The sequence below is a fragment of the Xenopus laevis genome, chromosome 4L (genome assembly GCF_017654675.1).
Source record: "Xenopus laevis strain J_2021 chromosome 4L, Xenopus_laevis_v10.1, whole genome shotgun sequence".
NCBI lineage: Eukaryota > Metazoa > Chordata > Amphibia > Anura > Pipidae > Xenopus > Xenopus laevis.
In genome coordinates, this window is record NC_054377.1 from 37,834,098 (window position 1) to 37,906,186 (window position 72,089).

Sequence of the window (72,089 nt, forward strand, 5' to 3'; positions counted from 1 at the left end):
CAAGTACCCAGGATTCCAGGACGTTCTCACCCAGTCCAGAAAGGTGTCGGCCCATTTCAGACGTTCCTACACAGCCATGGCACGCCTTGCTGACATTCAGCAGCGCTACAACATGCCAGTCAGGCGTTTGATTTCTGACAGCCAGACTCGCTGGAATTCAACGCTCCTTATGTTGGAACGTCTGCTGCAACAACAAAGGGCCGTCAACGAGTACCTTTTTGAACTGGGTGGTAGGACTGGATCTCCACAGCTGGGGATTTTTTTCCCCCGTTACTGGGTGCTTATGCGCGATGCCTGCAGGCTCATGCGACCTTTTGAAGAGGTGACAAATATGGTCAGTCGCACCGAAGGCACCATCAGCGACCTAATACCCTTCGCTTTATTCCTGGAGCGTGCCGTGCGACGAGTGACAGATGAGGCTGTAGACCAGCGTGACGAGGAGCTGGAAGCGCACGATTTCTGGTCGGAATCACCAGAACGAACCCAGGCACCTGCTGCAACGCAGGGAGAGGTGCCAGAAGTGGAGTCAGAGGAGGAAGGTGGCTTTGTGGAGGAGGAGGAGGAGGACCAACAGGAGCAGGCTTCCCAGGGGGCTAGTGGTGACCTTTTGGGGACCCCTGGTCTTGTACGTGGCTGGGGGGAGGAGACCGTGGATGATGCAGTCCTTGATAATGAGGAAGCGGAGATGGATAGCTCTGCATCCAACCTTGTGAGAATGGGGTCTTTCATGCTGTCATGCCTGTTGAAGGACCCCCGTATCAAGAGGCTTAAGGAGAAGGACCTGTACTGGGTCGCAACGCTACTAGACCCTCGGTACAAGCATAAAGTGTCAGAAATGTTACCAACATACCACAAGTCCGAAAAGATGCGGCATTTACAAACCAGCCTGCAAAACATGTTGTACAATGCTTTTAAGGGTGATGTCACTTCAGGAACTCATCAACATTCCAGGGGCAGAGGTGCCAGTAATCCTGCCACGAGCACACCTGCAAGGACAAAGCCCTTTGGCCAGTCTGTAACGTCAGACATGCAAATGTTTTTCTGTCCAAGGCAGCGCCACAACCCTTCTGGATCCACCCTCAAAGAACGCCTCGACCGGCAGGTAGCGGACTACCTGGCATTAACTGCAGATATCGACACTCTGAGGAGCGATGAACCCCTGGACTACTGGGTGCGCAGGCTTGATCTGTGGCCAGAGCTGTCACAATTTGCCATGAACCTCTTGTCTTGCCCAGCCTCAAGTGTGCTCTCAGAAAGGACCTTCAGTGCAGCAGGAGGGATTGTAACTGAGAAGAGAACTCGCCTAGGTCACAAAAGTGTCGATTACCTGACCTTTATTAAAATGAATGAGGGGTGGATCTCGGAGGGTTACTGCACGCCGGAAGACTTGTTCTGACTTCTATGCAGCTGTCCTTCTCTTCAAGCCTCATGACTCCACACACAGCTGTCCTTTAGCGTCCTCCTCCTCCCTCCGCCACCGTTACAAACTAGGGTGCAAACCCTACTGGTTTAATTTTTTCTGGCCTCTGTGCTTCAGTGGCTGCAACCAAAAAAACTGGGCAAACAATGTCTACAAGGTCAACGTATGGCAAAAAATGACTATTTTCAGCATTTATATGGCATATTTTTTCTGGCAACTGTGCTTCAGTGGCTGCGTCCAAAAAAATGCATATTTTCTGCATTTATATGGCATAATTTTTCTGGCCTCTGTGCTTCAGTGGCTGCAACCAAAAAATGCATATTTTCAGCATTTATATGGCATAATTTTTCTGGCCTCTGTGCTTCAGTGGCTGCAACCAAAAAAATTTATATTTTCAGCATTTATATGGCATAATTTTTCTGGCCTCTGTGCTTCAGTGGCTGCAACCAAAAAAATGCATATTTTCAGCATTTATATGGCATAATTTTTCTGGCAACTGTGCTTCAGTGGCTGCGACCAAAAAAATGACTATTTTCAGCATTTATATGGCATATTTTTTCTGGCCTCTGTGCTTCAGTGGCTGCGGCCAAAAAAACTGGGCAAACAATGCCTACAAGGTCAACGACGTTGACCTTGTAGGCATTGTTTGCCCAGTTTTTTTGGCCGCAGCCACTGAAGCACAGAGGCCAGAAAAAATATGCCATATAAATGCTGAAAATAGTCATTTTTTGCCATACGTTGACTCAACGTATATGGCAAAAAATGACTATTTTCAGCATTTATATGGCATATTTTTTCTGGCAACTGTGCTTCAGTGGCTGCGACCAAAAAAACTGGGCAAACAATGCCTACAAGGTCAACGTATGGCAAAAAATGACTATTTTCAGCATTTATATGGCATATTTTTTCTGGCAACTGTGCTTCAGTGGCTGCAACCAAAAAAACTGGGCAAACAATGTCTACAAGGTCAACGTATGGCGAAAAATTACTATTTTCAGCATTTATATGGCATATTTTTTCTGGCAACTGTGCTTCAGTGGCTGCGTCCAAAAAAACTGGGCAAACAATGCCTACAAGGTCAACGTATGGCAGTTGTTTAAAGAGAACAGTAGATTACTAGCCAGCAAAGCTACCTAAGCTAAAATGTCCCTCAAATCCCTGCAGACTTCTGTCCCTCCAATACAGAGCAGTATCAAGCAGATTACTAGCCAGCAAACTTACTATCATCTGTCCCTGAAATCACTAACAGCTCTCCCCCTACACTATCTCTTCCAAGCACACACAGGCAGATTTTTCAGATACATTTTTGCCCTTGATCCCCCTCTGGCATGCCACTGTCCAGGTCGCTGCACCCTTTAAACAACTTTAAAATCATTTTTCTGGCCAGAAATGTCTTTTCTAGATGTTAAAGTTCGCCTTCCCATTGAAGTCTATGGGGTTTGCGAACCGTTCGCGAACCGCTCGCATTTTTGCGCAAGTTCGCGAATATGTTCGCGAACTTTTTTTCCGACGTTCGCTACATCCCTAGTCTGGAACAGCCGATCAGGTAGGGTGGGTATCAATGACCTGAAGCCGACTGGTATCCTCAGACAGCGGTGCAGTTTAGGCCCGTAATGAAGCGTGTGGGCCGCCTTCCGGGGTTGCAGTTGGGGGGAGCCCGATGCTGGTGTCAATCGTTACCCCTCTTTATCCTGATGTCCCGGTGACACAATCTAGCAACTTGGGGTGAATGTAGCGTTGCGATGGCATCAGATTGTAAGAGCTGGTCAGGAGCTCGGCTAAAATGTGGCCATCTTTGGGTCCGCCCCCCAAAGGCTCCCAGTTTGGATCTTTTGATAAATTACTGACATTAGTTCGAAATAAGTTTATTCATGGTTTAATACCACTAAAATTCAACCTTTAATATATGGTATTAGATTTTTTTGAAACCATAATTAAACTCTATTTCTCATGAATGCCATGAAAGTTAATAAAAGATCCATATAAGTATGAACGGAAAAAAGTGCGGAAAATCTTTGTGCTTTAAAACCTAAAAAAAATTCAGTTTTTGTACAATTATAATTCGTACAAAAAAATCTGAAAACCTCTAAAATCAGAATGGCTAAAAAATGTCCGATAGGATCAGTGTAGCTACCACTGACTTTTATATGACCTTGACGTTTTTACTTGGTGAAGTTTTGTATTTGAATTTTTTAGTCTTAAAGGGGTTGTTCACCTTCCAAACACTTTTTTCAATTCAGTTATTTTTAGATTGTTCCCCAGAAATAAAGACTTTTTCCCATTACTTTCCAATATTTATTTTGTACGTTTTTTCCAAAATCTAAGTTTAAAGGTGAATGTTTGTGTCTCTGGTGTTTGAGTCTGGCAGCTCAGTAATTTGGGTTGTGAGATTTCAGGTAGCAGGAATCTTGACCACGGCACTTTTGTAGCACAGAATCAGCACACAGAGCCTTAGTTCAGTCCAATTCAGCCTGGGCTGCTTTATTTGAACACACTCACGTGCACACCCGAGCCCTATGAAGTAGTAGACCCGGTGCTCGGACCCTAGGAAGTCGGCACTTCCGCAATACGACAGGAACGAAGAAAACAGGTACCGGCACACAGGTGCGATTCAAGTAGGGGACTTAACCCTTACGTGTTTATTAAGTCGACACAACGTTTCGGGGGCAACTCCCCCTTCGTCAGGTGATACAGCCATACATGTGAAACAGGTTTAAATACCCAAAAGAAACTCCCCCCAGGATCCCATTGTCCAATGTCCAGAAGGGAATGCAAAATTGTCCAAAAGGTTTGAATGAGGAGTTCAGTCTAATGTGTTTTCTATAACATTTGCTCCTGGATAACCTGTTTTTTTCACTCCTTTTTGCAGTCCTTTCCGTATGTTACATAGTTACATAGTTACATAGTTACATAGTTACATAGTTACATAGTTAAATTGGGTTGAAAAAAGACAAAGTCCATCAAGTTCAACCCCTCCAAATGAAAACCCATCATCCATACACACACCCCTCCCTACTTTTAATTAAAATTCTATATACCCATACCTATACTAACTATAGAGTTTAGTATCACAATACTGTTTAACCTTCTTCTTTTTACTTTTTTCAGATAGAATGAAAAGAACGAAATTTACTTCCAGGGTGAGGCAAAATTATTTTTTTATTTATCAGGGAAAGTTATCTTCCTTATTCGTTAGATTTATTTTTTTGGTATATTTATAACTGTTTTTGGAAATTTTTGTTCTGCTTATTTTTTGTTTTTTTTGTTTGGGAAATAGGTTTTTTCGTTTGGGAAATAGGATTTTTCCACATACAGTGCTGAACTTTCTAATTGGGAGTTCCCCAGGATTGGACAATTTTGCATTCCCTTCTGGACATTGGACAATGGGATCCTGGGGGGGAGTTTCTTTTGGGTATTTAAACCTGTTTCACATGTATGGCTGTATCACCTGACGAAGGGGGAGTTGCCCCCGAAACGTTGTGTCGACTTAATAAACACGTAAGGGTTAAGTCCCCTACTTGAATCGCACCTGTGTGCCGGTACCTGTTTTCTTCGTTCCTGCTTTATTTGAAGCCATTCACACAGACAGCATAAACAGAAGGTATCAGCAGGTTGAAATAAAGCAAATAAAACGTGTCACAGTCCAGCACTTACTGATTCAGCTCAGTTTCCTCAGTGTCTGGTGTGCAAAGCAATGGCTCCAGGCTTGTAGTTTTAAACAGGCAAATCTGTAATGATCTCTCTGTGTCACTCTCAGCTTGAGTTCACAGCAGGCTCCTCAGCCTCTCACACACACTGAAATTAGACACCTGATTAATTTATGAGCAGGTAGCTAACACCACACCCAGGTCAGTCTGGAGTGGAATGGAAGGCCCGCCCAGATCCTTCCCTCCATTCCAGCCCTGGATACCCAAAAAAAGAATAACAATGCAGTTTCTTAACTGCAATATCCATCATCCAGGGCCCTTAACCCCTGAACTAACATACATTTTCCTTTTACCATATCACAGGGTGCAGACTCTGAACTGTTACTATTTTGCAATATTGAGTTGATCCATTTCTCAGCAGCATCTCTGGAGTATAAGAAACAATTGTATCAATTCTAAGAGCTGCCTGTAATGAAACCAAGAGATTCTGCTCAGCAGGGACAAAGATAAGAAATGTTTCAACTAAATGTGTCCATTTAGAACAGTTTACAGGATCGGCGCCCCCCCCCCTCCCAGAGCTGCTTCAGAAGGAGAGGAATGACACTTTACACTTCAATATTAGAAAAACCGTCACACATAGAAAATAGAAAGTCATAGGAAAAAGTTGTTATTTCTGGTGATTTATCTGAAAATCTAGTTGATTGAAGGTGAACAACCCCTTTAATGAAAAAAAGGAAATTCTAATTTAAGTAAATCATCCCTGTAGAGAAAAGGACAAAGGGCATGGATATCAGCTTAAACATTTCTTGTACTTTGGTAAAGGATGAGCCAGTAAACAAAGTTGTGCATGCTTAGGATTAATTTCCCACAGATATTTGGCCTGCCATTTCCATATTGAACATGAACAATATCCAGAAAGACATATTAATTTTATTTCAAACATAGGTTCATATATTTTTATATGTTTACACAAGTGGTGCGCGGAAAGGTGGATCAACACCTTACCATGTGTTGGCATTGTATTAGATACATAAGTTGGTCAAGTGGTTCTTCAAACTCTTTGAACTGTCGCTGAATAATATCTTATTGATTTTTCTGATATGGTTGTATCTTCTGTAAAACTTGAGAGCACACTTTCTTCATGCTTGTTACTGAGGTCAGTTTCCTGAATGCTATTTTTGGCATCACCAACAATTTAAAATTGGGACAAAATAACTGCTTTTTTTCACATAATATTCTTTAACCATCGATTCATTTATTGCTTGTCTATTCTAAGTTAGCATTAATCTTTGGTTCATTTCATTGGTGTTTAGAGTGCTACTGAATAAGCATGATTGATTCTTATTATCTAAGGTACTCCACACAGTCATCTCCAGGTTGTGCATCTATATCAAGTTGTGTTATGGAATTATCTTGACAACAAGCTGCATAAATTTCAAAATGCATACCTTCGGTTTTTGTAATGACATAAGCAAAAATGGTTTTGTCAATGTGCGTGCCTACAGTCACAAGATTTATACTTACACAAACTATGGTGTATAACATAAAAGGAAGATCGTCCTCTGCTAGTCTTCATTTCTGGCCTTGGTTTATTTATGAAAATGGTGTGGTTTATGAAAATGGTGTGTACAGTATTTGGTTTTAGTACCCTTTTGGTTCCTTGAGTTAAAAAATAATCTTCAGTAAAGTCAACAAAGCAGATTCTACTACTACTAGTTTTATGGATTTCATTTGAAAAATTGAGTAAAATTTAGTACATTTGTTTTTTTTTCTTTCTAGCTGGTCTAACATGGAACAATCCCAACCAATATTTTTAAGAATGGTTGAGATAGGTTCTGAAAAAAAAACACATTTGAGATTACTAAGGGGGTTATTTATTAAGGTTCGAGTTCTGTTTTTCACGAAAATTCAAGTTTCCGAGGGTTTTTTTTGGTCAAAACATATTTTTGATTAAAAAAATCATTAAGGCCAACTGACCTTAGTCTAGAAAGCAGTTATTTGTTAGGCACTGTATTAAATGCTTTGGCAAATCCATATAGATCACATACACTGCCCCCCCGTTATCCAGCATCCTACATACCTCTTTATAAAAAGGTTAAAAAAAAAAAAACCTGTTTGACATGACATCCTTTATAAAGACATTCTGATTGCTGCTCATAATGCCATTCACTAGGTCAACATTTTGAATGTGATCGGTTAGAAAGGCAAATGGGAGCACTCCCCCTCTCTCACCTGCACGTGTAGATTCAGCAAACCTGTGTGCTTGCACGCACAGTGCCCCCGGTCCAGGCCAATATCATGTAGAGACAAAACAAAGGTTGCGGAGCATGTCGGTAGCTGAATCTTAAAATCTTCATTTATTAGAAATCATTAAAAACATCGATGACAGTGACATGTACCCCTACGCTTGACGCGTTTCGTGGCGTCTTGCCACTTCCTCAGAAGCATAAGGTATGCTAACCCCCACACCAGTTAATATAGCACCTCACAGAAAACCACGCCCATAAAAACATTAACCCTGAACAGGATTTGTACATAATCCCTTTTTAAATATTGGAATGACATCAGCTTTCCTCCAGTCCATAGGTACCATGCCGGATGAAAGCACATCTGAGAAAATCATAAATAGAGGTTGATCAAAAACTGAACTAAGCTCTCTTATTACTCAGGGGTGTATGCCATGCCTTGTTAACATTAATTGTTGTTAAAGCTTTATGAACCATATCCTGAGTCAGCCACTGACTAGATTGAGCTCAACCAACAGTGCAGCTATGAAGTAAGCCTGGGAACTCTGACTCCTCTATTTTACACTGAAGAAAAGAACTGATTTAGCACATTTGCCTTTTCTGTATCTGTTACAACCATACAATCATACTGGAACTATTATTTTAAGGAGCAACACTCTCAACCCACATCTTTTTACTATTAATATACTTTTCTACATCATATTAAAAGTTATCTCAAAGGTGAACAACCCCTTTAATGGGGAGAAGTTAATCAAGTAAATTCTCATCAGGCTTAGTGTTCTTTGGTTTGATACTTCAATAAGTTTGTAACTGCACAGCGAGTGTTAAGTTTGTGACTCAACAGCGAGTGTTGAATCTAACAGTGATCTGTAGTGATCTAAGTGTTGCATATGAATTAAGTGTTTAGTAGAATTAAAACCCTTAAAGGGGTTTGTTCACCTTTGAGATAACTTTTAATATGATGTAGAGAATGATATTTTGAGACAATATTTGAGATTTATTCAGCATCTCTTCGATTTGCATCTGGTTACTAGGGTCCAAATTCCCCTAGCAACCATGCACTGATTTGAATAAGAGACTGGAATATGAATGAGAGAGACTCTGAATAGAAAGATGAATAATAAAAAGTATTAATAGCAATAAATTTGTAGCCTTACAGCGATGCCCATTTCAAAGCCGCAAAGAGTCAGAAGAAAAAGAAAAATAACTATAAAACTATAAAAAGTAAATAATGAAGTCCAATTGAAAAGTTGCTTCGAATTGGCCATTCTATAACATACTAAAAGTTACCTTAAAGGCGAACCATCCCTTTAATTAGCAGACAGAAGCTAACAATACCAACAATTTTCATCTTTGCAAACACTTTTTCCTTTGCTCACAGTTAAGAAGTGCAAACACATTGTTTCTGTGAACACGGATTGCACATTTTTTTTTTCACAAATGTTTTTATTTGTTTTTCCAGAATACAAATAAAAGAAATTAAAACAAAATCATGACCAAAGAAAAAAAAAAAAAAAGGTAAATAAGATAACAATATTTTGTCAAGGGTAGAACAAAGGAGTAGAAAGCAAGAGCCATAGTAAGCATTCCCTGCCGTTGTCAAGTGACCAGGAAAGAATGGACCAGAGAAATATATTGCCATCTATATGTGGTGAAGAACGACCCAGCACATCATTAATTACCAACAGTAGGGAGAAGTAGGAAAAGGTCCGTACTCACAGAGAGCCTGTTAATAGTCGATTAAGGGAGTGGCTCCTGGGGGGTCCCATTAAAGTTGATTGTTGTTGATCATCTCTATGCATCAGCTGTTGGTCCGCCTCACAGACCAGATCGGACCCTAGCAGTAGCTCCCTGTCATACCATGTAGTATATTGAAAAGATTGAACGGTCAGCAGTTTAGTGTGCGGTGGAAGTGTGTTAATATGCGTCAGCCAGGTATCAAAAAATGTGTCCGTGTGGCTTTCCTTATTCGTTAAGGTTTCTATCCAATCTAAGTGAAATATATATTGCAGTTTCTGAAGTACCAAGGACATTGGTGGAGGAAGATGAGACAACCAGGTATGTAAAATGGCTTTCCTGGCCGCTGCAGCCAGCCTTTCAGCCAAAGCCCGTTCTGGTTTGGAAATATAGGAGGTAAGCTCTAGTTTGCTAAAGATGGCCCAAGTAGCGTGAATGGTTAGAGTTTTCCCCGACAGAGTTTTCCAATAACTGGCGACTTCCCTCCAGAACTGTTGCATGAGTGGGCATGACCAAAGGCAGTGTATTATATCGGCTCTCGAGTCCCCGCATTTTAAACAATTATCTGAGACCGCCGTGCCAATATGGAATCTCTTCAAAGGAGTCAAATAGGTGTGATGCAATATTTGTAGGGACATTTCTTGGTATGTGCTAGCCGGTAGTAGTTTCATCACTCGGGTGTGATAACGAAGAATATCTACGTTATCTGAATGTGGGATGACTGTTTTCCATCTCGTAAAGCTTGTGGTGGTGTTGTCCACATCAATGGTCGTCCTGATTAGATTGTAGATATGTGCAGTTGATCTAATTGTGTCATGTTTTGGCCATATCGAGTCAATTGGGTTGGTCTTATCTACATCTGTTAATTTAGCGAATTGAGTCGCGAGGAAGTGCGTAAGTTGTAATAAGGAGAATAGGTGAAGTTGCAAAAAGGGGTATGTTTGGACCAGGGTCGCGGTTGGTTGGAGTATGTTGGCAGTTGTAAGCATATCCTTCATGTTTTTTAGACCTTTCGTCTGCCATGATGTAAAAGGAATACTGTTTAGGCCGGGGGGGAACGCTTTATTATTTAACCACGTAAGATTGATCGAATTAAAGGAGGAAAGGTTAGCTTTTTTGCGGATGGAGTGCCAGGTTCTGTATGTGTGAATAAATAAAGGATTATCCTGTGTGTCTTTAGGAACGTCCTGAAGTGGCGTATGCAAAAGTGAATTAAGTGAATTCCCCTCTGTTAAAGTTTCGTCGAAAAGGGCCGTGGTATATATGTGTCGATGGTGGAGCCAATCCCCCGCGTATCTAAGGAGAGCTGCGTCATTATATTCCAATATGTTTGGAAGATTGAGTCCACCATCCTGCTTTTGCAGGTGAAGGGTTGCGACTCCTATTCTTGGACGTTTTTTGTTCCAGATAAAGGTTCTGAAAATGTGTTGCAGTCGCTTATTGTCTGCGGAGGATATGCGATATGGTAACATTTGTAATTTGTAAAGCAATTTGGGGAAAATCACCATTTTAATAAAGTGAATCCTACCTGAAAATGTAAGATTTGTATTTATCCATTTGCGGGTATCTTGTTCAATTTGATCTATGGTAAGTCTAATGTTGGACTTATACATGTCTTTGTGATGTTGTGTCAGTCGGATTCCGAGAAATTTTATATGTGTTGTGGCTTTCTGAAAGGGAAATGGGTTCGCCCAATCTGATGGGGAGGTGTGCTGTAGACGCAGGGCCTCAGATTTTCCTAGATTGATTATAAATCCTGCTATCTTCCCGAAAGTCTCTATTTTGTGTAGGATTGCAGGGAGTTCTGTTCGAGGTTTGTTTATAAAAAGGAGAATGTCATCTGCATATGCTACTAGCTTGACCTGTTGTGTGCCAACTCGGATACCTGCAAAGGTGTCATCGTTAAGTAAATGACGTAGTAAAGGATCCAAAGCAAGATTAAAAAGTAGTGGTGAAAGAGGACATCCTTGTCTCGTGCCTCTCTGTATCAAAAATCTAGGGGAGTTCAGTCCGTTAGCCGTAACATGGGTGTAAGAATGGGAGTATAGGGTCCGAAATAAGTTGAGCATCTGTATGCCAAAGTGTTGAAATTTAAGTAGTCTTTTTATGTGAGTATGTGTTATTCTGTCAAAGGCTTTATCAGCGTCCAAGTTAATTAATATACCGTGTTTTCTTTTCTCCAGATTGCATTGATACAGGGTAGCCATTGCCGTCTGGAGGGCCTGGACCGGGTAGCGTCCCTTGAGGAACCCCACCTGGTGAGTTGTAAGTATATGTGGGAGAACGAGTTGTAACCTGTCTGCCATAATTTTGGTTAATAATTTCAGGTCTTGATTTAGAAGAGAAATCGGTCTGTAGGAGGAGGGGAGGGTGGGGTCCTTCCCCTCTTTAGGGATTAATATAATTCTCGCCTCGTTCGCTTCACACCACAAAGGAAAGCCCTGTAGAACATCATTAAAAAGCGTGGTGAGTAGTGGGACGAGGTCCGAGAGAAGGATTTTGTAATATTCTGCACTTAAGCCATCGGGGCCAGGGGATTTCCCATTCTTCAAATGTTTTATAGTCGATGTTAATTCCTGTTCTGTAATAGGTGCATCTAAGACCTCTCTGTCCTGTACTGAAAGTTTGAATAAGTGGGCATTACGTAAGAAAGAGAGGCCTTCTTCTGGATGATCCTGATTCCCTTCGTAAAAGCGTTTAAAATATGTCTCAAGTTCAGCTACAATGGCTGCAGTGTCCCGAGCCCATCCCTCCTCCGTTTTTAATTTCTTAATGAAATGTTGTGTCGTGTGGGGTTTGGTTATTTTGGCAAGGAGTCTCCCCGATTTATTCCCCCACCTGTAAAACTTATTTTTCATATGAGAAATTTTGTACTGGGCGCTGTCGTGTAATAAAGAATTAAACAAAGCCTTTGTGTCCATGTAGTTTATTTTATCTGCCTCAGAGTTTGTAAGCTTGAATGCCTTGTAACGTTTCGTGAGTTCCTTTTGTAGGGAGGTATATTTATCATGAAAAGTTTTTTTCTGTCGTATTATATAGGCTGTAATGTGCCCCCTCAGAACAGGTTTAGAAGCTGCCCACAGTAAGTTCTGGTCATCCCAGTGTTGCATATTATCGTCAAGATAGTTAGCCCATTGTTGCTGAAGGTAACGGTGGAAGTCCGTGTTATTATTCAGATAGGAGGGAAATCGCCAGTTATATGAGGCAGTCCTAGAAACAAGTTGTTTCAAAGTCAGGGAAACTGGTGCGTGATCAGTAACACTTATATTGCCAATTGTGGAGGTCAATATGTTAGCAAGCTGAGAGTCAGCAAGAAAAAAGTAATCTAACCTGGAGTGTATTCTATGTGCCCCGGAGTAAAATGTATAATCTTTGGTGTCGGGGTGTGTAAACCTAAAGGTATCATGTAGGCTCAAAAACTCACATAGTGTGTGTAGCGGGGTGATCCTATTGATCGGGTATCTAGATGCTGTGTCCGATCTGTCCATGAAGCGGTCCCACACTGTGTTCATGTCGCCACCAATGATGAGATTAGCGGGTCCCCAGGAGTCAATCCTTTGCATTAGTTCTGTAAAGAAAAAATTGTTGTCATCATTCGGAGCATATACATTCACCACAGTATACTTAGCGTCCGGTGTTTCTATATCTATAATCAAATACCGGCCATTCTTGTCTCTATGTGTTTTTGTCACGGAACCATGCAAAGATTTATTTAATAAGATCGCCACACCTCTAGACTTGGTGTTGCATGATGCCGTGATTTGTTCCTGTATCCAGGAATCTTTCAACACCGTAGTGTCAGTGTTTTTCCAATGGGTTTCTTGTGATAAAACAATATGGGCATGTTCTTTTTTTAAAAAGTCTAGGATTTTTCGTCTCTTAACCGGGGTATTTAAACCATCTACATTCCATGAAAGCAGCTTAAGGTTTTTAGGCTGAGCAGCAGGAGGTAAGCTTTGTGTGGAATCACCCATTGAGACCATATTAACCTATTCCCGCTTTGGGAGTCGTGAGGATGGGCAATTGTAACCTGGGGATGAACACTCTGTCCCAGCGAGCAGAAGTCATCCCGAGACAGCCGATAGCACGGCTGCAAAAAGGGGGTGTGGGTAGTTCTACCTTGGTCACTTGACAAAATAAAAACAATAAAACTATATACAATAGCAAAAGAAAATTTCTTTGTTCAGCAATATCAACCATTTGTTGCATGAGACAGCCTTACTGGGTATAGAAAAAAACAAAAGAAAACAGGTAACAGAAAGCAAAAGTTCAACTAATTATTCTAGCAGTAGTATGATAGACAAGCTAGAGAACAGAAAGGAGGGAAAGCACAGAGACAGACATAGAATCAATAAAATTCAATGTCCTGCAGAAAAGTTAACAAACTTTTGTAACCAGTGAAAGCCCATGTTGGTGGGACTGGAGCAGTTCAGCAGGGTCAAATCAGGCGTCTCAGTCCAGGATCCCGGAGCAAGTCGAAACGGGTTACGGATTGCACATTTGAGGGAAAATGTATTAAGGTTTGAATGGAAAATTCGAATTCGAATTTTTAACCTTTTTTGTGTCAAAACTCACAAATTCGAATTTAAAAGCACCACCTCGAATGTAAATTCGAATGTGAAATTTATCACACCTCGACCATGAAAATAGTTCTAATTCAAATATTCTCCACCTAAAACTGCCTGAATTCATTTATAAGTCAATTGCAGAGGCCCGCTGACCCATTTGAAGATGGGAAATTGAGGAAATCTCAATTGAAATTTGATTCTAATTTCATTCAAATTTCCAGGTTAGGACTATTCAATCGAATATTAGAGTTTGAGTTTCATAAATTATATTGTGCAGTTATATTGTGCCAAGAAATGAGTGCCACTTTTGAGCAAGTATTAACTATGCACAATGTTCAATTGAAAATCACAATACAATAAACTGTGTGGAGAGGATTATTATATTGAAAAATGCATATTGTTTTCTTATTGTTCCAAATTTTAATTCTGTTTATAACTTTGTATTACATATCACCATACATAATAATAATATTGAAGAATATTACCAGTTTGTAGCTCAATTTGTTGATAAACATAAAAAAAACTGTGTTTAATTTTCTTTGTTGCATTTTAAGTAGCTGCAATCAATTTCATAACACTTTCAATGCCATTTTGTTGCTATCTTGAAGAAGATACTTTGAGGATATTTATGCAGGTTAGCTATTAGAATTCAAGGTTAAAAAAAACTCAAGCACTATTTATCAAAAGCAGAAAAAACTCTCAGGAGCACATTTTTCACACAGCAGGGTATGTTTTAATATGGACCACCAATCAAAAGTACAAATGGTATAGTTTTATTAATGTGTTTCTGAAATAAAGTTCCACATCTACTTGCTGAAATGTTTTTTAAATTTCATGTATTCTGAAACCATTTAGAGAACTTAAATCTTTTTTAAATAAAATATCTAGATTCTGGGATGGCAGTGGATGTGATTTACTTAGACTTTGCTAAAGCATTTGATACAGTGCCACACAAAAGGTTACTGGTTAAATTAAGGAATGTTGGCCTGGAACATAGTATTTGTACCTGGATAGAGAACTGGCTAAAAGATAGACTACAAAGAGTGGTGGTAAATGGAACATTTTCTAATTGGACCAGTGTTGTTAGTGGAGTACCGCAGGGCTCTGTACTAGGTCCCTTGCTTTTCAACTTGTTTATTAATGACCTGGAGGTGGGCATTGAAAGTACTGTTTCTATTTTTGCAGATGATACTAAATTGTGCAGAACTATAGGTTCCATGCAGGATGCTGCCACTTTGCAAAGTGATCTGTCTAAACTGGAAAACTGGGCAGCAAACTGGAAAATGAGGTTCAATGTTGATAAATGCAAGGTTATGCACTTTGGCAAAAATAATATAAATGCAAGTTATACACTAAATAGCAATGTGTTGGGAGTTTCCTTAAATGAAAAGGATCTAGGGGTCTTTGTAGATAACACGTTGTCTAATTCTGGGCAGTGTCATTCTGTGGCTACTAAAGCAAATAAAGTTCTGTCTTGCATAAAAAATGGCATTAACTCAAGGGATGAAAACATAATTATGCCTCTTTATAGGTCCCTGGTAAGGCCTCATCTGGAGTATGCAGTTCAGTTTTGGACTCCAGTCCTTAAGAGGGATATAAATGAGCTGGAGAGAGTGCAGAGACGTGCAACTAAATTGGTTAGAGGCACGGAAGACTTAAATTATGAGGGTAGACTGTCAAGGTTGGGGTTGTTTTCTCTGGAAAAAAGGCGCTTGCGAGGGGACATGATTACACTTTACAAGTACATTAGAGGACATTATAGACAAATGGCAGGGGACCTTTTACCCATAAAGTGGATCACCGTACCAGAGGCCACCCCTTTAGACTAGAAGAAAAGAACTTTCATTTGAAGCAACGTAGAGGGTTCTTCACAGTCAGGACAGTGAGGTTGTGGAATGCACTGCCGGGTGATGTTGTGATGGCTGATTCAGTTAATGCCTTTAAGAATGGCTTGGATGATTTTTTGGACAGACATAATATTAAAGGCTATTGTGATACTAAACTCTATAGTTAATATAGGTATGGGTATATAGAATTTTAATTAAAAGTAGGGAGGGGTGTGTGTATGGATGCTGGGTTTTCATTTGGAGGGGTTGAACTTGATGGACTTTGTCTTTTTTCAACCCAATTTAACTAACTAACTAACTAACTAACTATGTTAATGCTGTGTCTATAGCTCCTTGATTCATTTTAAACTTTTATAAATAAATATTTTTTGGTTGCTGAATGTATAATTATACATAAAAATGTTTTGCCGTGGACTTCATTTACCATGAGAGGGTAAGAGTGCAGAAATTGATGCAGAATTCCAGAATATTTTTTTCTACTGCAGCATTTTCTAGGCATATTTAAGTTTAAAGGGGTATGACTATGAAGATTTTCATTCATCCAGGTCATGGTAAGGTATAGGTAAATCTAAAAACAACTGGACTTGGTGAGTAATCAATGAAGACGTTTCACTACTCATCCGAGCAGCTTCTTCAGTTCAACTGACTGGTGTGGGAAATTCTCGTCATATAAACTCTTCCACTAATCCAATCACAATGGCACATTGTAACTCTTCAAAGAGGTGAAATCTGAAGAAATTCACAGAGGTGTTGATTCTGTGCAGTTTCCGTGATAGGATTATCCAATGTGTCATGTAACTCCTAGAGCGAGGTGTTACTTGTGAGAGTTGCATGAATGGATGTGTGAAGTGTTCTGAACCCGCTGGGGTACAGATGTTAGAACAGCATTGTATGTAGCAGACAGGTGGTGTCGAAGGCCCCCACCTCTGTTCAGGGACGGTTTCTCCACCTTGACATGAATCGCCTCTTTCACGCCTCGTTCAAACCAGCGGTCTTCTTTATCCAATATTTGGACCTTGCTATCTTCAATGGAGTGTCCCTTGTCTTTTAAGTGTAGAAAGACAGCTGAGTTTTGCCCTGGAGAGTTCACCCTCCTATGCTGAGCCATTCACTTGGTGAGAAGTTGTTTTGTCTCCCCAATGTAGAGATCTGTGCACTCCTCGCTACACTGGACTCCTTATACCACATTGCTTTGTTTTTTCTTTAGGGGTTGGATCCTTTGGGTGTACCAGTTTTTGTCTCAGTGTATTGCTAGGTTTGAAAAACACAGGGACGTGGTGTTTGTTAAAAATTCTCCTGAGTTTCTCAGACACTCCAGCTACATCTGGGATGACTATGTTTCGCCTACTATGTGTCTCCGGGCGGTTATTTCTATTGGTGTTCCTGTTGGGCTTGGTTGCTGCTGTGTTGACAAAGGCCCAGTCTGGGTAGCCACACACTTTCAAAGCTCCTCTAAGATGTTTTTGCTCTTTGTCTTTGGACTCTGTATCAGTAGCCACAACTTCCGCCCTGTGGTGCAGAGTTCTAATGACACTCAGTTTGTGTTCCAACGGATGGTGGGAATCAAACAACAGATATTGATCCATATGAGTGGGTTTCCTGTATACTTCCGTCTTCAAGTTACCCCCCTCTTGGATGCATATCAAACAGTCCAAAAAGGCAAGTTTGTTCTCGTGGACATCTTCCCTTGTGAATTTGTTATTGTCCACTGAGTTAATGTGTTCTGTAAAGGCTGCCACTTCGTTGGATCTTATTTTAACCCAAGTGTCATCCACATACCTGAACCAGTGACTCGGTGTAGTTCCCTGGAAAGTAAGTCCCTTTCCACTTCTTCCATGTACAGGTTTGCTACAATAGGAGAGACTGGAGAACCCATTGCACAGCCATGTTTCTGTCTATAAAAAAGGTTCTTGTACATGAAGTATGTGGTGTTAAGACACAAATCTAGCAACAAACATATTTGGTTGGGACTGAGCTTCATTCTGCTGTTGAGGGTGTTATCTTGTTGCAGTCGATTTCTTACAGTCTCAATTGCCTCTGTAGTAGGTATACATGTGAACAAACGAGTGACATCATATGATACCATTGTTTCTTCTGCCCCTAGTGTAACGCCGTGAATCTTGGTTACAAACTCTTTGGCATTCTGGATATGATGCACTGTATTGCCTACCAATGGGGCTAAGATGTTAGCCAAGAATTTTGCAATGTTGTATGTCACTGAATTTATGCTGCTGACAATGGGTCTTAGTGGGGCTCCTTCTTTGTGTATCTTGGGGAGTCCGTATAAACATGGTGTGGCTTCTCTGGGGTACAGGCGGTGGTATAAAACTCGATCAATGGCTTTCTCCTTTTCAAGTTGTTGTAGGCAACCTATTACCTTTTTCTTGTAATCGCTGGTTGGGTCTTTCCTTGAACTGAAGAAGCTGCTCGGATGAGTAGTGAAACGTCTTCATTGATTACTCAGCAAGTCCAGTTGTTTTTAGATTTACCTATACTAGATATTTAAAGGGGTAGTTTAATTTTTTCATTAATCTTTAGCCATATATTGTCTTATTTTCATCAGCTTTTTAATTGGTGTTCATTTCATAGTTTAAATAGTTTTAGATTTTAATTATTTGTCTTCTTTGCCTCATTTTCTCTTCTGCCTCTTTCCTACTTTCAAATGTGCTTTAAAGCAGTGTGGTCACTGACCATGGCACTCTGGTCCTGTGAATGTTAATGTTAAGTCTATCTATTGCAACTCCTTCTTATTTATTCTGGTAATTCTGCATATCCATATACTGTTATATCCATATACTGATACATATCTATTGCAACTCCTTCTTCTGGCAATTCTGCATATCCATATACTGCTATATCCATATACTGCTACATATCTATTGCAACTCCTTCTTCTGGTAATTCTGCATATCCATATACTGCTATATCCATATACTGCTACATATCTATTGCAACTCCTTCTTTTGGTAATTCTGCATATCCATATACTGCTATATACATATACTGCTACATATCTATTGCAACTCCTTCTTCTGGTAATTCTACGTGTATCTGTTAACCCCAATTACTTTTGTCTGTCAGGCCTATTCTACTTAATTCTTTGATAAATATCTCAAGCACACATCTGTGTCCATTCCTCAGTGAACAAGAGATATTTTTATAGCCCCAAACCTGGATCTGGTGTCTGTTAAATGTTGCCCTTTGCTAGCTGTTTAATTAATTAATTGATTAATTAGGCTATGGTTTTCCCAATCAACTACATATAAATTCAGACTCAGTATTGGGGATGGCACTCCTGTCTGGTGCATGGCATGAGTGCTAATTTTTCCTACGTGCTAATATTTCACAAGTGCTTAGAAATGACAGTTGGACAAGGCATTGACAAGGCAAAAAGAACCGGACAATCTTCTATCAACTTTGAACCAGCTGGGATGAGAAGATCACAGATTTGTTTGTACCTGCCAGTTTGTAACTTCTTACTCCAAACATGCTTCATCCTGCATTTCTCCTCCTTTCACTCTCATGCTTCATAAAACATTTTTCACTACCTCCTCCATCAAATCCCAGTTCTATACAAATGTCTGCCTCTCTACTCTCCTCTCCTTCCCTCTCCACACATGGCGTTTATAAAGTACTCTGTTTAGCTATTCCACAAAACTCCTCATTTTCATACAAACTAAGAACTTTCAAATCCCGCTCTCACTTAGTCTATCTTTCCTTTCTATTGCTGGCAGCTGGGGACATATACCCAAACCCTGGCCCTTACCCCATCCCAGTAATATCACGGCCACGAGCTCCTTCTTTCCGGTGCAAATTCAAACAGTACAGAACTCTTACTCCTATACCCAAAAACCCAGTTAATCTTTCCTGTGCTCTCTGGAATGCCAGATCTGTCTGCAACAAGCTCACCGCTATACAGGACCATTTCATTGCGAATTCCTTTAAACTTCTCGCACTTACTGAAACCTGGCTTTCTCCTACTGACACTGCCTCACCTGCTGCCCTGTCCTATGGGGGCCTACACCTTACTCATACTCCCAGACCTGGTAACAGACCTGGAGGTGGGGTAGGTTTACTTCTCTCTCCCCGCTCACTGCATTAGGCTATTTTCTCCTGTTTCACTCTGCATTGCTGTTATATATCGACCACCAGGACCAACTGCACAATTTCTGGACAACTTTGCTGCCTGGCTTCCTTACTTTCTTTCATCTAACATCCCATCCATCATTAGGTGACTTTAATATACCCGTTAACAACATTAACAACTCTTCTGTCTCTATACTTCTTTCACTAACCTCCTCCCTAGGCTTATCTTTGAGCTCAGACTCAGACTTTCACTCCAATGGTAATGCTCTGGATCTCATATTTACCAGACTCTGTTCAACCACCAATTTTACTAACTCACCATTTCCCCTCTCTGATCACAATATGCTCACATTTCAACTCTCGCTAACTCCCTCCTCACCCCCTGCTATTCCCCAAACACGTACTTACCGTGACTTGCAAGCTGTAGACGTGTCACATCTCTCTTCTTCCTTTGACTCTCTTCACTCTCATATCTCAGCCATCTCATGTCCTAATGTGGCTACCTCTGTCTACTATAGTACTCTCACCACTGCCCTTAATGAGCTTGCTCCTACAAAAACTAAACGTTCTAGACCCAAACCACTTCAACCTTGGCATACTGCTCATACAAAAGCGCTCCAAAGACACTCACGTGCACTTGAGCGTCGCTGGCGCAAATCCCGTTCAGAATCAGACTTTTGGAGCTACAAATCTGCCCTGCGCTCCTATAACACCAGCCTCTTCCAAGCCAAACAAACATACTTTACTTCACTCATTAACTCCCTTTCTAAAAAACCAGCACAACTTTTCTCCACCTTTAACACTCTCCTTTCCCCTTCTCCATCCCCTCCATGCACATCTGTCTCTGCTCAAGATATTGCTGAGCACTTCAAAAATAAGGGACATTACACTACTCAACCCCCTAGACTTCCACCACCCTCCCTCCACACTCCCCAGTCTCTTCTGTGCTCCTTCACCCCTGTCACTGATGAGGAAGTCTCAAAACTTTTGGCCTCTTCTCACCTTACCACCTGCCCGCTTATCCAATTCCCTCAAAACTTCTCTGCAATACCAATCCTTGTCTAATCAAAGCCTTAACTCACCTATTTAATCTTTTGCTCTCAACTGGACTGTTTCCTTCTCAACTAAAACATGCTCTTGTCACCCCCATTCTGAAAAAAACCTCTCTTGATCCCTCCAATCTTGACAACCTCCGACCTATCTCTCTGCTACCTTTCATCTCTAAACTACTTGAGTGCCTAGTCTACAACCGACTGACCTCATTCCTCTCTGACAATAACCTGCTGGACCCCCTACAATCTGGTTTTAAGCCACAACACTCCACGGAAACTGCCCTGACTCGAACAACGAATGACCTTTTAACCGCTAAAGCCAACAATCATTTCTCACTGCTAATACTGCTTGATCTCTCAGCCACATTTGACACTGTAGATCACCCTCTCCTCCTCCACTCCCTCCATTTGCTTGGCATTCGTGGCACAGCCCTGTCCTGGTTCTCTTCTTACATCACCAATCGTTCCTTCAGTGTCTCCTACAATGGAGTATCATCTTCTCCCCTACCTCTTTCTGTTGGAGTTCCTCAAGGCTCTGTCCTGGGACTATTACTATTCTCCCTCTATACTTCCTCCCTCGGCAAATGAATCAACTCGTATGGTTTCCACTACCACCTCTATGCTGATGATACTCAGATCTATCTCTCATCTCCTGATCTCAACCCAGAACTCCTAACTCGCGTCTCCTCCTGCCTGTCCACTATCTCTACCTGTATGTCGCAACGCTACTTTAAATGAAACCTCTCTAAAAATGAAATGGTTCTCTTTCCTCCAACTAACACCAGTAACATCCCGGAAGTATCCATCATAGTTAACAATTCCACTATCACCCCCTCTCCCCAGGCCCGGTGCCTTGGGGTTATCCTAGATTCTGCCCTGTCATTCACTCCTCATATCCAGTCACTTATTAAATCATGTCACTTCCACCTAAGGAACATATCCAAAATACGATCATTTATCACCCAAGATGCTGCCAAAACTCTTATTCACTCTCTCATCATATCACGTCTAGACTACTGTAACTCTCTTTTAATTGGCCTTCCCCTCCAGAGACTGTCACCTCTCCAGTCCATAATGAACACTGCTGCGAGGCTCATATACCTCAGCAACCGCTCCTCCTCTGCCTCGCCATTCTGTCAATCCCTGCACTGGCTTCCCTTACCTTTCAGAATCAAATTCAAATTAATGACACTTTCAAAGCACTTCACAACTCTGCCCCACCCTACATCTCTGAACTCATCTCTATATACTCACCCAACCACTTACTACGCTCCTCTACTGACCTGCTACTCAACTCTTCTCTCATTACCTCCTCACATGCTCGCATTCAAGACTTTGCAAGGGCTGCACCCCTCCTTATGGAACTCTCTCCCACGGTCTGTCTGACTTTCTCCCAACCTTTCTGCTTTCAAGAAATCTCTTAAAACGCACTTCTTTCGAGAAGCCTACCCTCACTCTGCTTAACTACCAAATGCAACACCACATACAGTACCACATTTCTCACCCACTTAATTCTATCTTGCCTACTCCTACACCCTGTGTATTACTCCCTTCCCTTTAGAGTGTATGCCTATGCATAGGGCCTTCCTCAGCTTTTTGTACCGGTATTGCTTGTGATGTATGTAACTCCATATGTTCTATCTATATAATTCATGTGATTTAGTTGTATAATCACATTTATTTTACAGTGCTACGCAGTATGTTGGCGCTATATAAATACATGTTAATAATAATAAGTCCGTGGCATACTGTTAGTCACTCTGCATTCCTGCTCCCTTGCTGGCTCACTCTGCCTCCTCCCTTCAGAATTTGCGTTCGTGCTTGGTGAGTAAGGCATGCTCACTTCAAAAATATTGTTCCGGAGCATGCACTGGAAAATACTTTAGTCTTCCCTACAAAGGTTACTATGGGAACTCTGAAAGGCTCCACTGGTAAAACATTCCTTCTCCTGACTTCAGCAAGGGAGCAGGAGTGGACAGATTAACCCTTATACTGCTTAATCCAAGCAGTACTTCTTATGTAAGTAAAAGAAAGACTTACTATACAGAAATTAATGTTGTTCTGAATCGCTGATGATCTAATGCACATATGACTAAAAAGTTTTATTGAAAAAAGTGGACAGAGAAGAGGGAGATGACGATATGTCGAATGGAGAAAAATGGCCACCGGGAGAAACTTAGTCTTATGTGACCATGCTGGAATTAGGAAGTGGTTTGAGCTGCAAGAAGGAAAAGGTGCAGTTCAGTTGGGGGAAAGTCTAAGTAAAATTTGCAGTCCTTTAATACTCGTCCTTCTCATCCTCTGGTCTCATCTTTCAATTTCTCATTAAAATTACTCATTGGCAGCTAGGGTAAATTGGACCCTAGCAACCAGCTGCTGAAATATATTCTGGAGATCTGCTAAATAAATAGCTTAATCATTCAAAAGGGGTGGGATAAGAGACTGGAATATTATATTTTTTCTTCAAAAACTATAAAAAAAAAGATAAAATGAGGGCCTGAATATAAATGTGAAAAATAAAAAGTAGCCATAAAAATATAAATGTGTTAAACATTATAAACATTTGTTTTTAGATAGGGTCAGTATTTTCAGTATTTGGAAGCTGGACAAAGTTGAAGAAGACAAATAATTCAGAAAACTAAAAAAAAAAAACCCATAACCATAATTGAAAAGTTGCTTAGAATAGGCCAATCTATAAAATACTTAAAGTTAACTTGAAGGTGATCCACCCCTTCAACATGTTTATAATCTTGAGGAGGGCATAATCTTGAGAAAGGCACACTTTACACACTCCAGTACACACTTCTTCAGACAACTTCAGTTACATATATCAAATCTATTTCTTGACAGGCACACCTTCCTTAGGATCTTAGATTCCACCTAACCGCCTTGTGGTCCAATATATACTCCTCCCGTATCCCCCAACTCTCCAATAGTGGCCCGATACCTTCATGGTGATACCCCTCCACTCTTCCAGGTAAGGACCCTTTTTACATCCAAGTCCTGGCCTAAAGCCTGGTGTCTTTCCTACCTGGTCCTAGATGACCACTGATTCCCTTACTTATGGAGTGCCCATAGGAGACTAACTCCACATTCCTCCTTGATGGGGCCACAACTGAGTCAGTGCAAGTGGAGGTTGTGGATTTCAGTTTACTGTTTTCCCTCTCCTGCTTGCCTGCTCACCACCCAATAGCCCTTTTTAGTGATAACTAGGGATGTCGCGGACTGTTCGCCGGCGAACTTGTTCGCGCGAACATCGACTGTTCGCGCTCGCCGAATGTTCGCGAACGTCGCGCAACGTTCGCCATTTTGGTTTCGCCTTACCTGGCGCTTTTTTTGACCTCTCACCCCAGACCAGCAGATACATGGCAGCCAATCAGGAAGCTCTCCCTCCTGGACCACCCCCACACCCCCTGGACCACTCCCCTTCCATATATAAACTGAAGCCCTGCAGCGTTTTTTCATTCTGCCTGTGTGTGCTTGGAAGAGCTAGTGTAGGGAGAGAGCTGTTAGTGATTTCACTGATTTGAGGGACAGTTGATAGTAAGTTTGCTGGCTAGTAATCTACTTGATACTGCTCTGTATTGGAGGGACAGAAGTCTGCAGGGATTTGAGGGACATTTTAGGTTAGGTAGCTTTGCTGGCTAGTAATCTACCTTCTACTGCAGTGCTCTGTATGTAGCTGCCTGCTGTGGGCACTGATCTCTTCTGATCTCATCTGCTGACTGCTGTAATAACCCAATAGTCCTTGTAAGGACTGCTTTTATTTTATTTTTTGTTTTTTTACTTTGCTAGTTGCTACTATAAGAGCCCAGTGCTATTAGTCTAGCAATGTTGGGGAGTGGGACTGGTGTGCTACTGTGCTGCTCCTAGTAGTTCAGCAGCACCAACCCGAGAATTTTTTTTTTTTTAATATACATATCATTTTTTTTTTTTTTACTTATCTTACTGTTCTTTAACGTGTACAGTGCTGTTTGCTGTTCTTCATAGTAGTGCACCAATAGTAGTGCACTTGCAGGCATTATTTGCCCAGTGTGTTCTTCAAACAACTGCCATCTAGCTGTGTGAGCTTGTTCACATTCTGTCTAAATATCAATAATAATACCGTCTCCAGAACCACCACCTGAGTGACGTTTTTCAAGCAGCAATAATATATTCCGTATCCACTGCTGTAGTAGTGTATACGTTGACCTTGTAGGCATTGTTTGCCCAGTGTGTTCTTCATTTTCAAACAACAGCCATCTAGCTGTGTGAGCTTTTTCACATTCTGTCTAAATATCAATAATAATACCGTCTCCAGAAACACCACCTGAGTGACGTTTTTCAAGCAGCAATAATATATTCCGTATCCACTGCTGTAGTAGTGTATACGTTGACCTTGTAGGCATTGTTTGCCCAGTGTGTTCTTCATTTTCAAACAACGGCCATCTAGCTGTGTGAGCTTTTTCACATTCTGTCTAAATATCAATAATAATACCGTCTCCAGAACACCACCTGAGTGACGTTTTTCAAGCAGCAATAATATATTCCGTATCCACTGCTGTAGTAGTGTATACGTTGACCTTGTAGGCATTGTTTGCCCAGTGTGTTCTTCATTTTCAAACAACGGCCATCTAGCTGTGTGAGCTTTTTCACATTCTGTCTAAATATCAATAATAATACCGTCTCCAGAAACACCACCTGAGTGACGTTTTTCAAGCAGCAATAATATATTCCGTAATTACTGCTGTAGTAGTGTATACGTTGACCTTGCAGGCATTGTTTGCCCAGTGTCTTCTTCATTTTCAAACAACGGGCATCTAGCTGTGTGAGCTTTTTCACATTCTGTCTAAATATCAATAATAATACCGTCTCCAGAAACACCACCTGAGTGACGTTTTTCAAGCAGCAATAATATATTCCGTATCCACTGCTGTAGTAGTGTATACGTTGACCTTGTAGGCATTGTTTGCCCAGTGTGTTCTTCATTTTCAAACAACGGGCATCTAGCTGTGTGAGCTTTTTCACATTCTGTCTAAATATCAATAATAATACTGTCTCCAGAAACACCACCTGAGTGACGTTTTTCAAGCAGCAATAATATATTCCGTATCCACTGCTGTAGTAGTGTATACTTTGACCTTGCAGGCATTGTTTCAATTTGTTTGCCCAGTGTGTTCTTCATTTTCAAACAACGGCCATCTAGCTGTGTGAGCTTTTTCACATTCTGTCTAAATATCAATAATAATACCGTCTCCAGAAACACCACCTGAGTGACGTTTTTCAAGCAGCAATAATATATTCCGTATCCACTGCTGTAGTAGTGTATACGTTGACCTTGCAGGCATTGTTTGCCCAGTGTGTTCTTCATTTTCAAACAACGGCCATCTAGCTGTGTGAGCTTTTTCACATTCTGTCTAAATATCAATAATAATACCGTCTCCAGAAACACCACCTGAGTGACGTTTTTCAAGCAGCAATAATAAATTCCGTAATTACTGCTGTAGTAGTGTATACGTTGACCTTGCAGGCATTGTTTCAATTTGTTTGCCCAGTGTGTTCTTCATTTTCAAACAACGGCCATCTAGCTGTGTGAGCTTTTTCACATTCTGTCTAAATATCAATAATAATACAGTCTCCAGAAACACCACCTGAGTGACGTTTTTCAAGCAGCAATAATATATTCCGTATCCACTGCTGTAGTAGTGTATACGTTGACCTTGTAGGCATTGTTTGCCCAGTGTGTTCTTCATTTTCAAACAACGGCCATCTAGCTGTGTGAGCTTTTTCACATTCTGTCTAAATATCAATAATAATACCGTCTCCAGAAACACCACCTGAGTGACGTTTTTCAAGCAGCAATAATATATTCCGTATCCACTGCTGTAGTAGTGTATACGTTGACCTTGCAGGCATTGTTTCAATTTGTTTGCCCAGTGTGTTCTTCATTTTCAAACAACGGCCATCTAGCTGTGTGAGCTTTTTCACATTCTGTCTAAATATCAATAATAATACAGTCTCCAGAAACACCACCTGAGTGACGTTTTTCAAGCAGCAATAATATATTCCGTATCCACTGCTGTAGTAGTGTATACGTTGACCTTGTAGGCATTGTTTCCCCAGTGTGTTCTTCATTTTCAAACAACTGCCACCTAGCTGTGTGAGCTTGTTCACATACTGTCTAAATATCAATAATAATACCGTCTCCAGAAACACCACCTGAGTTGTTGTTGTTGTTTTAAAAATAATGCCAGGCAAAGGCAGGCCGCCACGCAGAGGCACTAGGGGCCGTGCTGCTCTGCTATCCTGTGGCCCTAGGAAATTGCCCAGTTTTAAAAAGGCAATGACCCTGAACTCCCAAAATGCTGAAGAGGTAGTTGACTGGCTTACACAGCACACCCCATCCTCGACCGTTTCTAACTTTACCACAACATCCTCATCCTCCACTGCTATGGCCACCCCACGTAACACTTCCTCCACCACCGGCGCCCCTTCTTCACTGGAGTCAGAGGAGTTATTTTCACATGAGTTTCTTGAACTGAGTGATGCGCAACCATTATTGGCAGAAGAAGATGAAGGAGATGAGGACGTTACACCAGATTTAATTCTGGCAGAGAACACAACAGAGATGGACATAATGAGTGATGAGGAGGTCCCTGCTGCTGCTTCCTTCTGTGAGCTGTCAGAAGAAATTGATGCATCTGAGGAGAATGATGATGAGGAGATTGATGTTTTGTGGGTGCCCAGTAGAAGAGAGCAAGAGGAGGATAGTTCAGATGGAGAGACGGAGAGTCAGAGAGGCAGGAGGAGAATAAGACTTAGAAGAAGCAGGGAGGACAGCTCGCAGGGAACAGTAGGGCAACAACATGTATCGCCAACTGTGGTCAGCCGGCCAACGCACCCGCCATTGCCGCCAACGCCGCCAACTTCTACTGTTACCGCCAGATTGCCAGCTTCAAAAAGGTCAGCAGTGTGGGATTTTTTTAATGTGTGTGCCTCTGACAAAAGTGTTGTAATTTGCAATGAGTGCAGTCAGAAACTGAGTCTTGGGAAGCCCAACAGCCACATAGGTACAACTTCTATGCGAAGGCACATGAACGGCAAGCACAAAGCACTTTGGGAGCAACACCTCAAAGGCAACAGGCAAACTAAAAGCCACCCTCCTTCTGGTCCAGCATCTTACTGCTCTACCTCTGCTGTCCTTGACCCGTCTGAACCACCCTCCACTCCGCCTTCCACCTTGACCACCACCAGTTCCCATTCCCAGTCATCTGCCCCCAGCCAAGTTTCTGTGAGGGCCATGTTTGAGCGTAAGAAGCCAATGTCTGCGAGTCACCCCCTTGCCCGGCGTCTGACAGCTGGCTTGTCTGCACTCTTAGCCCGCCAGCTTTTACCATACCAGCTGGTGGACTCTGAGGCCTTCCGCAAATTTGTAGCAATTGGGACACCGCAGTGGAAGGTACCCAGCCGCAATTTTTTTTCAAAAAAGGAATACCACACCTGTACCACCATGTGCAGAGCCAAGTCACCGCATCTCTGTCACTTAGTGTTGGGCCAAAGGTCCATATGACTACTGACGCATGGTCCTCCAAGCATGGTCAGGGCAGGTATGTCACCTACACTGCCCACTGGGTGAACTTGGTAATGGCTGGGAAGCAGGGAATGTGTGGCTCAACAACGACAGTGGAGTTGGTGTCACCGCCACGGATTGCACGCGGTTCTGCCACCACCTCTACTCCTCCTTCGCTCTCTACCTTGTCTTCTTCATCTTCTTCCTCCTCTGCTGCTGGGTCCTCCTCTTCCACACCTGTGCACCCCCAGCTCCCCCTAGGCTATTCGACGTGCCAGGTACGCCGTTGTCATGCTGTCTTGGGGATGACGTGCCTGGAAAGCAGAAACCATACCGGATCTGTACTCCTGTCATCTCTGCAGTCACAGGCCGATCGGTGGCTGACCCCACACCAACTGAAGATCGGAAAAGTGGTGTGTGACAATGGAAGCAATCTGTTAGCAGCACTGAGACTGGGCAATTTAACACATGTGCCCTGCATGGCACATGTTCTGAATTTAATAGTCCAACGTTTTGTCTCGAAGTACCCAGGATTCCAGGACGTTCTCAGGCAGTCCAGGAAGGTGTCGGCCCATTTCAGACGTTCCTACACAGCCATGGCACGCCTTGCTGACATTCAGCAGCGGTACAACATGCCAGTCAGGCGTTTGATTTGCGACAGCCAGACACGCTGGAATTCAACGCTCCTCATGTTGGAACGTCTGCTGCAACAACAAAGAGCCGTCAACGAATACCTGTTTGAACTGGGTGGTAGGACTGGATCTGCAGAGCTGGGGATTTTTTTCCCCCGTTACTGGGTGCTTATGCGCGATGCCTGCAGGCTCATGCGCCCTTTTGAAGAGGTTACAAATATGGTCAGTCGCACCGAAGGCACCATCAGCGACCTAATACCCTTTGCTTTCTTCCTGGAGCCTGCCGTGCGACGAGTGACAGATGAGGCTGTAGACCAGCGTGACGAGGAGCAGGAAGCGCACGATTTCTGGTCGGAATCACCAGAACGAACCCAGGCACCTGCTGCAACGCAGGGAGAGGTGTCAGAAGTGGAGTCAGAGGAGGAAGGTGGCTTTGTGGAGGAGGAGGACCAACAGGAGCAGGCTTCCCAGGGGGCTGGTGGTGACCTTTTGTGGACCCCTGGTCTTGTACGTGGCTGGGGGGAGGAGACCGTGGATGATGCAGTCCTTGATAACGAGGAAGCGGAGATGGATACCTCTGCATCCAACCTTGTGAGAATGGGGTCTTTCATGCTGTCATGCCTGTTGAAGGACCCCCGTATCAAGAGGCTTAAGGAGAAGGACCTGTACTGGGTCGCAACGCTACTAGACCCTCGGTACAAGCATAAAGTGGCAGAAATGTTATCAACGTACCACAAGTCCGAAAGGATGCTGCATTTACAAACCAGCCTGCAAAACATGTTGTACAATGCTTTTAAGGGTGATGTCACTTCAGGAACTCATCAACATTCCAGGGGCAGAGGTGCCAGTAATCCTGCCACGAGCGCACCTGCAAGGACAAAGCACTTTGGCCACTCTGTAACGTCAGAGATGCAAATGTTTTTCAGTCCAAGGCAGCGCCAGAACCCTTCTGGATCCACCCTCAAAGAACGCCTCGACCGGCAGGTAGCGGACTACCTGGCATTAACTGCAGATATCGACACTCTGAGGAGCGATGAACCCCTGGACTACTGGGTGTGCAGGCTTGATCTGTGGCCAGAACTGTCACAATTTGCCATGAACCTCTTGTCTTGCCCCGCCTCAAGTGTCCTCTCAGAAAGAACCTTCAGTGCAGCAGGAGGGATTGTAACTGAGAAGAGAACTCGCCTAGGTCACAAAAGTGTGGATTACCTGACCTTTATTAAAATGAATGAGGGGTGGATCTCGGAGGGTTACTGCACGCCGGAAGACTTGTTCTGAGTTTCTGACTCCCCATGCAGCTGTCCTTCTCTGCACGCCTCATGACTCCACACACAGCTGTCCTTTAGCGTCCTCCTCCCTCCGCCACCGTTACAAACTAGGGTGCAAACCCTACTGGTTTCATTTGAATCCAGGTAAATCCTGAGTTTTTCTGGCCTCTGTGCTTCAGTGGCTGCAACCAAAAAAATGAATATTTTCAGCATTTATATGGCATATTTTTTCTGGCCTCTGTGCTTCAGTGGCTGTGACAAAAAAAAAATGAATATTTTCAGCATTTATATGGCATATTGTTTCTGGCCTCTGTGCTTCAGTGGCTGCGACCAAAAAAAATGAATATTTTCAGCATTTCTATGGCATATTTTTTCTGGCCTCTGTGCTTCAGTGGCTGTGACAAAAAAAAATTAATATTTTCAGCATTTATATGGCATATGGTTTCTGGCCTCTGTGCTTCAGTGGCTGCAACCACAAAAATGAATATTTTCAGCATTTATATGGCATATTTTTTCTGGCCTCTGTGCTTCAGTGGCTGCAACCAAAAAAATGAATATTTTCAGCATTTATATGGCATATTTTTTCTGGCCTCTGTGCTTCAGTGGCTGTGACAAAAAAAATGAATATTTTCAGCATTTATATGGCATATTGTTTCTGGCCTCTGTGCTTCAGTGGCTGCGACAAATTTTTTTTAGTTTAGTAGTGCCCAATATGACGGGCCGTGGGAGAGGGGGGAGGGGTGGTGGTGGTGGGAAGAAGGGTGGGATACGGAGGGGTGGCTGAGGAAGAGCCTGTGGTGCTGGCCATGGGGATCCAACCCCATAACAGCCCAACCCACGTGCCATGCCCAGTCTGGGCACTGTAGCGCAGCACAAGCTGCCATCACAGCAGCAGCAGCCCTAACAACAACAGCAGCAGCAGCAAATGCCACAGCAGCAGGTGGCTCTGGGTCGCAGTGGGGCAACTGCCACTGCTTCGGGACCCATACGCTCGCAGCAAGCAGAGGAGGTGGTAAACTGGCTGACCCAAGCTACCTCATCTGCAGCAGGCACCAGTGAGTGGCAGGAGGTGGCATCACCTGCTAGCTCAGTGTGGGATGACCCCATCCCTCTTATTTGATCCTGAGGTGGACTTGGGCCCAGACACCCAGGATCTTTTTGATAATCAGGCAGAAATGGGGGGGGGGCATTCATGTCTGATGAGGAGGAGGTCATATCACAGCCCACAATAGTAATGATATTGGGCAGGGTCCCCTTATGGCAGGGCAGCAGGTTGCTGGTGTGGGGTCAGACACCAGCATGCTGGATGTGGGTATCGATGCCATGTATGAGGCAGGGTCTGGTCTGGGGGAGGACGATGACATGGACAGACCCTGGGAGCCGGCTCCAGAGGATAACAGCAGCAGTTCTGAGGGGGAACTGTTTGTTGTTGATGAGGATGAAGAGCCGGCTCCACCGACCACTGCAACAGAGCAGCACTGCACCTCGGTCCAAAGCCTATGGGCGTATGGGTGGGGACGTATGGGTGGGGAACATCCCCAACCCTCCACAGCAGGCAAAGCAGTGGCCCGCACTTCAGCAGTGTGGGCATTTTTCACGTGCCAGGCAGAGGACCAGGCGGTAGCAGTGTGCCAGCTCTGCCGGCAGAAGGTTCGATGGGGGCAGGCAGGGTCACATATGGGAACATCAGCTTTAAGTTCCCATATGAAACGTCATCACAGGATGACGTGGGAGCAGCACCAAAGTGGCAGGGCACCGGGGGGCAGTGGTGCTTCCTATCCACCTCCTCCCATTTCTCAGGAAAGAGGTGCTAGCTCCCCAGACCCTGCAGCAAGAGAAGAGGATTCTGGGGCTCACAGTCAGAGGCAGCCACTGTGTAGCTCAGCCTCTTCTGCAGCCTCCTCCTCCTCAATGTGGCCCCTTTCCCGCCAGGTTTCCCTCCCCCAGTTCCTCACCCGCAAGACGCCTCTGTCCCCCAGCCACCCCCAAGTGCAGAGGCTTAATGGCTGCCTGGCAAAACTTCTGGCAGTGCAGCTGCTGCTCTATCAGCTAGTTGAAGCAGCCCCCTTCCGACAGCTGTTGGCGCTGCCCCTAACTGGCGGATCCCCAGCTGCCATTATTTTGCCAGGAAGGCTGTCCCAGCCTTTCACCAGCAGGTGGTGGAGAATGTGTCCCTGTCGCTGGATCATGCTGTCAGTGGCAGGGTGCACTGCACCACTGACAAGTGGACCAGCAGGCACGGGCAGGGGAGGTACATAACCTACACTGCACACTGGGTCACCCTGATGAGTGTTGGGGAGGGTGCAAGCAAGGGAGCTCCCCTCAGGCTACAGGTGCCTCCCCGTGGGGTACAGGGTAAACCCATCATGCCCGCTTCCTCCTCCACTATGGATGAGCCACCCCTGAAGCGTCCCCGCAGCTACACTTCAGTGCAGCACAGGCGATGTCAGGCTGTGCTGCAACTCCTCTCCCTAGACGAGAGGAGTCATACTGCACCTGAGCTCATGGCTGCCTTCCAGACTCAGGTGCAGCGGTGGTTCACTCCCCGGCAGCTCCAAGCAGGTAACATTATTTGTGACAACGGTCACAACCTGCTGGCCGCCATCCACCTAGGCCACCTGACCCACGTGCCTTGTTTTGCACATGTCCTCAACCTTGTGGTGCAGCGCTTCCTCAAGAACTACCAAGGGTTCGGTGACATGCTGGAGAAGGTACGTAGGGTATGTGCCCATTTTCTCAGGTCCCCCACCGCAAGCGCGTCTTTGACATGGATGAAGCGGCAGCATAATCTATCACCCCACCGGCTCATCTGTGACCTGCTGATGCGCTGGAATTCCACCCTGCACATGTGGAGTGCCTCGTAGAGCAGCGCTGGGCGGTCAGCAATTACCTGCTGGAGCACAGTGCCAGAGGTACTCATGGGGCAGATTTAGGGTACTTCAGTGCAGAGCAGTGGCAGCAAATGAGGCAGCTGTGCCAAGTACTTCCCCCCCCTTTGAGCAGACGACAAGCTTTGTTAGCAGGGACAATGCGTGTCTTAGTGATGTGATACCCCTGGTGTTCCTCCTCAAGCGCATGTTGGATGGGCTGCTAGAGGAGGGTGACGTGCCTGAGGAGGAGGAGAGTAGGCCCCGTAGGCAGGCAGAGGGGGCTGGGTGGCAGGATGAGGAGGAAATGGTGCCCGATGAGGAGGATGAGGGAGAGGAGGACTGGGTGCCTGCGCAGCATGGGGAGCAGGGCACACGCCACCCAACCACCCCAGCTATTGTCCACTGCTGGGAGGGTACAGAGCAGGGGCAGGTCGAGCCAGATGACCTGCTGCATCTGGAGGGCAGTCAAGGAGAGGTTGGTCGGGGGCACCTCTTTTACATGGCTGCCCATATGCAGACTTGCCTCCAAAGTGATCCCTGGGTCTGTTTTATCAAATACCGGGAGGATTATTGGGTGGCCACTTTGCTTGACCCATGGTACAAGGGAAAGGTGGGGAAGTTCCTTGTACTCAGCCAGAGAGAGAGAGGAGGGTGGGTCAATTGAGGAGGGCTCTGTGCTCAAAACTAGTGGAGACCTTCCCCCAGTCTGACACTTCTCAGGCCTCCACTACTCCACACACCCAGCAGAGACTGGGGCCTATCAGCAGCAGCAGCAGCAAGGGCGGAGATCTCATGGGTGTGTGGAAGAGCTTTTTCGAGCCTCAGTGGCCAGCAGCAGGGCCAGTCAGCACCCAAAGCAACCACCAGCAGTGGGTGGAGCATATGGTGGCTGACTACATGGGGTCAGTCAGCGTGCAGGATGCCATCCACCCTGATGATGACCCCATGCATTATTGGGTATCGAGGCTCGACCAGTGGCCAGAACTGGCACAGTACACTCTGGAGGTGCTGGCTTGGGGTGGTCACTGAGAAGCGGACACGGCTATCCACTGGCAGCGTCGACATTTATCAAAATGAACGAGGCATGGATAAGTGGGGATATCCAAGTGCCCATTGCAGACAGCAGAGACTAGCCTCCTCTCCTCCTCCTCTTCACAGATTTAGCCTCCTCTCTCCATTGCTGCCCATACTCAGTAGTATTGCCCATTCCCCATCTGTTTGCACCTGCTGCCCTTGCCCCTTTAATTCTTCTGGTTCTAATACAGTTGATTACAACACAACTGTTGCTACTAATGCCTCATTATTTGGCAAAGGTCTTTTGTTTCAGGCCTGCCTCATTTAATTCTTCTGGCTCTAATAAAGTTGATTACAGCACTACTGTTGCTGCTGCTGTTGCTACTAATGACTCATTATTTGGCAAACGTCTTCTTGTTGAGGCCTAACTTGGCTTCTAAATATGTTGCTTCTAATTTTGCCGCTTAGTCGGCTAATGTCTTCTGTTTGAAACCTGCCTTATTTAATTCTTCTTGCTCTAATATAGTTGATAACAGCACCACTGTTGCTGCTGCTGCTGCTGCTGCTGCTGCTACTTATGCCTCATTATTTGGCAAAGGTCTTCTGGTAGAGGCCTGCCTCGTTTAATTGTTCTGGCTCTAATACAGTTGATTACAGCACTACTGTTGCTGCTGCTGTTGCTACTAATGCCTCATTATTTGGCAAAGGTCTTCTGGTTGAGGCCTAACGTGGATTCTAATTATGTTGCTTCTAATTTTGCCGCTTAGCCGGCTTATGTCTTCTGTTTGAGGCCTGCCTCATCTAATTATTTTGGCTCTAATACAATTGATTATAGCACTACTGTTGCTGCTGTTGTTGCTACTAATGCCTCATTATTTGGCAAATTTCTTCTGGTTGAGGCCTAACATGGCCTCTAAATATGTTGCTTCTATTTTTGCCGCTTAGTCGGCTAATGTCTTAGTGACATTGAAATTAAAATTTATAAAAAAATCAATGTATTTGAGAGTTACAGTAGGAAATTCATCAATTTCGGTGCCTTTGCGTCAAAATCCGACATTCGCATCAAAATGTTGCACCTACGCGCCAAAATTTGGCATCACGCGACGCGTGCGTCATACGCTGGTCAAAAATAGGTGTTGCCATTTAAATACCAAATGCCCTGCCCACTTGTAGGAGTTCCAAGAGATTAAAAGAATGGCTGGATCTGGAATGATGAGGCAAGAGGCGCTGAGGTACTTCATCATGTACCTGCACCGGGAGGGATATGACAATATCCCTCCCCGTACTATTGGCATACAACCGCTCCGTAGGAGTATTATGGAGCTGCTGAGGCATAGGCTGCACCGGCAGTTTGGGGCGTGGCAACCTCTACGTGTGCTCCATGCATATGGAGCGATCTGAAGAGGCGACACCCCGTGTTGGTGGAAGAACTCCGTATGGAGGTGGAAGGTAGAGTTATTTAAAAAGAACATATATAATTCTCTTGTTAATTACAATAAAGTCACAACTTGTTTTATAATGATTTGCTATTTTAGAACAAAAATGTATTTAAGTGAATACTTTAAGATTTGAACAGTTGACTTTGACTGACTGTCATATAATTGCAGACAAGTTAGATAAAAAGCAAATGAGCTGTCAAATGGAGATTATCTGCTGCAAAAAACTCTCTTAATGGTTTTGCCCGCCCCATACTTGCCATCCTTATCGATGATGGTTTTCTTGTAGTTACACAACACCTCAGCCTGTATAATTTGTACTGTACAAATGCAAGTGCTGTATTACTCAAACTGAAATTCTTTGATTGCCAGCAGAGTGGATCCAAGAAGATCCAGATGCAGGAGGGGTCGAGCAAGAGGCCAATGCAGCCGATGATGGCGCAGAAGAAGAGGCAGCAGAGCCTGCTGCAGCTGCAAGTCCTCCAGCACCTCCTCCACTGTCTCCATCAGGAGAGGAAGAGGTAGTTGAAGCAGCAGCAGATGCTGGTACACAGACGGAGGCCCACTACCACCACAACCTCCTACCTGTCCAGGTGCAGCAGTTTACCGAAATGAGGAGGGAGATACAAGAAGTGAGGGACCTGCTGCACAGCTGGAGGGAGAACCCTCATCCTCCCCCTCCTGCAATATAATTATATATATATATATATATATATATATATATATATATATATATACACAAAGTCATAGGGAGTGCACAACCACATGTCCAAGTATAACCTGGGTGCCAGTCAAGAATATGTAGTAAATAGGAATTTTGACAACACAGCAACGATATAAAGCAAAAGTGGAGGTTTAATAAATCCTACGTTTCGGTACCTAACCGGAACCTTCGTCAGGGAAACAAACAGTGCAGTACATACAAATCACATTTAAATAGTCGTCTTGGCCCCAAAGGCCGTTGCTACGTAACCGTAGAGTGGATGTACGCTAAAGCTTGGATACATTCAAAGTTACCAGCAAAAAATAAAATGAAAAGTCTCACTACCGTCACAGGAGGGGTTTCTTAGTAGCGTGACTACTGGCACCACACAGACCAGTTAATCAGCGCATCAGTGAAGCTCAGTGTGCGGGTCAGATTACCCGTCCTATGTCCTGTAGCGGTGGACCGGGGCCGTAAGGGTCACCAGGAGATTCAGTGTGCAGGATGTATACCGCGTTGCCTAGCAACCTGCCTTCCAGGTCTAGTGTCTTAGCGCTTTTACTGAATCAACCTTCTTTACGGAATTAACCATATTTGGTCCTCACCAGCTTGCCTATGCTGGTATGAGCCAGACATTTCTATAGGCATAGAGTGTTAGGCTGATACTGGATACTAGTGAAATCGTCCGTACTTGCCATAACACATTGAGCCTAGCGACCTTAGACCTATGGCTGCTTAAGGGCTTAACTTCGCCTAGGGGTTCCATACAACACTTCGGCTCACTGTCCACATATCAGGGCAGGGTATCAATGATTTATGTGTAAAAGAAAACGGATCCGCACACACACCGATTAGTGCAGTTGGGGATTATCCCCTTTTATTCAGCCACCAAACATCAACGTTTCGGGGGGGAACGCACCACCAGCTTGCAGGATTGGTGAACTACAGGTGTGCGGTAGGATAATTACATTGTTATCAATGATTTATCACACTTGGTGTAGCTTACTCATCTGACCTGGGTGCTCCAATAGTAGTACATATTAGTATGGGTTTGAGGGGGGCCAATCAGTGTAAAGTTGCTTAACCCACCCTCCATAGTGGGGTGACGGTAGTGGATAGGCTGCAAATCCTGTTACAAGTATCTAAAGAGAGGAGAAAAATGTTACAATCAAAGGTTAGTAATATTGCAACATAACAGAAATACATTGTATCAAGCATCCTTAGTCCAGGTAATGTCAACAGGCGATGGGTTAGTGTATGGGAAGCAATAAAATATAGAGATGCTACCCTACTAGGGGAGATACCCCAAGAAAAAGATCTTCAAAAGGCTCAATGCAGAAGAAAAAAGGGGATCTTGAGAAATTTGTGCTGGGGCAAATCATATAAAGCAACCCAGCGGTAGTGTCTCATTTAAGCCACGAGTGGCTACAGTATAAAGTTTATGTATCCATCTTGACTCCTTCCTGAGTAGAGCTTGGTCTCGATTACCCTCCCCTGTCCAGGGGGGGTTGGAAATCAATAGCCATACACCTGAAAGTTGGAAGTGAATGTCCTTTAAGTAAGAAATGCTTAGCCACTGGTTGGAGTGCCTTTCCTTCCTTCAGGGCTTTGCTTATGGCGGACCTATGATTCCCGATCCTCTCCTTCAGTGTTGTGCATGTCTTGCCCACATATTAAAGTCCGCAAGGGCAGGTAATTATATGGATTACAAAAGATGAGTTGCAACTCAACCTATGAAGAATCTTAAGTCTCTTGCCCGTATGTGGATGGGGGAAGTCAGGGCCAGTGAGGAGACTTCTACAGGTAACACAGTCTGGGCATCTGTAACACCCCATTTTTTTTGTTGGATTTGGTAAGCCAGTCTGTCTCAGAGTTAAAGTCAGTGCAAACTAGTAAATCCCTCAAGCTTTTGTCTCTTTTGTACCCCATTGTTGGTTTGGGTGCTGTATGTAAGGATAAAGTCTCATCCATATTGAGAATTGGCCAATGCTTATTTATACTGTTAGTAAGTTGATGAGATGCTACTGAATACATGGTAGTGAAAATCAATGGGGCGGTGGGTCGTTTGGCTTGTGTTTTAGGGATTAATAGGTCTGGCTGTGTCTGTTGCAAGGCACGGTCAAGTTGGTTATATAGCAGTTTTTCAGTATAGCCTCTTTCTAAAAATCTACTAAACTTCTCTCGTAGTTGTGTCACAGCTGTGTCCCAAGATGAGTTGTTCCTAATTACTCTAAGAAATTGAGAGTACGGAATACCTCTTATGGTGGCAGGGGGGTGATTGCTAGCCGCATGGAGGATCCAATTGCGATCAGTCGGTTTTCTAAACAGTCTTGTGCCAACCTGTGAATCAACTATAAAGATGTTGAGGTCCAAAAAGTCAATATTATTTTTATCATAATTGAGAGTCAATTTTAATGGGGTGTCCAAATCATTCAAATTTTGGTGAAAAGTTAAGAGGGCCTCCTGTGAGTCAGTCCATATTAGAAACTGACAGTTTCAAAGTCTAACATAAAAAGGTTGGCGTAGGAAGGTGCGAGAGCACTACCCATCGCAGTTCCCGAGGTCTGGAGATAAAAGGTTTTTTCGAATCTGAAAAAATTCCTTGTCAAAGTCAGTTCAAGTAGCTTATTATAATTGTTTTCATTCTTTATTAATTAACTAACAATTTACATACTGGTATCACTTCTCGATTCTTTATTTATTATTTTTTGATTTTTTGATTTTTTGATTTTTGGACAACACACATCTACGCCATTTTCATCTCTTTTATCTCTTTCCATACTGCTTTATGCCATGCTATACTAAATAACAGTACACACTAGCAACCATTGTTTATCCAGGGCCTTCATTATATACATTTATGTCTATTTATATATTTCATTGAATTTCTAGATTATTATTTATTCTTATGAATACAGCATAATCACAATGTGTTAGGCCCTTGTATTATATATATATGCATTAACATAATTGCTATAAGCGATAGTAGTGACTGTGTTTTTAAGTATCTTTTTATGTAGCTTTTAATTATATAACTCCTCCCTATGAGCATACTACTGGCCATTTAACATCAGTTCCTTAACTGAACAGTAGGGGGGAAGCTACATATATATGGGCTTTGGCAGAAGGCGCATTGGCTTCTTGAGGAAGTGACCAGTTTTGAGTCACGAAACGCGTCAAGCCATGCTCTCACCCTGCCTGCAATCTACATTTGTGTGCTATATGTTTTTATGCCACAATTTTTGAATAAAGTTTGACTTTTTATTATCCTGGCCTATGGATTCCCTGTCTACGGCAGTCGATGTGCCTTTTCGCTGTGTTCTTTCAAATACCACGTGACTGGAGTGGAATGGCTGCCTGAGAGACGTTATAGGGTTACCACTTCGACCTCCCTAAGATCGTTCCTGTTGGGCATCTTGCTTACCTATGGCACAAATTTCTGGTCTTTCTGCACAGAGGACTCTTGGGGTTTGGTGAGTGGAACTTAACTCATATTGTATTTACCTACATCGGCACGTATTTTGTCTATACCCGCTAAGAGAGCGGAACCGTGCTTACAATGTTTGGACACTGTTTGATACTAATCGGCGATTTTTCTGACACTTTGTTGCATCATACTGAAGGAACCCGCTAAGATAATATATAAAATGTACGCGATAGTTGCGACTATCTAATTACCGGTTCCTGATTCAATGAATATGTTTCAAATCTCTATTTGACCGGCTCCGGCAGTGTATCCAAACATCGTGCCTATTTTTATACGCTTATAAATATTTTTGACATACGGCTGTAAATACGAAAGTGCCTATCCATTTGGATTTATAATGGAGGACAATATTTTACTTACACAGGCGGGCAGGGTTGATTGCATGAGCGCTGAACTAAGCAGTATGGATTTAAGAGAGAGGCAGGCTGCTGATATATTTTCGGACACCAATGATAGCATTTTCTCATGTCTTATGGCATCTGAGGATCCGCTGGACTTATGTAAACAACTTGAACGCAATATGATTAAGGAGATGCGCTTGTGGTGGGATATCTCCACACTAGAAAATTATATAAAGGTCGGCAGGATACCTAGGGGCCTTCGTATTAAGAAATTTACAGCTTTCTCTGATGTATCACGCCAGTTTGTGGATTCATGGAATGATGTGCTATCCTCGTGTTCCTATAAATTGATGGAGCTTATTATTGATTTTCACTCCAAACATCACAAGCTTGTTCAATCAAATATCAAAGAAATACAATCGAACCTTCTCCAAAGGGAGGCCAATGTTGAGATAGCGGGCCGTTTGGAGAGTATCACTAAACATGTTAACAAGCTGGAAAATGACCTGAAACTCACAAAGAGAGAGAAGTTCCTTCGAGATAAGAAGGACTATGAACTCAACCGTATATATGATTGGACTTATCGCAACACCTATCAGTCTCCCTTTAATAAATATCGCCCAAGGAATGCCAATCGCACTAATAAGAAGATGGAAAAGAAAGTGCGTTTCATGGATACCGATCCCCTCACATCGGATAGTGAGGCATCATCCTCGTCTTTTTTGTACACGGAAGGGGACTCTTCTCAGGGCGAAACGGAAGGAGCCACAGGAGGGAAAACCCAGAAACGGTCACAGTTTCACAGAGAACGGGTGAAAACGAGGAGTCAATTGGACGCCGAGGATGCAAGGGATGTGGAGTGGACACGAAAAGAAAATGTGAACAAGGAAAACTCGAGACGTGTCTAGCCCACAACGGAGAAGGGACTGCTGTCAGTGAGGGTCCTACATATGGGAATAACGTTATCAATTTGTCTAGTTACAAACTCACTGAGGTAGAATTGAGAGTATTGAATCTTGGTTTGAATTTTGTCCCGGATAGAGGCATACAAATATTTGACACTATCATTGATATTAACCGATTTGTTCGTAAAATGACCCTTATGAGACACTTTGAATCCCGGCCCTTAGAGACGGATATGATAGAGGGCATGGGTGATAGCAGTCATGTCTCTGATTCCCATAGTGAATATGATCTAAATATCTCTGTATCTGAGGAAGGGTGTACTTTTTCTTCTTCCATGTACGATATATCTAGGTTCACGTTTGAGGATATATGCGCTATCACCATGTTACAGGATCTGCAGGAGGAACACTCCAGTGGAGGCGAAGTATTTCGGCCCATTAGACACACAGGTCTTAAAGTCAAATCTGATTTTTATCCCATAGAGAGTCGGGGCCCCCATTTAGAACTTTTTCAGAAGTTGGTTACCGCAGATTTACGTAGGTTAAAAGCCACTGGTCACAATGATAGGGCTAATAGTAACCTCAATAAATACGAACGATTTATTTATTTATTTATTTATTTATTTGGCTGCCAATAAGTCCATCGTTATTAAGAATGCAGATAAGGGGGGCTCGGTGGTACTAATGGATGCCGAATATTATTTGTCAGAATCCTTACGACAATTGGGTGATGAAAGAACTTATCGTGTTTTGGATCGTGATCCCACTAGGGAATTTCAAAGCATACTCACCAACTTACTAGATTGGGCAAGATTTCACCATATCATTGATGAGAACGAGTTCACATATCTAAACAGATTGAGTCCCCGCATACCCATTTTTCATTGGCTACCCAAAGTCCATAAAAGTCTAGTGGATGTGCGGGGCAGACCGATTGTTTCAGGTATTGGCTCTCTCAATGAACCGCTCTCAGAGTATGTGGACCGTTTGCTATTACCGATTGTCATCTCATTACCAAGCTATCTGAGAGATAGCACAGACTGTATCAATAAGTTACAAGGGATCACCTGGCTTGATACGTACATTTGGGTTACCTTAGATGTAACCGCGTTATACTCCTCCATTGATCATGAGAGGGGGATTTTGGCCATCTCGTTTTGGCTTAAGCAATCCAATCTCTATGGTGACCTCCAGAAAGAATTTTTGATTCAAGCATTGGAATATTTACTTAATGCCAATTATTTCATGTTCAATTCCACCTTTTATTTACAGAAGAGGGGGGCGGCTATGGGGGCGCGTTTTGCACCCTCTTATGCCAATCTCTTTATGGGCCTATGGGAACGTATGCATGTGTATGATGTAAAAAATCCCTTCCGCATGCATATCGTCAAATATTTTAGATATATTGACGATCTCATCCTGGTGTGGGATGGAGACCCTAGTACCGTGCAGGATTTTGTCACCTACTGTAACGATACAGGTTGGGGCATCAAATTCACCATGGAGATGGATGCGGTGTCGATCCCCTATCTGGATATCAAGTTCACGGCCAGAGACAACAACGTATATACTGAGCTATACCGTAAACCCATCACTAGGAATACCCTCCTTCATGCTAAAAGCAGCCATCCCAATCATGTGATTAGAGGAATACCCACTGGGCAGTTTTTGCGTCTTAGACGCATTTGCACTACATGGGACTCCTTCAATAAGGAGGCCATGTCCCTTTGGGATCGCTTCCTGGAAAGGGGTTATGCCCAAGCCAACATTAAAAAAGCGTACGATATAGCTGTTGGTGCCAATCGTGTTGACTTGCTGAGTACCAAAAACAAAAACAAAAATAAAAATAATAACATATATAATAATAATAATAAAAACATACATGTCAGCTCTCACACCAAAAAAGGGCAACATATTGCTGTCCATGATGGATCTAGATGCCCTCGCTTGATTACAACTTTTACATCTGATACCCCGCACCTTCGGAGAATAATGCGTAAATATTGGCATGTTTTGAAGCAAGATCCTGTACTGAAGAAAGTCTTACCTGCTCAACCAGGTTTCATTTTTAGAAAAGGTAATAGCCTAGGTTCTCAATTATCACCCAGTCTATTTGTAGAGACAAAGGATATCACCAACTCCAATTGGCTAAGTGTCAAAGGATGCTACAGGTGCGGGAGATCAAGATGTAATTCATGCGGCATTATGAAACCTTCCAAGGAATTCATCTCCAGGACGGGTACTCGGCCTTACAAAATCAATTTCTTTGCCAATTGTGGCACCAAATTTGTAATTTACTTGATCACTTGTAGATGTGGTGCACAATATGTTGGCAAGACCATCAGACCGGTTAGGAAGCGAATTTCTGAGCACGTTCGATGTGTTTCCAAAAACGATAGGAATTCAGCAGTTGCAAAGCACTTATTGGAGAAACACGATGGTAATTTATGTATTTCATTTCAAATCATTGATTTAGTAAATCCAGGTGTCAGAAAGGGAGATATGGAAAAACTACTTCTCAAGAGAGAGGCCTTTTGGATTTATACCCTTGATACGATCACGCCCAATGGCCTGAATAGGGAGTGGGAAGTGAGCCTTTTTGTAGATTAAATTTACCATTAGCTTTCCCCCTTATAGGTGTCTCCTCTCATCTTTCAGAGATTCTGTTTGAGATTGTTTTCAGAATATGTGTGGAGGTGTGCTGTCCTCATTAATTATGAATTATTATAATTGTTTTCATTCTTTATTAATTAACTAACAATTTACATACTGGTATCACTTCTCGATTCTTTATTTATTATTTTTTGATTTTTTTGATTTTTGATTTTTGGACAACACACATCTACGCCATTTTCATCTCTTTTATCTCTTTCCATACTGCTTTATGCCATGCTATACTAAATAACAGTACACACTAGCAACCATTGTTTATCCAGGGCCTTCATTATATACATTTATGTCTATTTATATATTTCATTGAATTTCTAGATTATTATTTATTCTTATGAATACAGCATAATCACAATGTGTTAGGCCCTTGTATTATATATATGCATTAACATAATTGCTATAAGCGATAGTAGTGACTGTGTTTTTAAGTATCTTTTTATGTAGCTTTTAATTATATAACTCCTCCCTATGAGCATACTACTGGCCATTTAACATCAGTTCCTTAACTGAACAGTAGGGGGGAAGCTACATATATATGGGCTTTGGCAGAAGGCGCATTGGCTTCTTGAGGAAGTGACCAGTTTTGAGTCACGAAACGCGTCAAGCCATGCTCTCACCCTGCCTGCAATCTACATTTGTGTGCTATATGTTTTTATGCCACAATTTTTGAATAAAGTTTGACTTTTTATTATCCTGGCCTATGGATTCCCTGTCTACGGCAGTCGATGTGCCTTTTCGCTGTGTTCTTTCAAATACCACGTGACTGGAGTGGAATGGCTGCCTGAGAGACGTGATAGGGTTACCACTTCGACCTCCCTAAGATCGTTCCTGTCGGCGCATCTTGTTCAAGTAGCTGTAGTAGGCCTTCCTACAGGCATGGATGCCTTGGTCATGTGGTATTACGGTATATAAGCTCTTTACGTCCATGGTGACTAAAAGGCCATTCACGGGGATTTGTGGTAGTTCTTGGAGACGCCTAATAACTTGGCTAGAATCTTGACTGTAGGAAGGCATATTTTGTAGCAAGGGTTGTAGGAAACAGTCGACATATGTGGCTACAGATTGGAAAAGTTTGGTCTGCCAGGGGGCAAAGACAGGGATTTGTGGATATTAGGTAACGTGTAGATAATTGTCTAAGGGGCTATCATTTGTCCCCAACAACTCCCCCTGACACTCTGGAACTTTTGGTCGATGTGCACAGATTCCAAAGGAAACTCAAACTTAAAGAGCACTTTTTTATCAATTCTTTATTTTTTCAATTTTGAACAAACAAAAAAAAACAAAAAAAGGAAATTGGGGGGAAAGGTATACAGAAAGGAAAACAGGGGAGGAGAGGGGATGTGTGGTTCTATTCCACATTGTATACAATTATCCCAAAGAAACAGTCAATCATTTCTTCACTCATAAACAACATCTACTAAAAATTCATGTATTTTATCTATTATTATTATTATAATCACCACTAATCTTACGAGTAGAAATCCACATATTTATTTAGTTTAATTTCTTCATATATTCTACCCAAGGATGCCAAATTGCCCAATATTTCTGACTTTGGTTATGAATTAAACAAGTAATTTCTTCCATTTGTCTAACTTCTTCTACTTTAGATAACCACTCTTCACACCCTGGGGGTTCTGTTGATTTCCACCTTATTGGAATTATAGCTTTTGCCGCCTGTAATAAATGGAGGGTGAGTGGATCTTTTAAAGTTGTATTCCTATCATAATTCATATTCAACAAGATGGTCTGGGGCATATTGATGTGAATCTCTTGCTGTGTAACTTCATTTATAATCTGAAGAACATCTTTCCAAAATGCTTGAATAACAGGACAAGTTATCCATATATGGGTGTGGTTCCCCTCCGATATGTTACATCTCCAGCATTTCCCATTATTGTTAAGATAACATTTTCTCAACTTCGTTGATGTATAATGCCAACGTGTAAGCAGTTTATATACTGCTTCTCTAGTTCTAGCGGCTTTAGATGTCTGAAATGTGGATTTAAGAATATCTTTCCACATATTATCATTTATATTGATATTTAATTCTTCTGCCCATTCCTGACACTGAATATCTGGGCCTACCGCCAAAGTTTCTACTAGAAGTTTATATAATTTAGAGAGGGGTTTAACCAAGACCTCTGAAGAGGAGAGTAAGATTTCCCATTGTGTTTCAGGTCTTTGCCAGTCCATGGATACTTTTGATTGATAATACGTTTGCAATTGATTATATCCCCATACATCTCTAGGGTGTTGGTTCCATCTTTTTTGTATTTCAACTAAAGGAAGATCTTTTAAGGTAGTCTCCCTAGTACCCATTTTCCCCCATCTATTAAATGACCCTTTTTCCAAGCTCGGTGGGAATTCAAGATTAAACATTAAAGATTGTAGTATATAGGGGCTATATGTTAGTCCTAGTCTAATTTTATTTTTATGCCATACTCCTAACGTGGCCCCCACTAAAGGGTGTTGCCATGCAGCTTTAGGTGTATATTCCTTTTCAACCCATAAATTATTAATTAACGGAAATCCTGTCATTGGATGTTCCAGCTTAATCCAATCTTTTTGTGGATTAACTACAGACCAGTTTTACAAGGTGTGTTGCTACATAATACAGGTAACAGTCAGGTAGTCCTAGGCCCCCTTTTTCTTTTGGTGCTATCAATATGGTATGTTTTAACCTTGATTTCTTGTTGCCCCATATAAATTTGGAAATCATGGACTTAATCGATTTAAAAATGGAGATTCGGATCATTATTGGTAATGCCTGAATAAAATACAAAAGTTTAGGCATGAAAACCATCTTGATCGCCTGAATTTTGCCTAACCATGATAATCTAAGTTTATCCCAAACATCTATCAATTTTTGGAGAGATATCATTAATGGGAGATAATTGTCTTGGTATAGTTTCCCCAGGTCTGCCCTTTTTTAATGCCCAAGTATTTTATATTTGGTTCCGTCCACTTAAAAGGAAAACTGGATTTCAGGTGTTGTATTTTAACATCTGGTATATTTATATTCAAAATCTCGGATTTATTATAATTCACCTTAAAATTAGATAGTTCCCCAAAATTATGCATAAGAGCCATGACCTTTGGCAGTGATCAGCATCTGTAGTGAGAATAATTGAAGGTACTTTGTTCCCTTGAGAATATTTCATCAATGATATCATTTTAAATTTATTATCTTTTCCTTCCCGTTTAGGTGTAAAACCCGCCTGGTCAGTGTGAATAAGGTCCGGTAAGTATCACTTTATCCTATTACTAAGAATTTTGGCATATATTTTTAGATCTATATTGATCAGGGAGATTGGTCTATAACTTTGGCATAATTGTGGGTCCTTGTCCGGTTTAGGAAATATGGTGATATGCGCCTCCTTTGATTGGGAATAAAAAGTAATATTCTCACTAACACTATTATAATAGCTAAGAAGTTGTGGGATCAAAATTTTTTTGAAAGTTTTATAAAAAGAAGCAATATAACCATCCGCTCCTGGGCTTTTCCCCGACGGTAAAGCATCTATACACTTTTCAATTTCCTTCTCTTCAAACGGGGAGTCTAACTCTTTACCATAGTCACCACTTAATTTATGTATACCTGCGTTCTCAATAAAATCCTTCAATATGTTTGAGGTTTGTTTCTGTGGCGATGGAACTTTTAGACAGTATAATGTTTGATAATATTCACAAAAGGCATCCACTATACCTTTAGTATCATGGCGAGTTTTGTTTCCCTTATCTTTTATTGATATAATATGTGTTTGCGGTTGGATTTTTTAAATTTTCCTAGCAAAATATTTATTACATTTATCTCCTAACTCATAGTATTTCTGCTTGGTCCTTATTTAACTTTTCTGAACCTTTTGGTTTAATATTGCCTTGAGTTGTAACCTTTTACATTCTAAAATAATCAATGTTTTTTGGGAAATATTTTCTGTATGAAATTGCTCTAATATTAAAATTTCTTTTAATATTGCAACGAATTCCTTTTCTTTTTCCTTCTTAAGGTGACTACCCATGGCGATTAAATTACCTCGAAGGACGCACTTAAGAGTTTCCCACAATGTTTTTGGAGATACTTCTGTTGTAGCATTATTCAGTATTATTGTTTCTATCCACTTTTGTATTTGTTTAGTCCCGCCTTTTGTATGTAAGAAAAACTCATTAAAGCACTACATATATTCTGCTTTTAGTGTTTTTGGTATGGTAAATTTTACTATGATTGGGGAGTGATCTGATAATAAAATATTACCTATATCTGCTTTTATAAATAATTTTAGCCAATACTGAGACACAAATATGTAATCAATACGAGAATAAACAGAATGAACTTTCAAAAAGTGTGTATAGTCTTTCTTCGTCGGGTTCAGTACCCTCCAAATGTCTATTAACTGCATCTCTGATAAACTTTTTTTAATTTCTCTAAGACCCTTATATGAGATATTTGTTCTTTTAGATGATGAGTCTACTAAGGGATTTAAGATAGCATTAAAATCTCCCCCTAAAATAATAAGACCTTCCCTAAAATTATCTAAGGCATTAAAAAATTTTTTTAAGTAATTCACTTGGCCCGAATTAGGGACATATAAATTTGCAATTGTACAGATTTGATCGGCCAGTCTCCCTTTCACCATAACATATCGGCCCTCCTTATCGGTAACAGTCTCTAAGTGCGTGAAGGGGAGATCTTTATGAATTAAGGTCATTACTCCAAGGGATTTCCTAAATGGGTTGTTAGTCATATATATTTGGGGGTAATTATATAACTGAAGCACTGGCATATGGTTAATTTTAAAGTGGGATTCCTGAATCATTACAATTAGTGCCTTTTGTTTTTTACAGTGATGTAGTATCTGCGCCAAAAATCATATGTTTCCTTAAATTTATCCTTTATTTGCAAAATGAATGTACAGAACCACAAAGGGGTATAGGGATTAAAAAGGGGAAAAAAAGGGGGGAAAATTTTGCCGCGGTGCGCTGGTCAGGGTACAGTCCCTGAACTGTGGTGACTTAACAGCTGCTCGGGTGCCACGCACCCTATAATTGGTGGTATGTGGTTGAATGATGTACCTTAGGGTCATAGCCAGTGCAGTCACTCCCCTGATCTCAATCCGCCCTGCTATTTAAATGTATATTGAAATTATAGTGATGGAGGGACAAATATCATTTAATAACATTTTCCGGTGATTAAGTGGACCTGAAACTTGTTACAAAGAAAAACCATATATACTTTTAATCCTATATTCCAGGTCTACCACCCTAGAAGAAGTCAATGTAGTATACCACTTTTCCTACATTGTAATCCATAACTGAGAAAGAAAACAATTCATTATAATTTCATAGAACACCAACATAAAATATATTAGATTCCTAAGGTTTCTTATTCTCTCTCCTTTCTCTGTTGTCATAATCAACCTAAACATGAAACCCAAAGAAAAGCATGCATTGCTGGAAAAAAAAATTAAAAAATTTATTCCAGCTTTTTTCAGTTAATGTTTTTTGTTGGGGATTGTCTTTGTAATTGTCTCTTAGAGGTGGTTACTGTTGACCATTCACCTTCCACTTCGGCTGGGAGTAAAGATACTTCCCCTGGATCCGGGAACCATCCTGGCAAATCTATTGCTGAGAGTTGAAGTTTATTAAAAAAATGTACTGTGTCGGTGGGAATACGAATAACTGCTGTTATATCATCCTTAATTGCGGTAAGGGAAAAGGAAACCCCCATCTTTAAAATATATTTTTCTCTCTTAATACTGCCATTAGAGGTTTTAAAAATTTCCTTTTAGAGAGAGTTATTCATGAGAGGTCTTGGAAGACAGTAATCTTATTATGTTTGTAATCAATGTTACTAATCTTTTTTGATTTCTGTATAATCTCTTCCTTTTGAGAAAAACTGTGTAGGCAACATAGAATATCTCTTGGTGCAATAGGAAGAGCAGCCTTTGATTTCTGCACTTTATGTGCTCTCTCTGTCTTTATTTCCACATTCATATCCATATCCAAACCCCTTTTTAGTATTGTATTAAATATACAGATCAGGGCTGGGTATATCTCATCTTTGTGGACTGTTTCAGGTACCCCCCTAATTCTAATATTGTTCCTCCTGCTCCTGTTCTCTTGGTCCTCCAGTTGCCTGTGTAATTCCTGAATAGAAGTGTTCTGATGAGAGATATGGTTAAACAGAATCTTCTGATTAGAGGAAAGTTTAGATATGTTTGTCTCAACTATATCGGTACGCTCTGCCAATGCTGTAATCTCTCTTTTAATGTCACAAATTTCCTTCTTAATTACTGAGGTCACCACTTGCAACATTTCTTGTATGTCCCCTTTAGTAGGGAGCTGAGTAATGTAGAAACGATAATTCTGCTCACCTCCAGCCATGCTGCTTTTATCAGGGCTTATGTCTGGGCTTTTATTAATTCCCACGGCCTCCCCTGCCACATCTTCACTAAAAGCAGCTGCAGCTGCAGAGAGCTCTCCATAGCGCTCTGCTTCTTCCTCACTGCCTCGGGTTGTGAGCTCCGCACAAACTGCGGGTATTTCTGGCGCCATCTTGGGAGCCAAGCGCTCAGTTTTCTTTTTAAACAGAGGCGCTGTTTCTCTTACGGCTGGCGCTATTTCTCTTAAAGCCCGTTGTGCTGCCGGCTGCACCGCAGGCTGAGCCTTCCTGGTCGGAGCTTTCTCTCCTCCCTTCACTCGTTGCGTTCTCCCCACCACAGAAGCCATTATGACTAGTGATGGGCGAATTTATTCGCCAGGCGCGAATTCGCGGCGAATTTGCGCGATTCGCCGCCAGCGAATAAATTCGCGAAAATTCGCGGAAAAAATTCGCCGGCGTCAAATTTTTTTTTTGAAAAACGGACGCCGGCGTCAAAAACGAGACGCCGGCGCCGTTTCGCGAATTTTTCGCCATTTCGCAAATTCGCCCATCACTAATTATGACGGCAGGACAGAGATCAGTAGGGGAGCTCACGAGCTAGCCGTCCGTGCGGCCATCAGCAGACCACGCCCCCCCTAAAGAGCAGGTTAAGGACTCCGCGGAACACACTAAAACTCAATTTAAACCTAAAAGCACCTTTGAGCCCTCTAATACGCCTATCAGAACCTTTGGGAACATACTACACAGGGATATTAAGAATATGCAGACTCACAACAATATATATAGCAATTTGAGCCCAGCAGAAAGACAGGGAATCAAAACACTAAAGAGGACTCCGATTTGGTAATAAGACCAGCAGATAAAGGGGGTTCCATCGTTCTGCTTCTTAGCCAACTAGCTGACACTTCTACATACAGACCACTAGCGGGGGACCCCACTACTAAATTTAAAAGGGAATTGGATGAAGTCTTAAAATTAGTCCTAGGAGTAAATTGGATCAACAAGGACACTTTTAATTATTTGTGCACGGAATATCCTCGCACTCCAATTATCTACACGTTACCAAAGGTCCACAAATCCCTGTCTTCACCCCCTGGCAGACCAATTATATCGGCGGTGGGGTCTCTTTACCAATCTGGAGCCACATATGTTGAATATTTCCTACAACCCTTGGTACAAAATATGCCTTCCTACAGTCAAGATTCTAGCCGTGTTATTAGGCCTCTCCAAGAACTACCACCAATCCCCGTGAATGGCCTTTTAGTCACCATTAGGGATGTAGCGAACTGCCGAGTATGTGTTCGCGAACGCCGTTCGCGAACACAGGCAAAAAATGCGAACAGTTCGCGAACAGTTCGCGAACTTCGAACATCCGAAAATCGTTTGATTCGAACGATCGAAGGATTTTAATCGTTCGATCGAACGATTTTCGTTCGAATCGAAACGATCGAAGCCATTCGATCGAATGATTTCATTCAATCCAATGGCTTCGATCGTTCGATTCGAACGAAAATCGTTCGATTTTAGCGATCGAATGGTCGAATGGTCGAACGATTTTGACGCGAACGCCTATTGGCGAACGTCGCGCGACGTTCGCGAACTTGCGGCGGACGCGAACAGTCGAAGTTCGCGCGAACTAGTTCGCCAGCGAACAGTTCGCTACGTCCCTAGTCACCATGGATGTTAAGAGCTTATATACCGTAATACCACATGACCAAGACATCCATGCCTGTAGGAAGGCCTTGCTTTCCTCATTACCAAGTCCAGTACCAACAGAATTTTTACTACAGCTACTTGAAATGACTTTGACAAGGAATTTTTTCAGATTCGAAAAAACCTTTTATCTCCAGACCTCGGGAACTGCGATGGGTAGTGCTCTCGCACCTTCTTACACCAACCTTTTTATGTTAGACTTTGAAACTGTCCATATCTTGCCATTACTAGGACATTCCATCCTTACATATTTTCACTATATTGACGACCTGTTTCTAATATGGACTGACTCACAGGAGGCCCTCTTAACTTTTCACCAAAATTTGAATGATTTGGACACCCCCATAAAATTGACTCTCAATTATGATAAAAATAATATTGACTTTTTGGACCTCAACATCTTTATAGTTGATTCACAGGTTGGCACAAGACTGTTTAGAAAACGGACTGATCGCAATTAGATCCTCCATGCGGCCAGCAATCACCCCGCTGCCACCATAAGAGGTATTCCTTACTCTCAATTTCTTAGAGTAATTAGGAACAACTCATCTCGGGACACAGCTTTATATTGTATGTCCCCTTTATAGACATTATAGACAAATGGCAGGGGACCTTTTTACCCATAAAGAGGATCACCGTACCAGAGGCCACCCCTTTAGACTAGAAGAAAAGAACTTTCATTTGAAGCAACGTAGAGGGTTCTTCACAGTCAGGACAGTGAGGTTGTGGAATGCACTACCGGGTGATGTTGTGATGGCTGATTCAGTTAATGCCTTTAAGAATGGCTTGGATGATTTTTTGGACAGACATAATATCAAAGGCTATTGTGATACTAAACTCTATAGTTAGTATAGGTATGGGTATATAGAATTTTAATTAAAAGTAGGGAGGGGTGTGTGTATGGATGCTGGGTTTTCATTTGGAGGGGTTGAACTTGATGGACTTTGTCTTTTTTCAACCCAATTTAACTATGTAACTAACTATGTAACAGCTGTGACACAACTACGAGAGATGTTTAGTAGATTTTTAGAAAGAGGCTATTCTGAAAAACTGCTATATAACCATGTTGACCGTGCCTTGCAACAGACACAGCCAGACCTATTAATCCCTAAAACACAAGCCAAAAGACCCACCGCCCCATTGATTTTTACTACCACGTATTCAGTAGCATCTCATCAACTTACTAACAGTATAAATAAGCATTGGCCAATGCTCAATATGGATGAGACTTTATCCCTATATACAGCACCCAAACCAACAATAGGGTACAAAAGGGACAAAAGCTTGAGGGATTTACTAGTTTGCACTGACTTTATCCGCAGGGCCAACTCTGAGACAGACTGGCTTACCAAATCCAACAAAAAAATGGGGTGTTACAGATGCCCAGACTGTGTTACCTGTAGAAGTCTCCTCACTGGCCCTGACTTCCCCCATCCACATAGGGCAAGAGACTTAAGATTCTTCATAGGTTAAGTTGCAACTCATCTTTTGTAATCTATATAATTACCTGCCCTTGCAGACTTTATTATGTGGGCAAGACATGCACAACACTGAAGGAGAGGATCGGGAATCATAGGTCCGCCATAAGCAAAGCCCTGAAGGAAGGAAAGGCACTCCAACCAGTGGCTAAGCATTTCTTACTTAAAGGACATTCACTTCCAACTTTCAGGTGTATAGCTATTGATTTCTGGACGGGGGGGGGTAATAGAGACCAAGCTCTACTCAGGAAGGAGTCAAGATGGATACATAAACTTGATACTGTAGCCCCTCGTGGCTTAAATGAGACACTACCGCTGGGTTGCTTTATTTGATTTGCCCTAGCACAAATTTCTAAAGATCCCTTTTTTTCTTCTGCATAGAGCCTTTTGAAGATCTTTTTCTTGGGGTATCTCCCCTAGTAGGGTAGCATCTCTATATTTTATTGCTTCCCATATACTAACCCATCGCCTGTTGACATTACCTGGACTAAGGATACTTGATACAATGTATTTCTGTTATGTTGCAATATTAGTAACCTTCGTTACATTTTTCTCCTCTCTCTAGATACTTGTAGTAGGATTTGCAGCCTATCCACTTCCGTCCTAATCACCCCTCTATGGAGGGTGGGTTAAGCAATTTTACGCTGATTGGCCCCCCTCAAACCCATACGTTAAACAGCACCATTGTGCTTTCAGTTCTTATTACATTTGCAATAAAATTTAATTGCAAACTTTTGTTAAAATCTTTATACTTGGAGTTTATTTTTCATTTAACTACTACTCATATGGTACTTGAAGTTGTTTGGATAATATAACACAATTATGACTACTTACATTTACACATAAATATATGGTTCATTGACTTAAATATATGGTTTATTGATCTTAATGTGGGATACAAAGCACACAGATATTATGTGTTCAGATTAATTATTAATAGTTGTGCCTGTGTTAGTAAGCTATTAATAGTAAATCAACTATAGATAGTACTTTTTGGTTCAACAGCAATATAGACTAGTAGTAGTAGTAGATACCATTACCAGTCAACCAGAGGTAACTGGCAAAATATGAACACTTTTTTTCTTTTGAAATCATAGGAGTGCTCTAACAATGTATACAGGGAGGGCATGTGTGTGTAGCATTTACTGAGTGAAACATAGGTGTGAATTGCTGTTCCCATTGACTCCAAAGCAAAACATGGCATATATACATTCATTACTGTGTACAAAGCTTAAAAGTAAGGGAAATGTTTTAATGGTAGCCCCAAAGCCATGTCTGGTCAGGGAGTTAAAATAGACCCTGGCATTCAAATTACACAGAGGCCCAAACAGGCCCCATCAGCCCACTAAATAGTGACTTTCTATGGCACCTGATAGCAGCCCCTCTGGCACTTACCAGAACCTGCAGATTGCCAGTCCGGGCCTGCCGAAAGCTGAAAAAAGTGACAACAGGGTTGTCAGGTCTAATTTTCAAAACCAGCCAAAGTCAGCTACACAACCAACCCAAAACTAGCCAAGAGGCACTTCAAACGTTCAAAATAGGCCAATCTGTGCAGTGAAAAAAAGTAGGTCAAATCCGTACCTTGGGTAGTTTGTAGTTTCAAAACCCACGGCCGTCTGAGCTTTAAATTAGTAGCCCAATTTGACTGGAAACCAACCAAAATGGCAACCCTGGGTGACGCAAACATAGCCATAAACTCTACTTAAATTCACGCTGTAAGCAATGATTCAGATGAAATTTGTCCTCTATGAATACTTTTATCCTTGAGTTAAATAAACGAGACAACACAGTTTGTTGGATGGAAAAAGGAATTTCATTCCTAGATGATGTCTAGCTTAAATCCCACTTTCAGCTGCATCTGCTATTTTGCAACTTTCAACTTCACAAGCAGTTTTGTCCCAGTTTGCTGTCCATAACCTTCAAAGAGAACACATGCCATCCTTTGTTTCCAAACACTTTACACAACGTATTCATAGATCCAGTGCAAAGCCCTTAAAGGGGTGGTTCACCTTTAAGGTAATTTTTAGTATGTAATAGTATGGCAAATTCTAAACAACTTTTAAATTGGTTTTCATTATTTTTTTGTTTTAATTTTTTAAATTATTTGCCTGTTTCTTCTGACTCTTTGCAGCTTTTAAATGGGGGGGGGGGGGGGTCACTGACCCCATCTAAAATACTATGTAAGGCTACAAATATATTGTTAGTTATTGCTACTTTTTTCTATTTAGGCCTCTCCTATTCATATTCCAGTCTCTTATTTAAATCAATGCATGGTTGCTAGGGGAATTTGGATCAGAATACTACACTCTGCATCATACTAAAAATTACCTCAAAGGTGAACAACCCTTTTAAAGGACAAGTAAACCCTTTACCCCAAGTCACTAGTATGTAAGAGAGTCCCTGTACTGCCTCAGCTGTTTATACTTGTATTATTTTTAATATTAATGTTTCATTGCTTAAAGAGGCTACAAGGGATGGGGTTTCAAGTGATTTGAAAAAAAATTTGCTTCAAAAGTGTGCCATGCATCAAATACCATGCACTCCTCAAATCCGTTTAATGAATTTTTCACAAAATTCTAAGTTTTTTTGTTGAAGCGCATTGCCATAGATTCGCCCATCACTAATAATTCCGCTTCCAGCATCGTAGTCGAATTTCTTCTGGTTGAGGCCGACCTCTTTTAATTCTAATTATAATAATGTTACTTCTAATACTGTAAAGCTTGAAAGTAAGGGAAAATGTTTTATTGGTAGCCCCAAAGCTGAAAAAATGTGACTAACAATATACCCATAGAAGATTGGTTGCATTGCGCGTCAAAAAAATAAATAACGTCACGTGTCAAAATACAGCGCTCGCGACAAATTATTTATGACGCGTAAAGAAATTGCAGCGCACGTCTCGTTTCAAAATTTTTTCACTGTTTTTCGTGAAGCTAAACTCCACAGATTCACCCATAACTATTGGGGTTTACCTCTTCTTCAAAGTCTAATTTTTATTCTTATGATATAACTTCTAATAGTGCCTAATTAGCAAATATAGTGTGACAATATCAAAATTTATTAAAAAAATCAATGTATTTGAGTGTTACAGTAGTCAATTCATCAATTTCGGCGCATTCGCATAGAAATTTGGTGCATTCGCTGTGAAATTCACACTATTGCGTCAAAATTCGGTGCGCGGTTGTAGCAGACTCGGCGTGCGCATGTCAAAAATGGCCGTCGCCAATATAAATAGCCCTGCCCTTCCTTACAGTTGTAAGAGTGCGCTTACAAAACATGACAGGACCTGGTATGATGACTGAGGAGAAGTTGAGGTACCTCTTCAGGTACCTGCACCGGGAGGGATACGACAATATCCCTCCTGGGATAAGAGGCATCCAGGCACTCCGCCGCAGCATAATGCAGAGGCTGAGGAGCAGGCTGCACAGAGAGTTTGGGGTGCGCCTAACTCTGAGAGTGCTCCAGAGAATCTGGAGTGATTTGAAGAGGCACCACACCGAGTTGGTGGAAGAACTGCGGATGGAAGCTGAAGGTAGAGTTATTTAAAAAGAAAACATCTTAACATGATTTGCTATTTTACAGCAAAAATGTATTTAAGTGAATACTGTAATTAGGATTGGAACAGTTGACTTTGACTGACTGTCATAATTGCAGACAAGTTAGATAACAAGTAAATGAGCTGTCAAATGGAGATTATTTAAACAGATTATAATAGATTTATTTAAACAGAATACATGGGTTTCCCTTCTTAACTACAATAAAGGCACTTGATTCCTATTTATTTTGGTATTTTGGAGCAAATGTGTGTTTGTTTGGGCCTGTGGCAAGGCTAATAAGAATTTTACTTCACATAAAGGTAGATTTATTTAAACAGAATAAATAGGTTTCCTTTCTTAACTACAATAAAGTTAATTTTCCTGTAGTTACAACATGACACCTTATCCTGTATAATTCATACTGTACAAATGCAATTGCTGTGTTACTCAAACTGAAATTCATTCATTGCCAGCTGAGTAGATCCAGGATGACAATCCTGACGATGCAGCAGCACCACCACCTGACCAGGCAGCACCATCACTTGACCAGGCAGCATAATCAGCAGTGCCCCCACCTGACCAGGAAGCACCACCAGCTGACCAGGCAGCACCACCACCTGAACGGGCAGCGACACCACCGGACCGGGCAGCACCACCACCTTTCAATTACTTTCAATTACTAAGTGAAACACGCGTGTGAATTGGTCTTCCCATTGAGTCCATTGCAATTCAGCACATTCAGACACAAAGCAAAAGATACCATATTCATTTATCATCACAGACTACAAAGCTTAAAACTAAGGGAAACATTTTTTATTCGTAGCCCCAAAGGTGAAAAAAGGTGATACAAACAAAACACCCATAGAAGATTGGTTTCATCAAATTGCACAGCACGTCAGAAAATAACGTTGCGCACTAAAACACTGATACGCGCCCGCAACACAATTATTTTGACGCACAACGAAATCGGGCCGTGCGTCTCGTTTTACAAATTTTTCGCGAATTTTTCTGCGAATCGAAACGCCACCGATTTGCCCATCACTAAATGGAAGTAATTAAGTGTTTTAACAAATTTGCATAATAATGTTACAGGGTTCCACTGGTTATACAATAAAACAAGTGCATATTAAATAGCTTGTGTCATAAAATGTATCATAAAGTATATATCAAAAGACATATATTAAACATGCACAGACGAAAAGCTGTAGTGTATTTACCAATATATATAATATTAAAATACCCCACATGGGCATATAATGCAATACACCACAAATTCAGATAAACACATGAGTCTGTGTCGAATCTCATATTGTTTGCCACTATGTGGATGTCTAAAGTGTGGTCCAGTTAGCAAAAACCTACATGTTATACAGCCACTGCACCAAAAGCACACCATTTTGTTCATCTTCAACCAAGATTTAGAAGTGTCCATCACTTTTTATGGTTGTACATCAGTGACCATTAGTATGTCACGTAATGATCTCCCTCTCCGATATGCACATATGGGAGGACTGCTGGTAGTGAATGGCAAACTATTGTCAAACTGTAAAATTTGCCAATTTTTCTTAATGGTCGCACCAATTTGTTTGCTTAATGGAGAAAAATGGGAAATAAATACCAGTGAATTCCTCTCCTTAACTTCACTAGACAACTGTTTAGGGCATTTAAATTTAGATTTATTAATGGCCCTTTTCAGTTAGTTTTCAAGAAATTTGAACTGATTACCCCGCTGGAGAAATCTATCATGCATGTCATATGCTTGTCTCATTGCTGTCTGAAATTAGAATTATTCCGGAACACCCTTAAAAATAGGAAAAGATTTAAGGAAAGAGGGTGGATGAAAACTATGTGCATGTAACACTGTGTTTCTGTCTGTATCTTTGTGGCATAGTGTTATCCCAATACCATCAACTGAACGAAAAACCCTAATATTCAAAAGATTGACCGTATTTCTGTCAAAAGTCAATGTAAATTTCACTGGAGTGGAAAGTGAATTAATATTGTCAACAAACTATTGAAGTCAAATGTGTTCTCCTCTTCATATCAGGAATATATCATTGATATATCTTTTGTATAGAAATAGTTGTTCAGAATATACAGAAAAAATATATTTTTTCTCAAAATAATCAATAAATAAATTTGCATTGGACCCCATCACTGTGCCCGTCACCTGTGTTTTGATACCAAAAGTAATTGTGAGTCAGCACCATCTCCAAAAGGGAACATAAAAATTCAGCTGGTGGTTTATCTCTGTGTTCCTCAGACAGAGCCAACCTGCAAGCAGACACCCCCTGGTCCAATGGTATAATAATATACAAACTTGATACATTGAGCGTGGCAAACACTGTGTCATCTGGGATTGGACCAAGCTCTCCAAGAATTCGTAGCATCGCTGGTGTATTGGATCTGTAGGAAGGCATTTTAGAGCAGAGAGGCTGTAAAAATGTGTCAAGATAACAAGCAACATTTGAAAAAAGGGAACCATGTGCAGAAATTATTGGTGATGTTACCGACTTATGAACTTTTGGAAGAGTATAAATAATTGGGCATCTGCGAAAATCAATGGACAAGTATTGGCTACATTTCTCACTAATCCAGTAAATCAATCTCCTTTTTAAAGCTGTCAACCGGATCACCCCTCAGTTTCACATAGACCTGACATTTGTCCCAATATTTCTCTCCTGTAGAAGGAACAGACTAAAAAGGCAATTGAACCACGTTTATCAGCGGGGCGAATAATCAAATCTCGATCACCTCTATGGGACTGTATGGCCTCCCTTTCTTAATGATTTAAATTAGAGTAGTATTTACCTCCCTTTTTCAAAATCTCCTCACAATCACACTATACAATGCCATAATAAGTTTTAGATGGTTCAAAATTACTTTTAGGGCAAAATTTCTCCATGTGATCCATAGGCTTGTCTTTGTAATAATCCCTCAATTTGAGCTTCAGTTGGAAGTGATGTAAATCGATCTCTAAATCAAACTCATCACATTTAGTAACGGGAACAAATGACAAGCCCTTGGTCAGTAGGGAAATTTCACCCAATGTAAGCACGTGTTTGCTAAGATTAAAAATCACACATTTAGTTTCCTTGGAGGTCTGCCTCGGCGGTTTATAGCCCCCCCCCTCCTTGTATGTTTCCTTTTTCTTATGTGTTTAGTAAAAAATGTGTACGTGTTTGTTTTCCACTGGGTGTATTCTCTTGAGCAACACCTACAGTTGCACTTTTTAATGTTTCTGAGTCTGACACCGGGGAGCCCCCAGAATTGTCTACTGTGGACATATTTCTATAGAATATAGTATATAATAATTTTACTTTGTTTAAAGGTAATTAACTCTTGCCGGTATTAGTCAGCTCTTGCTCCTAAATTATCCATGTATCATATAAAACACCCACCAAGTCCATGCTTCAACACTTAAAAGTTCCCAAAAACATTTATAACTATTGTGGAACTATAGCTCTCAATTTTAAGTACAGTTCCCCATGTCTCTAAAAGGGACATAATAATCCAGTGTTGAGTTTAATCACAATAATATCAAATAATATTATCTAAAACTTCATATGCAATAAATAGCGCTGTGAATATCAAAAAACATGTATCTAAAAGATAATAGATCATAATCCAGAGTGTTAGCCTAAATGACGTACTGTACAATGTAGCTATCCAATTTTATCTAAGATCACTCCACCACCCAGGTTAGACCCATCTCCATTTCCTAAACAGAAACAAGTTCAAGTATATCAAATTCTCTAGTTGCATCAAATATAGAATAGGCAGTTTATAGCATTTAGAGTCCATTAGTTGTATCAAGTCTAGAGGAAACTCATAGGAAACATGCCAAAGAGTACATCTCGTTAAGTCCCTTCGGAGATATTGTATCAAGTGTTCGGATCCATTTAGCTTCCTTTTGCAACAACATTTTTTCTCCTCCCCTAGTTGGGGGAGGATATGATCAATCAAAATAGCCCGTAAAGTAGGCAAAGAATTGCGGATCTGTGATTGTTCATACATAGTCGGAACTAGGTAACACATTTTTCCGACATAATATAGGCCGCAGGGGCATAATATGCAATATATCACATGATGCATGGTACAGGATAATCAGTGTCGGATCTTGTATCTCTTACCACTATGTGGATAAGAAAATGTTCCCCCTATAAGTAAGCAGCTGCACGTCTTACAACCACCACACCAAAAACATCCCGGTTTACCCGTTTGTAACCATGTGTCAGCATTCCCGGTACACAAATCGGTCACCATTAATATGTCTCTCAAAGAGCAACCCTGTCTATAGGCGCAAATGGGAGGTGCCATTTTTGTGAATGGCAGACTGGAATCTAATTGTAATATTGACCAATGTTTTTTCACCGTTTTATTAATCTGCCGGCTTGCTGGCATGAAATTGGTAACAAACACCATACGTTCAAGTTTATTGGTTGTTCATTTCATTGTTCCTTTCTGTTCCATACATAATCTACTGACCTTCTCCATTTTATCATTTTATCATTGAGAAAGTCAAATATATAGCCTCTTTCCAGAAAATGGTCTCTCATATCCATTGCTTGCTGTCTTGCTACCACAGGGTCAGTATTGATTCTAAACACTCTCAGAAACTGTGTATATGGTATAGATTTCAAAACACCTGGGGATGGAAACTGTGTGCATGTAGTAAAGTGTTCCAGTCAGTGTTCTTGTGGAACAATGTAGTACCAATCCCCTCAATTGTTCAAAAAATTCTAACATCAAGAAAATCTGTTACATCTTTATGATAAATAATTTCACTGGCGTAGGCAGAGCAATATATCAGAAACTGTGTATATGGTATAGATTTCAAAACACCTGGGGATGGAAACTGTGTGCATGTAGTAAAGTGTTCCAGTCAGTGTTCTTGTGGAACAATGTAGTACCAATCCCCTCAATTGTTCAAAAAATTCTCACATCAAGAAAATCTGTTACATCTTTATGATAAATAATTTCACTGGCGTAGGCAGAGCATTAAGGTCGGCAACAAACTCAAGGACCCCAACCTGGTCCCCACGCCATATCATCAGGATATCATTGATGAATCTCCGATATAATAATAAATGTCCCCCATATTTGGGATATATATATATTGACACTCAAAAGCATCCATAAAAAGGTTGGCGCACGAGGGGGCCACCTTAGAGCCCATTTCCGTCCCTTAAAAATATTGCTCAAACCGAAAATAATTACTTGTCAATACCATGTCAAGAAATGAACATGAAAATGTGTATTTTAGGTAGTATGTATATAATTGGATACCTTGGATTTTCAATCATCAAAGATATATATTCTATAATGCCTTATAGATAAAAAAAAAAAAACTTGTAACAGTTTTTTCACACAACCTTTTTTTCAAAATGATGTGCCCAGGTTTCAGTGTCCTGAAATGACAAAACTCTGCCAAAAAAATGCCCAAAATGCACCAATCACCACCATAAATGTCATAGGCCTGTCTCCCTTTTGTCATAGACCCACCCCTAAATATCCCTGCCCTCACCCACTATCCACCTCCTCCCCATCATCAGCCCAATCCCATGACTCCCCTGCCCCATTCCACCACAACTAAAATGTGGCAACATGGTAAAATGAATATATAAACTGCACAAGTACATATAGCACAAATTTAAAAAAGTAGTTATGAAAACTTTCCTATAGGTAGTGTAACCCTAATTTGCCACCACTTTTATTATAGGATATACATCAATAATATTTTACCATACATGGTCCTGAATCCCATTTACTAAATTAAATTATAATTGGGAATTTCTCTTAATGGCAGTGCCTCCTAGTGGGATCTCGGATGCACCTACTGCTGGCCCACTAGGAAACAACAATTAAGTAAAACAGATAAAACTATATATAACTAGAAAAGTGCAGAGTAAAACACATTCACATATGAATAACCCCTGCATTAAGGATCCTGTGTAGCCAAACACTGGCATGTTCCTTACCAGGCAAAGTTCCACACACCATTGCAGGTGGATAAAGAGAGTCACAGTCCCTTTTCCCCAAGAACTCTTAACTTTCCCCAGCTAGCTATACCTGCACAAATACCTCTTCTGTTGGACAGAGGTAGTTGCTCCCATGTAACAGGCACATGGTCAACACCTGTCCTCACTTTGAGGATACATGCTGGTGCCTTTCAAAACCCTCCCTCAGACAGATTCATCAGGGCTCACACAGAGCTGGTACAGGCATCCACAGCATCACCAATTCTCAAGCTGGCTGCCAAGCAATTTAAGCTTAGAATGAAAAACCTACATTAAATCATCGAGGCACAGCTCCCAGCACTATCCGAACTGCGAGCACAACTAAGCCCTCTTTAAGTAAAGAAACTGCCACAGGCAGTTTCTTTACTTTCTCCCCACTGCATCTGAGCTCTAGACACTCCTGTTAAGCTCCCAGTGCTTGGGGCCTTGTACCCCAAACCCTCCAAGGGCCACACTATCCCTTGTACTTATATCAGCTAAAATTCCTGCACTCATGGAGTGAAAAATAGGAAAAAGAGACTGCGCACATGGCAGCTCAGCTTTTTATAGAAATGTCTCAACAGTGACAACTTCTGGCCAAAGCAGGAATCTGCCAGGGTACACTGCATAAGAACAAAGGACTCACTCCCCCTTCCTTATCCAATTTAGGTCCAACACTTAACTGGCCACAGCAGGTGATTTCAAACCATGTGCGAATTTCAGACCATAGGGGAACTTAACCCTATGGGTACCTACAGTAGTATACATACAGATGATTCACTTAGGACAGAATGGTGTATTACATTGTCTATTAATGTGACAGGCATTCATTTCAAAGTGGATACAGATGTTGAAGTGGACATTCTGTTAGAATCTTATAATATCATTCCTCCAAACTGTCCAATTTTTCATGGCACAGTCCTGATTTTGGCAGCTCAACCCACAGTCCCGGATTGTTACTGAATTTCTCTTTGATCTCCTGCACTGAACAGCCAGAAAAAAGATACAAAGTTTCTAAAACTTAATTACATAAGATACTTTTGTCAAAGAGCCCAGAATATGTGGTACCTGCACTTACTGTAGATACATTTGTAACAATTTAAGATAAGTAAAGATACAATTGTAATTATTTAAGATAGGCAGGTCTCTTGGGGAAACTGACTTGCAGCTTAAAGGGGATGTTGAAACAAAACAATAAATACTTTATACTTTCATTAAAAAATGTGTACCATTTTTAAAAGATACCCGACTTTATGCAGTGAAATTCCCCCCTTCATTTTACTTGCTCTGACTGCTGTGGATAGGAAACTTCAGACGGCCCCTAGCTGCGCTGCAGGGAAACAATTACTGTATACTTGATGGCAGGGGGGAGCAGGTTTGTTTGTTTCAATGTAGAGCAGCCGGCGACCATGTATAGATAAGTATCAGTAGACCCAGGGTAGTCTGCATATTCTGATTATTAATAAGTCTTTCTGTATCGGCTTCTATGGCAAATATTATTTGATTTGTGCTGTTTTGATAATTGATGATGATATCTAAGCTTAGCCTCTCAACAGCAGTCCAGACCATACTGAGCATGTGCATGGTCTTAGTCTTGCAAAGATGGTTTAACAGTTACAAGATGATGACCCCTGTGGCCAACTTTGAAAGCATAAATCATGCTTTCCATGTTTTGCAAAATTGCAGCGGAAATTCACCTGCGACAATTCTGACGCCGGCGACAATTCCGACCCCGGCAACAATTACACGTACGCAATTACACATACACATATTACTAAAGGTAGTTTTTTGGTTTTTTGTTTGCTTTTGTGGCTTTATTTGGTATGCACACTTTTGCACATATTTACACACCACAGTGCACAATGTTTATAGACGCTTTTCAAAATACAGTTTGATCCCTCAGTGTTTCAGCAATGGTAACCCATTCAGTCGGTTGATGAGAAAACAATAGAAGATACAATTATGAAGTACAGCTTTTAATGATGTATAAATAGTATAAATAGTAAAAACAAATACTACTCACAAAATGGATAAAAGTACAAGCAGTAGAAATATCAAAGGAGAAGATGCTGACTGCTCCTGATTCACCAGTGAATAGGAGTGTTAGTGTATGTAGCGTTTTTAATGCACACACCATTGCTATTAATTGACCCTGGCAATCACTAGATATGTATTGAATATGTATTTGAAGTAAAAGCTCTCCATCATTAGAAAATCATCAAATATAAAAAAGTCTATTAAAGTGTACTTAGTTGCAAGGGAGCTATACTAGCAACCAATATGAGTGTATTTCTGGTGCAGTAGTGACTCAAAGTATTGATAAGAAAATATTGTAAGGAGCTCTCACCCTGGTGATACAGTAGACCGCCGGGGACGCCCAGCGCGCCTCAGGCGGGGATACCCACCGCACGATGTTTCCAGTTCAGCTACTCACACTCGTCTGCCTTAGGACGCATGTGGCATGACATCATCATGCCTTGTCGCGAGATTTAAAGGTATTTAAAGGGGCTTTTTTTTTTCAAACTCATTGCCCATTGTTGGTCCTACTCCTACCCGTTGTGCAAATCCTGTATTATCTGATTCCTGTTTTAACTCCTACCCATCTGACTATTCTGAATTCTGTGATCCTGACCCTTGCCTGTCTGACTATTAGGAACTCTGTGATCCTGACCTGTGCCTTCCTGACCATTCTGAAAGATCTTCCGGTATTGACCCTTGCCCGTCTAACTATCCTTGAACGTTGCCCGCACCGACCACTGCCTGTCTGACTACACTTTGCCTACCCCTAGAACTGTACCTTCTGTCCAAAACCTTGCTATAAATCGTGCCCCTTTGCTTGTCCAGAACCTTTGCTTGGCTCCTCTCTTATTCAGACCTGGCAGCATCCAATTAGCTGAGGGCTCCTCCCGAAGTGAAAGGCGGCTGTTAGGATTTAGGGTGCCGATCGTGACAGATAAAAAATAACATGCCGTATGAAAACAGTAGTATTTTAGCAGTGACATGAAGTTTATTGGATTAACAGAAAATATACAATATGCATCATAACAAAATTAGACAGGTGCATAAATTTGGGTACTCCAACAGAGGCATTTGCAAATGTAACAGCCTCTAGATGCCTCCTATAGTCTTTGATGAGTGTCTGGATTCTGTATGGTGGTATTTTCCACCATTTGATGGCTGCTGAGCATTGACAGCCTGCTTCAAATTATCCCATAGATTTTCCATAATATTCAAGTCGGGGGACTGTGACAGCTATTTCAGAATATTATACTTCTCCCTCTGCATAAATGCCTTTGTAGATTTTGAGTTGTGTTTAGGGTCATTGTTAGGGATGTAGCGAACTGTTCGCCGGCGAACTAGTTCGCGCGAACTTCGACTGTTCGCGTCCGCCGCAAGTTCGCGAACGTCGCGCGACGTTCGCCAATAGGCGTTCGCGTCAAAATCGTTCGACCATTCGATCGCTAAAATCGAACGATTTTCGTTCGATTCGAACGAAAATCGTTCGATCGAACGATTAAAATCCTTCGATCGTTCGAATCGAACGATTTTCGGATGTTCGAAGTTCGCGAACAGTTCGCGAACTGTTCGCATTTTTTGCCAGTGTTCGCGAACGGCGTTCGCGAACACATACTCGGCGGTTCGCTACATCCCTAGTCATTGTCTTGTTGGAATATCCAACCCCTGTGTAACTTCAACTTTGTGACTGATACTTGAACATTATCCTGAAGAATTAGTCGCTGGGGGACTAATCTTCCTGAATTGCAGAATGTGTCTCTGCCCTTAGTTCCCCAGAAAAGTTTCCCTTTGCAGTGATGCTGGTGGATATAGATTTCTGACCACCGATTATGACATTTATTTTCAATAACTTTCAATATTTTATTGCTTTTGGTGATTTTATTACATTTATTCTTTGCATTGTCCTTAACTGCTGGTTTAGTTCTCCAGAAAAGTTTCCCTTTGCAGTTATACTGGTGCATCTATAGTTCTGAACACCGATTTCACTCCAATAACTGTTCATTTTATTGCTTTTGGTGATTTTATTACTTTTATTCTTTGCATTGTTCTTTACTGCTGGTTTAGTTCCCCAGAAATGTTTCCCTTTGCAGTGATGCTGGTGGATCTAGATTTCTGACCACCAATTTCATTCCAATAACTGTTCTTTTATTGCTTTGGCTGGTTTTATTATATTTTAGCGTTTTCTTTGCATTGTTCTTTATTGCTTGTTTAGTGCCTCTAAAAATTTCCGTTTGCAGTGAATCTAGGACCTTGACCACAAATATCACTGCAATTACTGTTCTTTTATTGCTTTGGGGATTTTATTCTGGATATTTATTTTGCACTGTTTTTTATTGCTTTTATAGTGCCCCAAAAAAGGTTCCCTTTGTTGTGACACTAGTGAATCTAGAACTCTAACTCTCTAAATTGCACTGCAATAATTGTTATTTTATTGCTTTGGCTGGTTTTATTTCAGTTTAGTGATGTTCTTCTGTTAGATTCAACTGATTGTTCCAGAAAGGTCCAAAGGGGTTGGGTTAATTGTTAGCTGTGCAGTATACAGTATATATGCTGTATATTCCATAGCGTTCTAGAAGGGTTCAGGAGTTCAAGTTTTTTCTTCTTCTGGCTGTTTGTATTGGCAGGGGTTAACTCTTGGTCATATCTTGCTGACTTAGGTTAAAAAAAAAAGTTACAGTGATTTTTTTTCTAGTTTCTCATATTATAAGTGTTGGAGGAACTGTCTTGCTTTTTCATTTTTAATTTTGCCTATTGATCACTAGCTTTGCAGTTGTCTGTATATTTCTGGCACAATGGCAAAATGGTTTTAAAACACTGAGGAAGCTGCTATGTTTTGCATGCACTCCAGCTCAGAGGAATTAAGCGATTCTGATTCTGAGTATGTACCATCTAAAGCCTCTTCTGAGGAATCAGAGCTTGGTGATAGTAGCACTATTAGTGCAGAGGCTAGTGGTGATGGCATGTAGTGATCTGTTCTCATTTGCAAAATGCATTGAAGTCAATGGGTGTCAAAATAATTTTGACAGGAGCGTCAATTTTTATACGCGTGACTATTTTGTCCAAATGCATTAAAGTCAATGGGCGTCTGAATAATTTTTTTAATTTTTTTAAATACTTTATCTTTATTTTCTTTTTTTCTTTATAAAAAAAAAAGATTTACAACATATACAAATATTGCGATTTGTCCATTTCTCATACAATTTCCATATCATCCCAATTTCCGCATCTTTTTTTGTGTTGCAATATAACATTGTAACAGAAAGAGAGAAAAAGAAATAGAGAATTTTACTTACCTACTTGATGTAAATTCCTTTTCTTCTAGTCCCGACATGTCAGTACACAAGGGCATTGCCCCTCCCAGACCTGGAGGTAGGACCTATAACATAGCCAATTTTACTTTTGCCATAGCAGTACAGTAACCAAAATAAATAATTGGGATGGGAAACCCTGTACTGACATGTCGGGACTAGAAGAAAAGGAATTTACGTCAAGTAGGTAAGTAAAATTCTCTATTTCTTCTACGTCCCTCCATGTCAGTACACAAGGGATCTACCAAGCCATGCACCGAAAACAAGGGGTGGGAATAACCAACCAACCAAACTGATGCTAAGGAGGCCCTGAGAAAAGGCCAGCATCACATCCATCCAACAGGGGAGCTGATAAAATGTATATCTCCTGAAAAGGGTAGATAAAAGGCACAAGAACAACATGTCCTAGGACATGGTAAACGATTAACAAGAGCTACAAAATCAACCACAAAATTACAGAGACCGGTACTTGAGGATCAAGCATTGCAGATTAAGAATAAACATTCTTTTTAAAAAGGTTCCCTCAGTGACTACAGGGATACCTGCAATATGGTTATCTGACAATACCCCAGCTGGGGAAGAACAAAAATCCTGCAACTGTTAAAACAAAAAAGTGCCCTAGGGCAAAACCAGAATGATGGCAATAGCCATCTCAGAACTAAAACACCCTAGAAACCACCAGGAAATCAATCAGATCAGAAACTAAACACAACTTGAATGCATCTATCACCAGTGCTGGAGAAATACACGATCCTCAGCAATAGCAAGTGGCCCTAAAAAGACTTGGCCCACATTAGCCTGGTCCTGCATCTTAATGGAAGCAACTCAAACCAGTGCTGACCGGAGTCACCTCTACACCAGAAATCAGTCCAAGATCCACTAACTCCATGCTAATAATACCTAATGAAGACTTAACTAAATGAACACCAACTCTGGGTTATCATAAATCAGCATATCATTGTAACCATTGTAGAGCCATGCTGGTACAGCCCAGTAGCTCCACCAAATCTAAACTGGGCATACAACAGCACAAGGTTAAGCTGCTGAACCAACCAATGTGACTTAAGGCCATCTACCAGTAAGCTATGCTGTTGCCCCAGCCAACTGCTACATAAGCAAGCAATGGGACCCAAGCCAATTACAGTTCTAGAAAACACCCACAAAAGCCGAGGCCACTACAGCTCAAGCTGCACAATGATACAGTTTATGCAAAAACTGAACCAAACCTGTGACCATACATAGAAGCTACTAAACCAGCCAACAGCTGGGATCACAATCCAAAATAAAGCATGCCAGAAGCTTATAGCCTACAAAAACTGGTACCAACCAGCAATGATGCACAATCCACTGGCAGAGAGCCAGCCACCATACATGCAACCAGTGGTGGACCAGCCAGCTATTATGTATTCCAACATAGATGTGCAAGGCCATTGTCACACTAGCAGGCCAAGATGCCCGTCAGCTGAAGTGTTTGCAAAAAACCAGAGTGGAATTCGAATACACAAGCAATAGTAAATAAGCCAGCTATTGTGAATGCCACCCTTAGGGACAAGGTAACCAACTGCACTAGCACCTGACACAAAAGTCAATTTCCATACATGCAACAACGGAGCACGTCAGCTGTTGAACTTGCAAAACCCTGGTCCACAAGCCAGCCTTATTGATAATAAGCAGTGGCATACAAGACCAAAAACAATGCATGTAAGGCAGAAGAAAAGGTTATCTGTAAGCCAACAACATATGACCAACCACAGCTGCTGAATACCAATCAGCAACACAATTAGCTATGGGCTGTGAAACTCAGAGCAAACACCAGCTGATGGTACAACCCATGCTAGATCCAACCAAATAGTCAATCATGCCTACTGCTGGTGTAACCAGAACCATACCTGCAAGGATTGCAGACAAGACAAAACCGATGGCTGTTGTCCTGCCAAGGATTGCCGCAAGGCAAACAGACATGCCCACCAAGGGCCACAGCAAGAATAGTAACCATGCCTATCAGCCGCCACAGCCTGGCGACCTATGCACCATAGGTCACAGCCAAGACTGGCAGCCACAAGGACTATAATAAAAACTAGCGGCCACCTTAGCCAGGGGCCACAGAAAAGGCCAACAGCCCAAGAACCCTGGTAAAAGGCAAGCAAGCACCTAAGTTAAGGGCCATGAAAACAGGCCCGCAGCCATAACCCAGGTAAAAGGACCACCAAACAAATGTGCCAAGGGTAAAAGACCACATGAGCCAAAGGCTCATGCAACAGGTCAGCAGAACAAGGGCCCTTGTAAAAGGCCAGCAGACCCAGGAGCCGCTGACCAAAACAAGGGCTCTAACCCAAGCCAAGGGCCATTATGAAAGCCAGAGGCCACACAAACACAGCTACCTGGCGAGATGCCCGAGGCCACACAAAGGGCCATAGACTACAAGCTGGCTTCAAGCATGTTAAGGTGCCATTAGACATAACAGTAAGTGCCCTTTAATCTACCAACAATTAAAGAAGGGAAACCTACAGTCACAAAAACTCAGTAGATGTAGTATAACTACAACTGAGCTCCCAATAAAAGCCACCAGATGGGAATAGAATATCTAAGAGAAGGCCTACATCACACAAAAAGACACCATATAACTCGGAACACTGCCTGTTAAGTGTGGAAACATCCTAGGAAAAAATGGGGCACAATGCTGCTACAGCAGAACAAACCCCTAGCCGGTCCTGGAAATACCAGGTGTAATAAGAGCACACTTACCTACTGTGTCTGCGCAGAGAACTCGGGCTCACAAACCTAAGACCTCAGATGACAACTATACAAGTCAGAGGAATACAGGCACCTAACCAGATAATATGCGCTAGACAGTAGGAATAATCCAGACAGATCCTTGGTGGCAGACTGCTTCTAAGGAGCAGACTCAGGAGCGTAACTAAAGAGGAAGCAGACCCTGCGGCTGCAGGTGGGCCCAAAAGGTATAGGGACCCATGAGGCCCAAATAAAGAGCCATTTCAATACGTATTGGTAAAAAAGCACAACCTCTGGATATGTTAGGGGCCCTAAAATGAATTTGCTGTGGGGCCCAATGACATCAGGTTACAGCACTGAGCAGACTCAATGTAAGGAAGGAAGGGGCTACCATACTGCTTCAGCAGTGCAAGCCTCCAGCCAACCCTGCAAGCACCCAGTGTAATAAAAGGCAAATATAACCTCTGTGTCTGCACAGAGGACAATAGAAACAACAGTAGCAAACTGAGGAGTATCTGCACATTACCTGATAACAATGAAAAGTCCGCAGGTTGGAAACTTCAGCTAGGACACGGATAGGTTTCAGCGGAGGGACATAATTAGCTTATTAACATGCAGACTTAGTACCTTGTGTAACTGCATTTTGCACAGAGGACTCCAGCTCACAACATACGACTTCATATAATATAAGAAGGAACACAGGCAGCTTACCAGATAGCTCAGACTTGTCAGCAGGAATATCCAGTCCAGTGGAACACTGCTTGTTAAGAGCAGACTCATAAGAAAGGAAGGAGGTGCCATACTGCTTGAGCACACGAGCCAATATAACCACTGTGTCAGCCAAGAGGATGCAGGTTCACCCATACAAAACTTAAAATATTAAACAGCAATAGCAAAGGGGCCAAAGGAACACCTGCACCTTACCAGATAGTGACTAGTTAGCTTGATGGAAACTCCAGCCAAAGCCCTGATAGCTTTCAGCTGAGGGACATATTAAGCATATTAACATGCAGACTTCCCAGTGAAATTAATGTTTCAAATACACAATGGATACTGAGAAATAAAAATCTCTGGATTCAGGTACCACACTGCTTAGGCAGAGGGATTCACCAGCCAGTACTTAAAGTGTAGCAAGAGCCAATACTGTAGCCAATACTGCATTTTGCACAGAGGACACCAGCTCACAACATCAGACTTCAGATAATACAAGAAGTCAGGGGAACAAAGGCACCTTACCAGATAGCTCAGGCTTGTCAGCAGGAATATCCAGGTGGAACACTGCTTAAGAGCAGACTCATAAGAAGGAAGGAGGTGCCATATTGCTTGATCAGTGCAACCTCTAGCCCTTCCTGGAGGTGCCTTAGTAACATGAACCAATATAACTTCTGTGTCTGCATAGAGGATGCAGGTTCACCCATACAAGGCTTAAAATATTAAACAGCAATAGCA

The 72,089-nt window shown here is 41.8% G+C and overlaps 1 long non-coding RNA gene across 4 annotated transcripts; it reads left to right on the top strand.

Moving 5' to 3' along the window:
* Positions 1-22,432: 22,432 nt before the first annotated feature.
* Positions 22,433-47,821, top strand: LOC121402997. 4 transcript variants are annotated; one of them, XR_005966934.1, is made up of 5 exons: positions 22,433-22,622; positions 35,745-35,893; positions 45,089-45,171; positions 46,687-46,722; positions 47,489-47,821. It is a non-coding gene; the product is annotated as an uncharacterized LOC121402997 (long non-coding RNA). The 4 variants fall into 4 exon arrangements; XR_005966935.1 differs by having other exon boundaries at positions 35,748-35,965; XR_005966933.1 differs by having other exon boundaries at positions 35,748-35,893.
* Positions 47,822-72,089: the final 24,268 nt, after the last annotated feature.